Genomic DNA, 72,089 nt, shown 5'->3' on the forward strand with positions numbered 1-72,089 from the left:
GCTTCCCTAATTACCTTCCACTTCTTGCCCAATTCTATTCTATTTGTTCTCTCCTTATGCCACTCTTCACTTGCTGCACACGAGCCTCTTTTCTAAAGTCTGTCACTTTAACCTATTCCTTCCGATCCTTGTCATTTCCTCTTTACCTATAAAGATTACAAATTTTCACACTCTCCTCAATCAAGAAGTGGACAACACCTCACTACCTGCCCGTCTCAACGTAACACGTTGATATCCATTAACTTTTCCTATGGCCAACTGCCAGTTCAGCAAATCCAATGACATCTGTTGACCCTCAATCCTATTCACCCATACGCTCGTTTCTGTAAAGTAGATATTCCCAATCACCTGTCCTTTTTCAAATCACAACTCTACATGCTGTTTCCCACCTTAATTTACATAGAGTATCCTGAATTGCCTCATTATCCACTTCTACATTCTAATTCTCCTCCAAGTGGGCTGGATACCTTAAGGGCATCAAAACTGCAGAAGCACTCACTCACCTTCTCCAGAATACCCCTCTCTCTTCCTCACTCCTCTCACTATCGGATGTATAAGCACTGACAATCATCCGCCTCTCGTAAAACTACTTTCATTCACACCCCATCAGTCTTTAACTTGGTGTCACACGGTACTTTATGAACCTGCTACAACCCCAGAATAAAGAAGTCCAGAAGTTTTTAGAGATAGTAACAACAAAAACCAAAAGATCTTCTTTCGTGAATTGGTGAATTTAATGACGTTCAACAGTAGAAGGTAAGATCTATAAACCTACAAACTGTAACGGTTGTCGTCGAGTGAGTATGCATGTACGATGCAAGATTTAGGAAAGTTATTGATATCAGACATTTCTATACGAGTTAGAATAATTTCATTTAAAAAAAAGATAGACACAATAATCAATGTACTACAGAAATTAACCTGGATTTGTAAATATGTCCCCGGCACTAGCTAGACCACGCAATACGTGGTAAGCTGCTGTATCACTTGATTACCGTGTGGCCATTGACAACTCAAGGGTGGGCCGTTTTGATAGCTGAATGTTGTCTCTTTCTCTACACGTCTAAGCTTTGGAACTCTCTACCCTCTCATGTCTTATGCAATAACTATGACCTGGCACACTTAAAAGACAGGTTTTTTTTATTTCCTCCAAAGTTCGTAAATACTTTCCCTTGTCTCTTCTTTTTCTCTTTCATAATCCTCTCTATATTTCAATCAAGGCCTGGTCTTGATGTGGACATTTGTTCATGACTGAACCCTCCAACGTAAGACAAAAAAGAATCTTATACAATTTTGTTTTACGCACGATAGAATGGACTTATGGTGGCATACAGAGAAGTGGTGGCATCAGAAAAGTGTGTTTATTGGGTCATTGTATCCTCCTGTTGTTGACGTGCTTCCTGCCTGTGAGGAAACTTTCGATCATGTTCGTACCACCGTCCGAAGAGCGCACCGGTGAGGAGTCTGGAGGTGGGCTCCTCCGTCTGCATAGTGCGGAAGCGGCCGTCGGCAGCGAGGGATAATTGATCGTTGTCCGCGATGGTCATACTGTGCGTGAACAGAGTCGCGTAAACGTAGTCAGTACTGAAATTTCCCGAAATCGTAAAGGGTCCAAACTCGTCTCCGTCCAGCGAGCCATAGTCTACTCGACCACAAGAATTAATGTCGTCTGTGCGGCACCACACTACAGTGCACGCCTGGATATAGATTGTATGACTCACAATGTTCCCAACGACCGTACCACTGTAGGCTAAGAGGCTGTAGTTGAGGCTGGCTGAGGGTGTATAAGACAGAGTACAACACAGGCCATCCTGATGACAGGCCTCGGCATGCTGTACACCACCGGAGTCATCGTGGGACAGCAGAACCTGCGTGTAGTTGCTCAGATCGTCATGGAAGAAGAGATGTTGCCTGCGAGGTCTGTCGGATCTGTCATGGGAGCCACTTCTCACGTCGAGGATCTTTGCGTCGAGTTTGGGAGGTATTCCATCGGAGCTTCTCTGGGGAGGGTGATCCAGTCTGTCAGCGAAGGCAATCGTCTCTACCTCAGACACGATCATCTTGGAACCGGACTCTGGGTCGTAGACGTAAGTGTGCTCAAGATCAGAGAAGCCACGGAAGATGCCCGAGCCCAACTTTGATTTTTCTGGCAGGTGATGGCCAGCCACCAGAAGGTTCACACCCAACTCTCGAGACCATCCATTCTGCACCGATGGAGCTGAGCGAGAAGGATGTGTCATTAGTGCCATATACCCTAACTAACGTGATTTTTTATTAGCTGACACGGCACGGGCGACTGAGTCCCTAATCAAGGCCATGTCATGAAACGAAGCTCAAGAGAAAAGTGGAAGAATGGTTTGGAAACGTTTCACTCAGAGCCAAAACATCCAGGTTCCTTTCCTCAAACAAACTACCTATCTCTCCTTTTTTCTCATCTTGGTTACATCTACACACATTTATACACCCCAATCTGAGCCTTCGAGGAGGATGAGCACTCCCCGCTTGGCTCCTTCTTATGTTCCCTTTTTAGAAATTATATATATATATATATATATATATATATATATATATATATATATATATATATATATATATATATATATATATATATATCATCGACCAACCCTTAGGGATGGATGAACAGCTGTGTTGACTGTAGACCGACTGCCACAATATAAAAAACTTACCCTTAATCTTACTGCATTCGGTTCACAGGCTGGTGTAATCTAGAACATAATGAAAGAAACCAAAAGTGATAATAAGTGAAGGATTTGCTGCGGAAATATCTTAAAGAAGAAGAAGTCGCAAACATTACGAAGGTAAAATAGTGAGGTTAGACCAACAAATGAAGACACATATCAAGATAGCGAGGATGAATGGGAGAAATCTCGAACATAAAATCACGGAGAATGTAAAGGAAATCGTTCGAGTTAGATGAATCAATGATGGTGGAAGGGAGCAGAATATCTGGTGGGTGCAGGAGGTAACAGAGATGGGAAAGTAAAACAGAAAGGAATAAGCTTTCAGATCATGGATGAAGAGGTGCAATACTTCTAGAGAGAGAGAGAGAGAGAGAGAGAGAGAGAGAGAGAGAGAGAGAGAGAGAGAGAGAGAGAGAGAGAGAGAGAGAGAGAGCCATGTCGACCCAAGAAGACGGGAACAAGAAACTAATGGAGGCCAAGAAAACAGAACAGCAAATAGATGTGACAAGACGAGAAGGGGAAATATAGATAATGATAAAGATATAACGTATGATATAATCAAATGATATTGGAAGGAAGAACAATATCCCACATGCCAAGTGAGGAGCAGGTGATGGCTTAGTTCTACTGTGACCCTGATGAGATCGATGAAAGAAAAAAAAAGATGAATGTAGGGAGTTGTGCTCCGACCTGGTGAGTACTGTTGTGAAAGATGAGGACGGAATTCTCTTGAGACAGGAAGCGAAGCACCTGACGAGAGAGGAGTTGGAATTTTGATTCATTTACAAACGTATTATGAGAATGGAGGCCACGGCAGCAAATTGGAGGAAGAAGGAGAAAACTCCTGAAACTCATGGATGATGATTTGGTGAAGACTGGATGATGATTGTCCCCCAGGGAACTGACCGGCAAGGAAGGGTAATATGTCCACCCAGGCGGTGCTCATGGCTACGTCCTTGATCCCGTGGGTCTTCACGTTGTACAGGCCCGGGTGCTGGTAGGCGATGTCGAGACACACCTGCGACAGACACATGACTTGGCTATACTGAGCATGAACATTCACACTTCCCACCCACACTATTGTCCAGCCTGGCTGAGTGCTTGAACCCCCAGCACCACAAGCGTGGACACATCTCAAGACACTTCGTGCCATAGTGTTACTGATTACGAGCCAAAAATGGTCAACCTGAGGTCTGACCCACTTGGGTTCCAATTCTGGGCGGGGGTTAGCTGGTTAACACCCAATCCAGTTAGTTCATCCTCCCCTTGAGGCTGGATGATGATAAAATGATAACCTAGAGACTTGGGTATGAATGTGTGTATATGTACATGAGCGTAAAGACATGGTAAATATTTATGTCTGTGTCAGATGTATCTTTCAAACTACAGTTTTCTGTAAAGCTACAGTATCGGTATGTCATAATCAGTCTATAAGATTCACTAATCATAAAGCTTCAGCTTTTGCGAAATCGTTTTATTTTATCAATACGTCATTTCTGACACTCATAGCTGCTCATATCCCCCTTTATCATGTTCCTTAAGAATCGAGTCAAGTAGAAGCATTAATAAAATGTTGTTACGATCATGTGTTGTTCGGTGTGTGTGTGTGTGTGTGTGTGTGTTGGGCTGTGTTGTATGGTGGGCACGCGGGTGGTCGTGGTCAGGCAGGTCACATCTGGTAGGCGAAAGCACGCCTCTGGGCTGTGGTATGGGTCCCTCCCTCACAAGCCCCCTTGTTTTCAATCTCTCTAGCCAATCACAGTCGAGATGGGAGGCGTGTCCGGGCGAGGCAAGCGTCTCATTCGCCTGTTTCTTGTTCTCAACCAATCAGAACTGACTCGTACGATTATTTCTTCAGCTGCCGATGCCGAGAGTGGCAGTGTAACTTTCTTTTGCCCACTATATGTAGCCACTGCACCGCACTGTACCATAATGTATTGTATTGTCTTGCATGTAGTTATTTGTTAACTTAGATACGTATATTTCGCCCCTGTGTGGAATGTACTAGAGGTCTTATTTTCATTTTCACTTTGTTTGTGTAGAGGAAGATATCTCTTGGTATGAAAACTTACCTGGATTGTAATGATAATACATTTTGTGTCCTGTACAGTGATGTGTTTCTCTTTTTTGTATTATTTGTTTCTTTTAACATAAGTACTTTTGATGTAAGTAGTTTTAATCCCTGTGTTTAACTTCATCTCTTAACTTTATGGTAGCGTAACAATGCGTATAGAAAACAAGCATTAAAAAAGTAAAAACTCAGAAATCAACGGATGGGAACAGCTACAGAACGCTTTCCTTTCTGTAAAGTACCAGTGGCGACAAGTGGCAGTAGTGAGGTCGTGATGACCAGACTTGATGACACAAGAACCAAACATGAAATATCAGCAACGAGAAGAACAGAAAACACTTCAGAATTCCACAAACAAAAAGCTTCATAGTGAGTAAGTTGATGATCTGGGTAGCTAATGAGTTCGTCATACCAGTAAGAGCAATGGCTATATAATGAGAGGGAGTGGAGCAGCCACCAGACCTGCAGGGTGAAGGTGACGCCGAAGTCGGTGGTGAAGATGGCGGTGTCGTCGCTCTCTGTCCCTGGTGTGAACGGAGGCTCTAGGAACAGGTTCTTCTTGCGGTATCTGCGGCCAGAGGGAGTGTTAGCCTTCGTCCTGAACCTTGGAAGACTTGTTAGTGTCATGATGAAGTGAGAGATGTACTCCTGGCAGTGCTGGCCAGAGGTGTCGCACGTAATGCCGTGTTTACTTGGATGTTAGTGAGAGACGAAGGTGTAAATATGACCGATAACATTACCTTTACCTCTGGTTATGATGGCGTTATAATGATATTTCCTGTGCCCATATTATCATAATCCCTGAACTGATTGTATCAATAAGCAACCCTGTGTGTTAAAACGTTGGTCAGAGGCACCAGCTGTAGTGCCCCACTTGATAGCACCTCTACCTGAATATCATGGATCAGACGAATATCCTCTGACTTGACCATTCTTCCTAATACTATTCTAACTTCCATATTTGTTATGGACAGACTATCATTTTCTTCTTATCCATATTTTTGAAAGAACGACTACAGAATAGTTTAACAGCATGAACAATATCATTAATCAATTTCTGCAGAACTATGGGAAAATAGAGATGACTGGCCCACTAAACTGACCATTATATCACTAGTCCTTGTGACCATGAGTCGTGCCCTCACCATTACTGTGGAAGTGGCTGTCCTCATTGATAAGCCGAGTGCACCATTATCAAGGTGTCATCTATCATGACTTAGCCGGATCTATCATCATTAGGGCTGCACCTATGATTATTAACCCAACACATACCTACATCACTAAGCCACCATTACATTAAACCGCCAGACTCCCTCATGTTACTTATACGATAACTAGGGTCACCACTCAGCCTCACCTCAGCCTTACTAGGGTCACCAGTCAGCCTCACCTCACCCTTACTAAGGTCACCAGTCAGCCTCACCACAGCCTTACTAGGGTCACCACTCAGCCTCACCTCAGCCTTACTAGGGTCACCACTCAGCCTCACCTCAGCCTTACTAGGGTCACCACTCAGCCTCACCTCAGCCTTACTAGGGTCACCAGTCAGCCTCACCACAGTCGCCGTTCTTGTCGGAAATAGATGAGACTCACCTGGCGATCACGGCTCCGCTCCTGTCGAAGACGACCTGGGTGTTGTAGTAGATGTAGCCGTTGCTGGGGCAGTTGTGGACGGTGTCCATGGCGTTCCTGAAGGGGATGTTGGCGGCGGTGTCAGGCCTACAGGGACTTGCCTCTGGCAAGTCCACCACCAGGTACATCTTGTTCTCCAAAGCGGCACAACTCAGGATCTTCAAACCCTACCGGCATGGTGAGAGGTACAGCGGAGGAAGAGGCTCCTGGACTGAATGCAAGAGACTTTACAGATGTTTGCATGAGAAAGACAGACAACAGTGGGCCTGATTGGCCCACGACTGGGTTATTTTGTAAAAAAAAAAAGGATTCTAACAAGAAAATGCAGTTCCACTCAGCAGTTTTTTAAGCTATCACCAACTCCTCGCTGCTGCACATTAACCTTCTGGTGTTCCCGTTAACGCTGCCGTTTATACAATTTATTTCTGGCGTTTTTCTATGTATACTTGAATTTATAAGACATTTGTCTAAACGACTTTTGAAGTATTGATAGTCTTACCATTCTCTACTGAGGAGAACTTATTCCAGTACTCAACACACCTATTGGAAAAGAAGCTTTTCCCAAAGCCTGTACTACATCTTTTCAAGTTTTGAGTTTTATTCCATTTGTCCTGGCAACCGTTTTTTTTTTCTCGTATTTCGAAAAGATATTCGTGATTTACTTTATCGAATTTGTTCAGAATTTTGAACACTTGGATTAAGTCGCCGCAAAGTCTACGTTCTTTAAGGGAGAAGAGATCCAATAGTTTTAGCCTCTGTATGCCAGATTTGTAAGGGATGGGATCAATTTTGTCGGTCGTCTTTGTACTTGCTTTAATTTCTCCTCTTCTTTTTTATAATCTAGGGACCAAAACTGGAGTGCATATTCAAGATGTGGTCTTACTAGAGAATCAGAAAGTGTGAAAATTGTTTTTGGTGTCTTGTAATCTATGTTCTTGGCTATGAAACCTAACATTTGGTTGCCTTTTTTACTTGCTGCTTGACACTGTTTAGTGTGCTTCAAATTGTTGCTAATGACCACTCCAAGGTCCTTGTCTTCATTTACTTTAGTTATGGAGTTTCCGAATAGTTTGTAGTCATAACATATATTCTTGTCTCAAAGGTGCATAACTTTACACTCGTCTACATTAAACTTCATTTGCCATCTGTCTGACCACTCTGCTAGTAAGTTAAGATCTCTGAATCATTTTGCAGTCTCGTCTGTTTACAGCTCGACCTCCTAGTTTAGTATCGTTAGCATATTTGGAGATCTTAGATATGAGACCGAGTTCTAGGTCATTAATGTAAAGTGGCACACCACTTGTTACGTCTAGCCAATATGAGGTTTCGACGTTTGATACTACGCGCTGCTTGCTTCCGGTAAGCCAGTCTCTGATCCATATACGGGGTTCTTCACCGATTCCGTGTGCTTTGAGTTTATGTAATAGTCTCTTGTGAAGTACTTTATCGAAGGCCTTTTAAAAATCTATATATACTATATTAAACAGTACTTTTTCGTCCCAGGTCTGATAACATTAAAATATTCCAACAAATTTGTCAGGTAAAATCTTCAATTACGGAAGCCTTGTTGGTTGTATGATATAATATCTGTGATCTAGAAACATGACAGTTTTATCTCGTAATATTTTTTCCATCATTTTGCCTAACACTGACGTAAGACTAATTGGACGGTAGTTCAAGGCACACTTTTTGTCTCCTTTTTTATATACAGGAGTAACATTTGCTCGTTTCCAGTCAGTTGGCACCTGACCATCCGATAGAGATTTGTTAGATAATTTTGTTATGGAGTATATCAGCTGCCTCCTGACCTCTTTTAAAAATCTTGGAGGAAACTTGTTTGGTGAATCAAAGACTTTGTTCTTACATGTAAAAAGTTACTAAGATTACTGATAACACGACACAGTGACACCTATGAAAGAAATTACACTAGGTATCAGTACTTGGTCAGTGAAGAGGAACATGCATCGTTTCCCTACCTACAATACATTTGTGAACTGCACGGGGAAGCCTTGAGTCACACTGGATCAAAGCCACAAAGGAAAAGCTCTATTCTATCTGTCTGTACTTGATCATAAGCTAATCGTCCGTGATCATTTAGATGTCGTCCTCGATCATAAGGGAATTCTCCGCTATCATCAGCGTGTCGTCCTTGATCATAAGCTAATCGTCTTCGATCATCAGTTTGTCGTCTTCGATCATAAGCTAATCGTCTTCGATCACCAGTTTGTCGTCCTTGATCATAAGCTGATCGTCTTCGATCATCAGTTTGTCGTCCTCGATCATAAGCTAATCGTCTTCGATCGTCAGTTTGTCGTCTTCGATCGACAGCTAGTCATCCGTTATCATCGCTTTGTCGTCTTCGATTAATAGTTTGTCGTCCCCAGTGATAAGCTGATTGTTTGTAATCATCAGCTTGTCTTCGATCGTTAGTTGGTCGTCCTCAGTCATAAGCTTATCGTCCGTTATCATCACCTTATCATGCTTGATAACCAACTTGTTTTATATTGTGTAAACGTTAACATTATGAGGGTCTGTGGGTTCCTATTCCGTCTCCGGCTACACTGTAGAAACTCTCCACGTTCTCATTTTCTCAGACTCATACCATAGGTTCCCCTTAAGAGATAGGCACATTATCACAAATAGAATGGGCAAAAACCTCTTCTCATTCTGTCTCAACACGCTCAACCTCGAAGTATGCATACGCGCCCGCGATTGAAGCCTTAGAAGAAGGTATATACATTACACTTGAAGTATATCAGAAGTATAACACTGGTGTGAGTAACATACTTGACCCATCTCTCTATAACCAGTCGCGCATATCATGTCCCAGTCTGTGACCACATTCATTCTGTTGTATATACGAGATGTTGCATGTGACTTGAGATGTGTGACGGATGTGGTATAATCCAACATCATCTTTGACTTTCGATAAGCAATGGGGTATAGCACGTGTCACATACTGGAAGATGATACTAGACCTCTGGAATATAAGAACGTCAAAGTAACTAACTCCGGAGGTAGTTCAGTGGAACGTAACACATGACCAAAATGCATCGTGACCTCTAACCTCTGCATGGTCGGGGTCAACGCCCATGACGCAGGGGATGTCTCCGAGCTCGGGGTCAGGCACGTACTGCATGAAGGAGAAGATCTCCTCCGGGTTGTCGTCATGCATATCCAGGCCCTGCAAACCGTACTCTGGGATCACCAGGATGTCCGCGCCCTGAAGCCGTCACGGAGCGCGAGGGTGGTGTGGCAGGAGACGGTGAGGAGGAGACGAGAAATGCAGGATGAGACAAGGGCGAGGAAAACCAATCTACACCAGAAAAGAAAGACATACAAGGACAGTGAAAAGGAGTGAATATCGAAGACGTGCAGACGGATGGAAACGTAGGATGACAGAAAACAGTGAAAGATTAGTAACGGGAGAAGTTACGAAAAACAGGAAGAAAACGAGAAAAAGAAAAGACAGGTAATATGTAGCGGTATAGGAGTAGGGAAAGAAGACATGACAGGGCAACGCAAGGCAAGCCGGACAACGGTAGGTAAATTAAGGTAGAGAGGCAGTAGGTGGGATATGTACTGTGCGTGATGGCCATCAGGGTGGGAGGGATGAAGAAGTTCAAGGGAGATAACTAGGCTGAGCTGAGGTGATAGATAGATAGATAGATGAATAGATACAGATAGATAGATAGATAGATAGATAGATGGAGAGAGAGAGAGAGAGAGAGAGAGAGAGAGAGAGAGAGAGAGAGAGAGAGAGAGAGAGAGAGAGAGAGAGAGAGAGAGAGAGAGAGAGAGATAAGCGCCCATTATCAGAGACACTTCATGGTAATGAGTTTCAAGAAAGACGTAGCTGTTTCATATGTCAAAGTCAGAAATTCCTCTGCGATGTCACTTTACTTTAAATGTTCACAAACTATATTCCTGGTTTCTGTACGTATTACATGACAACTAGAGACTGCAGATGTCCGAGCGAGGTCATTACTCTTGTGTTTCTGCCGGTACCTCGTTCGGGTGGAGAGCCTGAGTGTCAGAGATATCAAGGAAAGATATGAGGGAAGACTGGCATATGTCTTGAGGTGGGAGGAGATAAAACAGGGAGAGGATATGTGGTTGTACGTAGTGTGTGGTAGGTGGAGGGTGGGATGCGGGAATATGAGAAAGGGCGGTGACTGGTGGGCTGAGGATGCAAGCGTGTTCGTGACACAGGAAGGAGTGCGAGTGATTTGGAGGTGTACAAGAGACAGGGGCAGGAGGTGAAGAGAAAGGTACAGAAGCTGAAAAAGGGGACATTTGAGAGATGGGGTGATAGAGTACAGATGAACTTCAGGGTGAATATGAAAAAATCGTGAATGAAGGTGAATCGTGTGAGGAGAAGAGAGCAAACGGAAATAGTGAGGAGAACACATAAGAAACTGGTGACAATAAAAAGTGAAAAAGAAATGGAGTGAGAATTCTGAAGGAATGTTGAATATTTTAGGTGATGAGGCGACATATAGGGTATGTCTAAGATGAAGCGGTATGAGGAGTGAGAAATTCATAGCATTTGCTTTGGTGAAAAGAGAGGAAGTAACGAAAGCCTTGCATAAGGTGAAGCGTAGCAAATTGGTATGCTTGAATCTCTCTTTATATATATATATATATATATATATATATATATATATATATATATATATATATATATATATATATATATATATATATATATATATATATATTCCTCATAACAATAGACCATAACTTGAAAGAAAAAAAGAAATTCTTGTCACTTTTAAGACAGCTTAACTATAAATAAGAAGGTTTCAACTTTTACGCTAAGATTTTTCCTTGAGATAAGTTTGCAACTTTTATTATAAAGTTTGAAACTAAAATAGTTTTCACCTACGACAGAAAAGTTTCTAAATCTTAAAAAGAATCTCAATTAGAAAAAAAAGAAAAAAAAAATTGGCTCAGGAGTTCGATATCAAAACGTTTGTGGTATATGAAGGTAATGTTTTAAGGCATAACTGTGTTTCTACAGCAGTTGATCTTACCCACAACAGCAACGCTGATGTTAATCACTTCAACATCACCTTCATGAAGATTAGCATGAGTAACATCACTATCATTCATATAAGCGTCATCACCATCACTCACGTCACCATCAGTATCACTATCATCATTAAGATCATCATCACCAACATCACCATCACTAACATCACCATAAAACAATATCATGATTAACATCAGTATCATAAACATCACCATCATCACCACAGCAACACCATCACTCACCCCCATCACCTGAACTAACTCGAAACATCAACACTGTCATCAACACTGACTTCGGACCACCACACCCTCGAGGCGTGTGGGAGTAGCCAGCTGGTACTGATGGCCCAGGACCCTGTGGGTGGGATAGGACTCGGAACCTTTGGGTATAAGGGGAGAGGACCACCCCATCACACGCCACCCCTTCCTTCTCCACCGTTAGTGCAGCGCCCATCCCTTATCAGCGAGGCCACAACACAACACACCCGGTAACCAGCTGATTCACTGTGAGTCTGGTGTGCAGGGTCTCACACTGCTCATTGTTTGTCTCAAGGAGAGGGAGAATAACAGTCGATAAACCACACAGGAGGAGTTCTTGAGGGGAGTGCTGAGGCAGGAGTTCCAGGGAGGAGTTCTGGGGCGAGAGTACCAGGGAGGAGTTCTGAGGCAGGAGTTCCAGGGAGGAGTTCTGAGGCAGGAGTTCCAGGGAGGATTTCTGAGGCAGGAGTTCAGGGAGGAGTTCTGGGGCGAGAGTACCAGGGAGGAGTTCTGAGGCAGGAGTTCCAGGGAGGAGTTCTGAGGCAGGAGTTCCAGGGAGGAGTTCTGAGGCAGGAGTTCCAGGGAGGATTTCTGAGGCAGGAGTTCCAGGGAGGAGTTCTGAGGCAGGAGTTCCAGGGAGGAGTTCTGAGGCAGGAGTTCCAGGGAGGAGTTCTGAGGCAGGAGTTCCAGGCAGACTTATTGAATTCTTTCAACAAGAGCCGAGCCAGGAAGGGAAGAAATTATATTACCTACGATCTTGGCAAGATGGAATCTGATTCTCACGTTTCTGGAGGTGAGAGCGACTGAAATGGTTCCCAGATCATGATTTGGGCAGAGAGGGATTGAGAGTCTGGCGCTGGTGAGATCAGCAAGTACAATGGTGAGTCAAGGAGGAATCCTTCACTCACCTGCTCCCTCCCTACAACAACCATAAGCTATGAAGGTAAACTAAAGAAAAGGAACTTTTGTATATGACAGAAACTGTCTCTCTCTATACATATCTCACGATGTCTGTTTGCCGGTAGAGACATCTCGTGACTCGATAGAAACTCTTGGGTTAATCACTCCAGAACCCTCACCATCCCGGGAGCTTCTCCATCCCAGGAAGTTCATTATCCCAGGACCCTCACCATCCCAGGAAGTTCATCATCCCAGGAACCTCACCATCCCAGGAAGTTCATCATCCCAGGAACCTCACCATCCCAAGAACTTCACCATCACAGGAGCCTCACCATCCCAGGAACTTCACCATGACAGGAGCCTTACCATCCCAGGAACTTAACAAGTCCAAGAGCCTCACCACCCCAGGAGACTCATCATTCTAGGCGCCTCACCATCGTAGCTGACTCATCATTCTAGGATCCTTACCATCCCAGAAGTCTAACCCCGTGCTAGAAGCCTCACCTCACTACCCTCAGAGAGACTCGCCCTCGTCATCTTGAAGAACCTTACAGTTCATATAGCCTTACCAACTTCAAGAAGCTTGCAGTCTTCGAGAGGCTTAATACCCACAGTCTCCAACATTTTGCAAGTGATTTAATATCAAAGTTTCGCCACTCAGATATTTCAGTACCCAGGAATAGCCTCTCTTCACGACCAGCATCATAAACTCGACCTTCGTCATTCTATGAACCCTCATCATTCCCTGGACCCTCATCATTCCCTGGACCCTCATCATCCCCTGGACCCTCATCATTCCCTGGACCCTCATCATCTCCTAGACCCTCATCATCCCCAGGACCCTCGTCATCCCCTGGACCCTCATCATCCCCTGGACCCTAATCATCCCCTAGATCCTCATCATCCCCTGGACCCTCATCATCCCCTAGATCCTCATCATCCCCTGGACCCTCATCATTCCCCGGACACTCATCATTTCATGAACCCTCAACATCCTCATTATCCTTACGTGAGTAGCCTCACCAGGAGCCACATCAACCCAAAAAGCTCCACCACCCTTAACACCATAAACAAGAGAACGTGACCCTCGAATGACAAACTCACCTTTGACATGGCCCTTGAAAATCAGGTCAAAGGTCACTCCGTTATACGTAAAAGTCATATCATCGTGTTCCAGGATCGTGACGCTGGCTTCAAAGATCCTACCGTCACCCTGAAGAAGTCACTAAGGACGCACACCATCTGAAGAATATCTGCGATCCAAAAGGAGCCTCACCAACACCTGAGGTTTATACTGTTGCCAAGAGCCTCACAATACCCGTAAGCCTCACCAACCAGAGGCTTCTACACATTCAGCCCCCAGATCCTTAAATTCTCAGGAGCCTCACCTCTTCGACGCCAACTAATACCAAAGCTCTCGTCATCTGTAGATCCCATAATATCCTCAGCAGTCTCATCACAGCCAGACGCTGCAAGACTTATCATTTCCAGGGACCAATAGACTTCCTGCCCTCTGAGGGTCCCTGTTCTCTGGGGCTGTTTCTAATGAGCTTTAGTCTCTCCTGAAGCCTCATCCTCCCTCGGAGTCTTGGCCACCTTACGTACCTCAGTGTCTTCGTCTCTTTCTTTAAGTCTCACCAGTGTCAAGCCTCCGCCTGCCCGGCAGCCCCTCACCTGAGCCTTAGCTTGGGTGGCGACCTCGGCGAGGATCCTTGCGTTCTCCCAGATGATGGCCTGGCCACCTCCCTCACCCCAGCGGCTGAAGGGTTCATACTCCACGACTGCGCCCACGTACACCACCCGCTCTCCCGGCTGCACTCCACCTTTCCCACCTGCAGGGGAGAGGCAACATGGTTACGGTAGGAGAGCCAAATAAAGAGCTACAGGTGAGCTACTGCGAGCAAGAGATACGAGTGGATATGTTTGTGGAATCTACGTACTTACAATTTAACTTTCCTTTAAACTCAAAAAAAAAAGGAATAGACGAAAATTACGTCATTTTCTGTGCTCACTTCATCTGCAAAACTGACATTATCAGAACGAAGACAAGTGGTTCTACCACACTCAGATACCGATATATGGTTCTGCCACACCCAAATACCGATATGGAGAAGAGATATGCAGAGTGGACATAAAGAGTTCTCAATATTAGGGCCATGCTAGTTAAAATAACACGTTTCTGTTAATGAAAAGAAACTTGATTTAACATAGCTCTCTCTCTCTCTCTCTCTCTCTCTCTCTCTCTCTCTCTCTCTCTCTCTCTCTCTCTCTCTCTCTCTCTCTCTCTCTCTCTCTCTCTCTCTCTCTCACCCATTCTCTTTGGTGTTGCCTCTATGCCATCTTGTAGACCGACAACACTGAAGACAACGTAACGCAAGGGTGACGCCTCCACACATACAGTGCAATCGTCTTATACCTAGATGAGCCACAGACCTAGTGAGGGTATATATGTATGTGGCCTGACAAGCATACCCTTAACACCTGAGGCCTTAATGACCCCACCAAACCCCCCACCCCCCCAATCCTACCCCACCCCAACCCCACCCAGGTGTTATCTGATAAGCCTGGAGCCAAAACAACCAAACCAACTGCGTCACCTGGATATAATCACGAACATTTTCACAGTTAAAGAAAAAAAAGGTGATGATATCCCAGAACAACATCGGTAAGAACTTTATGAATATTGACAACAATGATGATAAAAGGTGTCCATGCAAGGTAAGAGGTGCACACGTTATCATGATAAGGCTATGCTTTGTAAACAGACAACAAAGACTTCGATGAGACTGTGTTTGAAATCATTTGCCATGTCGTGTGTCTAAATGGACCTAGATTCTACTAATCATGACTCAAACAAACTCGAGAAATGACTCAGTAATGCCGCAGGATCTATGCAAGATTGTTGTATAGGTAACTGAGTTATCCTCGGGCAGTAAAACTACCAGAAGTCATAGTTTTCCTCTGGTCAACAAATTACTGGCCATAGGGGCAGCCTGATCAATAAGGTTTATGACCTTAGCATGATATGTTCCTCATATCAGTATATGTATAGGTTCGAGTCTTCATACCGAGAATTTGAACCCTTTTGTATATGGTTAAAGTCTTCATATCGCCACTTTGAAACATTTTGTATAATCGAATTCCATGTTATGAAAGTCATCTCGTCGCTGACAGGTTCTGAAACTAACACGAAAGTTTCCTCGGCAATACTTATATTACATCACTGAGGAGATCTAGGGGATGCTTTCAGAATAACGCTTGCGGCAATAGTAGTGGAAGTTTCTCCACGCTATAAAGAAATACAGTATAAAAAATAGCTTTATGAAGTATAAAAAGAGAAATGTAAAGCAAACGAGAGCAGGAATTTTCATTTTGATCAGTAGAATTAATGAACACTGGAATACACACTACCGTCAGATGATCTAAAGTACAAAAGCTCTCAGTACATTAAGAATTATTTCATGGTTTGACTCTTCATTGAATAAATGCGTTTAAAGATAGAAATGTATGATGTACACGCATTTCAAATGGACTGTAGGTAAAAGCACCTTGCTTTCCTAAAGTATCACCAAGACCACCTTGCCTTGGTTTACTTCGGGTATTACCCAAATCACTCTCCTTGACCAAAACATTGTCAAACATTTCTTGTTTAATTTAAGTATTACATGGACCTTACCAAGCGATATCTTCTTTACAAGACTGTTCTCAAGAACATCTTCCCATAATAGTTCATGCTAAGAACATCTTACTTTATCATAATGATGCGAGCAGTGCTCGGTGTTACAGAGACAATGCCTGGTGTACCTAGCTATCCTGGGGCATTATCAAGAGCACCTTGCTCTACTGGGTTATTGCCAGGGTGCCTTGCTATATTATTGCCAAGAGCACCTTGCTATACTGGGGTATTACCAGGGTGCCTTGCTATGTTATTGCCAAGAGCGCCTTGCTATACTGGGGTATTACCAGAGTGCCTTGCATTTATCAACTATTCTAAAAAGCATCTTAATCTACAAGAGTATTGCCGAGAGCACCCTTCCATATTGGAGTATTGCCAAGAACTTTTTTCATTAGCGTAGAGCCACAAACATCTTGTTCTATTAGCATGTTACCAAGAGCACATTGCTGTACTGCGTTATTGATAAGATCACATGGTTGTACGACAACGTAGCCTAAAACAATACTTTAAAATGGGTTTCGTGAAAAGCTCCTTACCTTAAGACATTCAGACCAGTCTTATCCAGGCATCGACACAAGAATTCTCCAAGACGTGATCCTGAATAGAAAAACGAAGGTGATTTTCCGGCTTGAGGACGCGGCCGGTGCCCCAGCTCGGTCATGTGTTGGAAGCAGACATTCCGGCAGAGCCCAGTGGCGGGGACAGCTAAACGACACGAACTTCCTCTTAGATCTCCAAACAGCCCAGATCAATTATTAGCGTTGCGGGTCGTCGTCTGTAGCACCTCTGTTCAATACTCTCCTCGTCGTCTGGAGCAGTTATGTTGACGCTAGACAAACACACTCCCTACATCCCTCACAATACCTCCTGAGTGTTAAGTTAATATTAGCATCAATATATTCGAGCTATGAGAAGCGTTCGACCGCTCGATATGAGGCAAATGAAACTCCCTGTGTGTGTTGATATACCACACGACCCCCATCCCTCAACCTGACCTACCTGGGATTTCTTTGTTGAGAAATATGAATAATCTTACAAAAATCTTCTTCTTTACATTCAGACTGTACCAACACTAAACTGGAAATTAATTAAAGCGCAACGAGTCTTTCTCCCGGAGCAATGAGCCTTGACGAGTACTTTCTATAACCCAGAGGACAAGATCCAAGGCGGGTGTGGAGCCTCATCCGTTTCCATACAGTGTTGGATATTTGTCTAAGCCATTTCATTGCGTTTGGAAGAGCTGCTTTTATGATTTCTACTGGAATTTGTTATTCCCTTAGTCATGTTCATTTTCATCTCCAAAACTCTATTCAACTCTTATGTACTTATCTAAGGCTAGTGTGATAATTTCATCTAATTTCTCCTCTATTTCTCAGTTACTTTTACCATTTCACTTTTATTTTCATATGCTCTCACATTAAATAGGTCTTCAAAATATTCTTTTTTTTTCCATCGACCGGCTACTTCATCTGGTTCTGCTGACAGTAATCCTTCACTGTAATCCTTTATGTCATAAACTGTATCTGTTGTTCTTTATCTGTAGGTCTTTGTATCACTGTAAAGTTGTGTCATAGTTACAGCTGAATCAGTTTTTTATTTATCCTTTAAGCTTGTGTTTGAGCTTCTACATTGCTTAAAGTGTCCTGTAGTTTTTGGTCACAGTAGGTCACATTTGGTCACATTTCTAAATGCTCGTATTTTCATTTTCACTGATTCTGTTAATTCTTCGTTCCACCACGTTGTGCTTTTCTTCTTAGCTCCCTGTTTGATTTAACTCGCCTTCAGGGCTGGTGTGCAGGCTCCTCGTCTGGTAGGCAGGCTTCAGGGCTGGTGGTCAGGCTTCAGGGCTGGTGGTCAGGCTTCAGGGCTGGTGTGCAGGCATCACGGCTGGTCAGAAATAACCAAGTCACTCAAAGTGCCGCTTCTGCAGTACCAAATGGCTTATAAGGTCGCACCATCAACACTTACCTGTTGACGTAGGAGTGACGTACGGGGCTGCAAGACACCACAGGAGGGCTAGGATGATGACTAGCTTCATTTTCGCTGAATGACGACCACCGTCGTCGACTGCTGCGTGTTTGCTACCTTCACACGAGCCTCCCCGCTATATATATATCAAGGGGCGATTGTGGCTGACATAACGAGTGGGTACCAGCAGGTGTCGCCCGCGTGCAGGTCGAGGAAGAGGCAGATAATGTATGGTGAGGCTGAGAGGGCACACCTGTTGTCTTCCCAACACCTCCTACAGCCTGAAAACGCACTTATCTGACGCCTCTGGCTCTCCCGTGGACTCACTCTCCTCCCACTTGGCCTCCCATCAGCGCTTCCCTCGTAGTCACAAGTTTCGTACTAATTCGAAGTCAAGAACTTTGCTTGAAGATTCAGAGGGATGTAGACAAAGTGGTAGAGTGGACAGAGACACAACAGATACATTTCAACGTAGACAGGTGCAAAGTGATGCAATTTGGAACTATAAACATAGAAATATGAGTCAGACTACAGTATATATATATATATATATATATATATATATATATATATATATATATATATATTCTCAGTGAATGTAGGTTTGCGGCAGGGGTGTGTGATGTCTCCATGGTTGTTTAATTTGTTTATGGATGGGGTTGTTAGGGAGGTAAATGCAAGAGTCTTGGAAAGAGGGGCAAGTATGAAGTCTGTTGGGGATGAGAGAGCTTGGGAAGTGAGTCAGTTGTTGTTCGCTGATGACACAGCGCTGGTGGCGGATTCATGTGAGAAACTGCAGAAGCTGGTGACGGAGTTTGGTAAAGTGTGTGGAAGAAGAAAGTTAAGAGTAAATGTGAATAAGAGCAAGGTTATTAGGTACAGTAGGGTTGAGGGTCAAGTCAATTGGGAGGTGAGTTTGAATGGTGAAAAACTGGAGGAAGTGAAGTGTTTTAGATATCTGGGAGTGGATCTGTCAGCGGATGGAACCATGGAAGCGGAAGTGGATCATAGGGTGGGGGAGGGGGCGAAAATTTGGGAGCCTTGAAAAATGTGTGGAAGTCGAGAACATTATCCCGGAAAGCAAAAATGGGTATGTTTGAAGGAACAGTAGTTCCAACAATGTTGTATGGTTGCGAGGCGTGGGCTATGGATAGAGTTGTGCGCAGGAGGATGGATGTGCTGGAAATGAGATGTTTGAGGACAATGTGTGGTGTGAGGTGGTTTGATCGAGTAAGTAACGTAAGGGTAAGAGAGATGTGTGGAAATAGAAAGAGCGTGGTTGAGAGAGCAGAAGAGGGTGTTTTAAAATGGTTTGGGCACATGGAGAGAATGAGTGAGGAAAGATTGACCAAGAGGATATATGTGTCGGAGGTGGAGGGAACGAGGAGAAGAGGGAGACCAAATTGGAGGTGGAAAGATGGAGTGAAAAAGATTTTGTGTGATCGGGGCCTGAACATGCAGGAGGGTGAAAGGAGGGCAAGGAATAGAGTGAATTGGAGCGATGTGGTATACAGGGGTTGACGTGCTGTCAGTGGATTGAATCAAGGCATGTGAAGCGTCCGGGGTAAACCATGGAAAGCTGTGTAGGTATGTATATTTTGTGTGTGTGGACGTGTGTATGTACATGTGTATGGGGGGGGGTTGGGCCATTTCTTTCGTCTGTTTCCTTGCGCTACCTCGCAAACGCGGGAGACAGCGACAAAGTATAAAAAAAAAAAAAAAAAAAAAAAAAAAAAAAAAATATATATATATATATATATATATATATATATATATATATATATATATATATATTGGAAAGGATCACAATTTTGCGCGTGATCAAGATATTCCTTCGAGTCCACGGGGAAAATGAAACACGAAATGTTCCCAAGTGCACTTTCGTGTGATAATCACATCATCAGGGGAGACACAAGAGAGAAATATAATAGTCAGTTGATATACATCGAAGAGACGAAGCTAGGACGCCATTTGGTAAACATGTGTGTGTGTGTGTGTGTGTGTGTGTGTGTGTGTGTGTGTGTGTGTGTGTGTGTGTGTGTGTGTGTGTGTAGCCTCCATGCATCTTCCAGCGTCCTCCACGTTTAGCAGCAGGTGAGTGTTGTCTTATTTACCCCTCCACCACAGTATTCAACGGACACAAATCACAACCTAATTCTTTCATTACACACACACACACACACACACACACACACACACACTTTACCTGCCTCGCTCTGGACCTTGACCGGATGGAACTTGCTGGTCCACCACAAGCAACCCTCACCAAATGATATACAGAGCACGGGGACCGTCTGACCCTCAGATAATACACAGCAGCGGTCGAAGACGGAGTGTGTCATTCAGCGGAGATGAAACTAGCCATTTTTCTGGCGGTTCTGGGGAGCCTGGCAGTCAACTATTTGTACGACAGTCTGACGTCAACAGGTAAGTGTTTAGGGTGCTAAGTCATATGCCCTCCGGAGACTCTCTCTCTCGTTACTGACCCCAAATCCTGAGACCTGACGACTAGTTGTGAAGACTCGCCACCCTTTCCGAAGACTGACCACCAGTCCCAAGACCTGAAACCCCACAGTCCAAAGTTTGGCCACCAATCCCAGAACTTGACCCACAGTAACGAAGCCTGACCACTGGTCCCAGAACATGACCTACAGTCCAAAAGCCTGACCACCCATCCCAGAACTGGACTATCTGCCTCAAAGCCTAACAACCAGTCCCGGAGACTGGATATTCGCGGGACCTCAGACGCAGGAAATGACGTAATGAAAGACTTAAAATAAAACAGTATTAAGACTCCTCACTGAAGCTGCAACTAATGACGTCTTAAACAATAGATGGAAAGACAAGAAGTAATAATCAACTATTTTAAGATAACGCCAGAACCTGGTCGGATCAAAGGTCATAAGCTTAAGATAATCTTAAGTTGTCTTACTGAAAAGAGTGAGCGTCGCATTCAATGGGATGATATGCAGTCAAGTGCACCTGAGTGTAGACAAGAGGTAAAAGAAGCTGCGCAGCGCAACAGGTGAAAAGACGTAATCGATTATTACGTGTCAAGCAAGTGCAGAGCAGAGCAGAGAAGTGCTGGCTCTTGACCTGTTCAGGATCGTAGTTTCGTCCCGACTTGTCACTTATTCCTCTGGCATATCCTGGTAGCCATGGTAGCACACTGCCTGTTACTGTTCCTGTGTTTCCTGTCATGATATTTCTTAAATATGAAGCTGTCACAATGTTTCGTACAACTGTGGCTTTCATCATCTCTGTGGAGTTTTAAGACCTCGTGAGACACTGATGAGAACAGGGAGGACTGAAGCTTTAGTTGGATAAACATTTTTATCAAAGTCATCAACACGGTCGTGAAGCTTGTCTAACATGTGAAGGTATCCATGATAACTGGATATGATTAGCTTCATCATAGGCCTCAATCACCAGGGATCAAGTTTCCATTGTTTACTGTCAACTTCTGCCTTAGCCACAGTTATCATAATCATGAGATGAATAAGGTATTGAGGAGGAGGTTCTTACATTCTGCCCTAAGACGCTAAGATATGAAGGGTGTCTGCTGGAGTTGGGGAACCTCAGACATGACTTCTTTTGCTTTTGTGTGACAACGAGTGCTTAGACCAGACCAGAATGTAGCCTTGAACATCCTGATAAATCTTATCAGAAATATCTTTCAAAACCAAGATGATATTTCTATAAACAGCCGTTAAATGCTTCACATATTTGTGTACTTCATGAGGACAGGACACGTCGTGCAGCCTTCTCTGAGATTCTGAAATTTATTCAGACAATGAACTAACTGGCTGTACATCAGGCTTGCCAGGGATGTCGCTTATGGTTGCCAGGATGGAGAATGGTCTGCAGCTGTTCGACTCTCGATGGTTCGTCTCTTGTGAACAAACGCTTGTCCCTGACCTCTTGTAATGTGTCTGGGCTACCCCCACCAGCTGAGGTTAAGGACATCATAATCAACACCTCTGTTCATCACCACACTTGTTGCATGCCTCAAGGACCTTGAGTTCCCAACGTTTGATGTTATGTGGCACAAGGTGTGTTCCCCTACAACGCCACTTTTCCTCTATTTCGCCTATTGCTCGCCTAATTCTACAAATTCTATATCCTTCTTCGACTTCTTAAACTCCTGCCATGAGACTCTGACATCCTCTTCCCTGCAAGCCGAGATTCTCTACCTCGGGAATTTCAATGTTCACCATAGGGAATGGTTGAATTCCTCCCTTACGGATGGTGGAGGGATTAGAGCCCTCACGTTCACTATTCTCAATGATTTAGAGCAAATTATCTCCCACTCTACCCATATTCCTGACCGCTGTGATCACTCTCCTAATATTCTGGATATGTTTTTCACCCATAGTCCATCCCGCTGTAAATACACAATCTCGCCTCCAGTTGGTTCATCTGATCACACTCTTACAAACTAATCTCTTCTAATGGCACCTCCCATTCCAGCAGGCCCTTCTAAATGTAAATACTGACACCTGAACAAAGCTGAATGGAATAACTCACGTAAAGTCTTCTCAAGACTTTTCTTGGGTAAATTACTGTCTCTTATGTAGAGATGCTACTGTCTCCGCCAAACGCATAGCAGAGTTTATCATTGCGGGAATGGAAGCATCTATCCCCTCTCCTCCAAGACGACCTCTTCATCCAGTCTGTGGTTCAGTCGTTCCTGTTCTTAGGCCATTCAGGCAAGGGATCAGGCATATCGGGCTTGGAAAACTCTCCTTCCTCTGCCTCCCATTCAGCTTTTATCACTGCCCGTAATCACTGTAAGCACGTTATCCGTGACGCGAAGTGTTCCTTTATTCGATGGAAGTGCGATAACCTCTCCTCGTCATCCACTGATAGGCCTGTCTGGTCTTTAGTTAAGGGCATATCTAATTGATTTTGTCGCTCTACCTTTCCTTTACTTTTCCGTTCGGACTATACTATAGCTGTCTCTCCCTTTGGTTCCCGTTTCTCCTCTAACTCCACCTTGGATGACTCTGGCATTCCTTTACCCCCTGATGCTACTCTTACTAATTCTATGCCTCTTCCAGTAATCTCTTTTCGGACCGTCCGAAATGTGTTTTTTTTTTCTAGACAAAAAGGTTTATGGTTCAGAAGGCATCCATTCCCATATACTAAAGAGTGTGCCTCTGGACTTGCACTTGTGCTTGCTCGTCTATTCCGTTTCTGTTTGAAAACTAAAACTTTTTCTTCTCTTTGGAAGCATGTATTGATACATCCCATCCCTGCGAAGCGTGACCGTTCTAACCTCTTTAACTATCGTCCTACTGCTTTGACATCTGGCATTGCCAAAGTCTTTGAATCCCTTCTCATCTCCCTTATCCTTAAACAATGATATTCTTTACTATCTTACTAATGTCTGGTTATTATCCATGAAAGGTTTTGGGGTGTCATGTGTAGTTGCCCTTGACTTATCTAAGGCTTTTAACAAGGAGGGGGCATCGGGATCTCATCTCTAAGCTCCCCTCTTTTGGCTTCCCTCCCTTACTTTGCTCCTTCATATTTAGCTCACTCTTCGGCGGATCTGTCCCTGTGGTTGTTGGATAAATCAGCCTCCCCACTTTTCATCATCAACAGCGGTGTTCCTCAAGGTTCTGTCCTGTACCCTACACTTTTTCTCCTTTTTTCAACGATTTCCTCTCCACAAATAATCCAGTGCACTCATACGCTGACGACTCAACACTGCATTCATCTACATTCTTCAATTCTGTTCCCTCTTCTCCCACTCGATCTGTATCTCGTATTGACACAGCTTCTTCAATAAACTTAGACTTGGACAGGATATCTTATTAGGATACACAAAATCTTGTTAAGTTTAATGCCTTTAAGACCCTTGACGGTTCTGTAATGCCACTTCTTAACTCAATGAACATACTTAGTATTACGCTAACATCCGCTCTTTCTTGGAGAGCACACACTAAGAGAATAGCTAAGTCTGCCTCAAGAAACTGGGTGTCGAAACTTCTCTTCTGAACAGTTGTTCCGTTTATAGAAGGGTCTGATTCGTCCTTGTATGGAGTACTGCTCTCGCCTTTTTGGATGGTTCTACCTCTGCATCCTTACTTGACAGAGTCGAAAGAGATCCGACGTATAAATTGTCCCAGGCTAACTTCCAAACTTGACTCCCTTGCACTACGCCGCAATGTTGGTTCACTTTCTCTCTACTATGGGTATTATTTGGTTTTCCTCCCGAGAGCAGGCTGCTTGTATGCCAACACCACTGGTTATGTAACACAATACTCGGCAAGCTGCTGCCACACATGATTGTCATGTGGCCATCGGCAACTCAAAGGTAGGCCATTTTGACAACCTTCTCATGTCTTACACTTCCGTCAATATTCGTAAATACTTTTCCTATCTTTACTTTTTCTATTTCAAAATTCTCTACATAATTCAACTAACGTCTGGCCTTGATGTTGAGTTTTGCCTTCAATATAAAAATAAAAATCTTCAGTTCCTGACCAGTGATAACACAACTGATGGTGTTGGAAGACCTTAGTCGCTGTCATTGCCACTGCTTCACTCAGTAAGGCTCCAGTTATGATCACAGTTGAGCCTTTAATGTTGGTGGTATGAAGCCACACAAGATCTCAGTGAAAGTGGCACTTGACTACACTGGGAGAGGCTTCCGTAGCCGACAACGCCTTGCGGTGCACTAGTTCACATAGTCCTGTACGGAGTCCCGCCCATGTCCACTGTAAGGATGGATCCTTTGTCCTGGGGTGACGACACAAGCGCCACTGTCGCACTGCCCCACCAGTGTGGTGTGCTGCTCAGCCACTGGCTGACCAAACCTCGTCTTCCTTCTCACCTCATCATGCGAAGAACTCATCATCTTCCTCTGAGTGTTTTAGTAATGATATTATTAAGGTAGGACGCTATTCTGTGAAGCCTTTCCTTCTATGATGGAGATGGATCACGTAATGTCCCCGTTCTACCCAAGGATGACGCCCAACACTTACCTTTGGGTTTGTCGTCAGGATTCTATAGAGACTCTTAAGGATTTGTTGCCCCTGGAGAACGAGGCGTTGACCTTTCGTTAATATTCAGTCTAGTGTTGGTGCAGTTTGTGTGTAATGAAGAAGACTTTTGTAAGATTATTCATATTTCTCAACAAAGAAATCCCAGGTGGGTCAGGTTGAGGGATGGGGGTCGTGTGGTGTATCAACACACACAGGGAGTTTCATTTGCCTCATATCGAGCGGTCGAACGCTTCTCATAGCTCAAATATGTTGATGCTAATATTAGCTTAACACTCAGGAGGTATTGTGAGGGATGTAGGGAGTGTGTTTGTCTAGCGTCAACATAACTGCTCCAGACGACGAGGAGAGTATTGAACAGTGGTGCTACAGACGACGACCCGCAACGCTAATAATTGATCTGGGCTGTTTGGAGATCTAAGAGGAAGTTCGTGTCGTTTAGCTGTCCCCGCCACTGGGCTCTGCCGGAATGTCTGCTTCCAACACATGACCGAGCTGGGGCACCGGCCGCGTCCTCAAGCCGGAATACCACTTTCGTTTTCTTCTATTCAGGATCACGTCGTGGAGAATTTGGAGTCGATGGTGGATTATCCGGCCAGGAGAGAGAGTGTGTGACCACCTGTCTGCTGTACTTATATATTTAGGTATTAGACCTTTCTTATGTAAACATGTACTTCACATTTCACACCGCTCACTTTCCTTAAGATATTAGCCAGAGTTTCCAGAAGGATTAGAAAATTAGTTTAGAACATTAAGACTACAGAAATCTTCCTACTGATAGATTATTTTTGGTGCAATAGCTACATAATAATCAATCCATCGACTGACAAGGTCTCAGGCACAAGTTTCAGGTCTCACCAGCAGCACCTCAGACAGAGGTCTCTGACCTCACCATTACCTGTACTAGAAGACTGTACATCACACCAGTGCACCAAGGTGTACTTCAGAACATAATGCCTACGAACTTCCGTGAACCAAGACAACGATGCTGACATGGTAGTATGATTGTATCCCTTAACTCTGCAACATACATATAGGAGGGACTAACGAAACATCTATAGATGTGTTTGAAATTATATAAATTACAATGTTTTTCCACATATGACCATATATCTGGTTACGGTATGATGTTTCTTGGTAAAGCTGTGTCATCATTATCCACGTATAGACATGATCATATCTTCTGTATCACAGATACCCACATTTTCCTACATTGGAGATGAACGTGTGATCTTATATCACAGATAGCCCCATTTTCCTACATTGGAGATAAACGTGTGATCTTATATCACAGATAGCCCCATTGTCCTACATTGGAGATAAACGTGTGATCTTATATCACAGATAGCCCCATTTTCCTACATTGGAGATAAACGTGTGATCTTACATCACAGATAGCCCCATTGTCCTACATTGGAGATAAACGTGTGATCTTACATCACAGATAGCCACATTTTCCTACATTGGAGATAAACGTGTGATCTTACATCACAGATAGCCCCATTTTCCTACATTGGAGATAAACGTGTGATCTTACATCACAGATAGCCCCATTGTCCTACATTGGAGATAAACGTGTGATCTTACATCACAGATACCCACATTTTCCTACATTGGAGATAAACGTATCACAGATAACCATGCGTTCCTATATCATAGATAGCCACTTGTTCCATTAATACAGATAACCTTTTGTTCATATATTACAAGCAAGCACCTTTTCCTATATCATAGATAACTACATGGTCCTATAGCAATAACTATGTATTCCGATATTCCAAATGACCACCAGTTCCTATATCATAATCATATGCCTCTACAATTCACATAAACATGTGTTTCTATGTTACAAAAATATTTGTGATTCTATTTCACAGATAACCGCCCACGTATATCACTGAAGTCTATGTGCACATAAATCACAGACAACTGTGGGTTCATGTATTACAGATTTCCATGTGCACATACATAATAGAATAGCATATCCACGTACATTAAAGAAAACAAGGTTAACATACATAATAGAAAACCATGTGCATACACATTATGCGAAACTAAGTTCACATATGTTAAAAAAAAATCATTTTCCTATGCATTTAAAAAAAACACATTTTCGAATACGGTGTAGAAAACCATGTTCACATACATTATGGAAAACCATGTTCACATACATTATAGAAAACCATGTTCACATACATTATAGAAAACCATGTTCGCATACATTATAGAAAACCATGGTCACACACATTATAGAAAACCATGTTCACATACGTACATTATAGAAAACTGTGTAAATACACATGGATAACTTTGCGCTCATACATTGCAGATAACCATGTGATGTAATATTAAGAATAATTATGAACTCGTTTGACACAGATAATCATACAGTCTTACATTACAAATTACCATGTAATCTTACAGTACAGATAACCAAAGTTTACAGTATAGATAAGCATATCTTACTGTACAGATAAGCAGAGATAACTATATAATCATTCAGTAAAGATAACAGCATAATCTTATATTACAGATAACTATATGATCTTACATTCCAGATAAGCATGTAATCTTAGAGTGCAGATGACCACGTAATCTTGCCGTCTAGATAACCTTAATCTGCCACACTTTATCTATCCAACCTCAGAGTCACTTGTCAATCTTTCCTACCTCTTCCATGGTGTCCCCCACCTTCAATGATCTTCACAGATTAAAAGAAATGTAGAAGTTCGAATCCTTTCCGATCAAGTACGACTTAAAACAGTAGACTATCACAGTACAGCGAGTCCAGAGACATCCATAGCAAGGGTCAAGCTCCCAGGAAACACATGACATGTGGAGGAGTACAAGTCCTTGCCCCACACACACACACACACACACACACACACACACACACACATACACACACATACATTTAAAAGGTAGATTTGAAGGATTTTCGTTCCCTTCCGGCGTGTCTTAACTGTTAGTCAAATGAGATAAGGCAGCCAGTCCCTGATCAGCACTACCAACCGTAACGCATACATGGCCATCCGCTACCTGTGATTATTCTACCATTAGCTGCCAACACTGGTAGAACCATTTGATCTCGTCTGTTTTGAAAATGGCGTCTGTTCTGTAGACGAATTAGCATAAAAAACTGGCTTCATTGATATCTACTTTGTGATTCCAGAGCAACACATCTGAAAAGATCAGTTGGATATACGTTAGTCCCGCGTACTTGTCCACCCGCACCTCTTACTCTCAGTAACTCACCCACAGCACTTTTACACTCTCCCACCGCAACCATGTTGCCCCTAACGCCTCTCCCCTGCAGGTGGGAAAGGTGGAGTGCAGCCGGGGGAGCGGGTGGTGTACGTGGGCGCAGTCGTGGAGTATGAACCCTTCAGCCGCTGGGGTGAGGGAGGTGGCCAGGCCATCATCTGGGAGAACGCAAGGATCCTCGCCGAGGTCGCCACCCAAGCTAAGGCTCAGGTGAGGGGCTGCCGGGCAGGCGGAGGCTTGACACTGGTAAGACTTAAAGAAAGAGACGAAGACACTGAGGTACGTACGGTGGCAAGACTCCGAGGGAGGATGAGGCTTCAGGAGGGACTAAAGCTCACTGGAGATGATGAGGGTCCAGGAGATGATGAAGGTCGAGGGGATGATGAGAGTCCAGGGAATGATGAGGGTCCAGATGATGCGAGTCCAGGAGATGATGAAGGTCCAGGGGATGACGAGGGTCCTGGGGATGATGAGGGTCTAGGGGATGATTAGGGTCCAGGGGATGATGAGGGTCTAGGGGATGATTAGGGTCCAGGGGATGATGAGGGTCTAGGGGATGATTAGGGTCCAGGGGATGATGAGGGTCCAGGGAATGATGAGGGTCCAGGGGATGATGAGGGTCCAGGGAATGATGAGGGTCCAGGGAATGCTGAGGGTCCAGGGGATGCTGAGGGTCCAGGGAATGATGAGGGTTCATAGAATGACGAAGGTCGAGTTTATGATGCTGGTCGTGAAGAGAGGCTATTCCTGGGTACTGAAATATCTGAGTGGCGAAACTTTGATATTAAATCACTTGCAAAATGTTGGAGACTGTGGGTATTAAGCCTCTCGAAGACTGCAAGCTTCTTGAAGTTGGTAAGGCTATATGAACTGTAAAGTTCCTCTTGATGACGAGGGCGAGTCTCTCTGAGGGTAGTGAGGTGAGGCTTCTAGCACGGGGTTAGACTTCTGGGATGGTAAGGATCCTAGAATGATGAGTCAGCTACGATGGTGAGGCGCCTAGAATGATGAGTCTCCTGGGGTGGTGAGGCTCTTGGACTTGTTAAGTTCCTGGGATGGTAAGGCTCCTGTCATGGTGAAGTTCCTGGGATGGTGAGGCTCCTGTGATGGTGAAGTTCTTGGGATGGTGAGGTTCCTGGGATGATGAACTTCCTGGGATGGTGAGGTTCCTGGGATGATGAACTTCCTGGGATGGTGAGGGTCCTGGGATGATGAACTTCCCGGGATGATGAAGCTCCCGGGATGGTGAGGGTCCTGGGATGATGAACTTCCTGGGATGGTGAGGGTCCTGGGATGATGAACTTCCTGGGATGGTGAGGGTCCTGGGATGATGAACTTCCTGGGATGGAGAAGCTCCCGGGATGGTGAGGGTTCTGGAGTGATTAACCCAAGAGTTCCTATCGAGTCAGGAGATGTCTCTACCGGCAAACAGACATCGTGAGGTGAGATATGTATAGAGAGAGACAGTTTCTGTCATATACAAAAGTTCCTTTTCTTTAGTTTACCTTCATAGCTTATGGTTGTTGTAGGGAGGGAGCAGGTGAGTGAAGGATTCCTCCTTGACTCACCATTGTACTTGCTGATCTCACCAGCGCCAGACTCTCAATCCCTCTCTGCCCAAATCATGATCTGGGAACCATTTCAGTCGCTCTCACCTCCAGAAACGTGAGAATCAGATTCCATCTTGCCAAGATCGTAAGGTAATATAATTTCTTCCCTTCTTGGCTCGGCTCTTGTTGAAAGAATTCAATAAGTCTGCCTGGAACTCCTGCCTCAGAACTCCTCCCTGGAACTCCTGCCTCAGAACTCCTCCCTGGAACTCCTGCTTCAGAACTCCTCCATGGAACTCCTGCCTCAGAACTCCTCTCTGGAACTCTTGCCTCAGAACTCCTCCCTGGAACTACTGCCTCTGAAGTCCTCTTGTATTGTTCATCGTCTGTTATCTTCCCGCTAAAGATAAACCATGAGCAGTGTGAGACCCAGCTGGAGAACTTGCAGTAAATGTTAATGATGGTGGTACTGATAGAGGTGATGTTAATGAAGGTGAGTTTAATGGTGGTTGTAATATTGTTGGCGGTGTTAATGACTGTTGTTCTAATGATTGTATTGTTAACGATGCGAATGGTCGTGATATCTACATCAGTAAGGTCAGCGCTGGTGATGTGGGTAAGATTAGCAAAGAGGAAAAAACACAGTTCAGCATCAAAACATCACTTTCACATAACAAATAATTTTACTTAACATTTCTACGTAAGAACTGTAAGATTACAGAAACTTCTTCCTCGTACGTGAAAACCATTTCCGATTCAAAACTTTATCATAAAAGCTGCAAACGTATCTCAGGAGTAAAAAATCTTAACGTAAAACTTAAAAAAATCTTCTTATTTATGGTAAAATTACCTTGAAAGATATTTCACAGACTATGGCCATTTGATATGAAGATATTTTTGCAGGGAAAAAATGCAAATGAGTAGCAGATGTATAAAAGAAAGAGGTAGGAGGTCAAGAGAAAGGTGCAAGAGGTGAAAAAGAGGGCAAATGAGAGTTGGGGTGAGAGAGTATCATTAAATTTTAGGGAGAATAAAAAGATGTTTTGGAAGGAGGTAAATAAAGTGCGTAAGACAAGGGAACAAATGGGAACTTCAGTGAAGGGGACTAATGGGGAGGTGATAACAAGTAGTGGTGATGTGAGAAGGAGATGGAGTGAGTATTTTGAAGGTTTGTTGAATGTGTTTGATGATAGAGTGGCAGATATAGGGTGTTTTGATAGAGGTGGTGAGCAAAGTGAGAGGGTTAGGGAAAATGATTTGGTAAACAGAGAAGAGGTAGTTAAAGTTTTGCAGAAGATGAAAGCCGGCAAGGCAGCGGGTTTGGATAGTATTGCAGTGGAAATCATGAAAATAGGGGGTGACTGTATTGTTGACTGGTTGGTAAGGTTATTTAATGTATGTATGATTCATGCTAAGGTGCCTGAGGATTGGCTGAATACTTGCATAGTGCCATTGTACAAAGGCAAAGGGGATAAAAGTGAGTGCTCAAATTACAGAGGTATAAGTTTGTTGAGCATTCCTGGGATATTATATGGGAGGGTATTGATTGAAAGGGTGAAGGCATGTACAGAGCATCAGAATGGGGAAGAGCAGTGTGGTTTCAGAAGTGGTAGAGGATGTGTGGATCAGGTGTTTGCTTTGAAGAATGTATGTGAGAAATACTTAGAAAAGCAAATGGATTTATATGTAGCATTTATGGATCTGGAGAAGGAATATGATAGACTTAAAAGAGATGCTTTGTGGAAGGTATTAAGAATATATGGTGTGGGAGGCAAGTTGTTAGAAGCAGTGAAAAGTTTTTATCGAGGATGTAAGGCATGTGTACGTGTAGGAAGAGAGGAAAGTGATTGGTTCTCAGTGAATGTTCAGGCCCCGATCGCTCAGAATCTCTTTCACTCCATCTCTCCACCTCCAATTTGGTCTCCCACTTCTCCTTGTTCCCTCCACCCCTGACACATATATCCTCTTGGTCAATCTTTCCTCGCTCATTCTCTCCATGTGACCAAACCATTTCAAAACACCCTCTTCTGCTCTCTCAACCACACTCTTTTTATCACCACACATCTCTCTTACCCTTTCATTACTTACTCCCTGTTTGCACATCTTTCCTATTAACCTTTTCACTAAACTTCTGTGTCTTTTTCCCTGTAGATCGGTTTTCCTCGCCCTTGTCTCATCCTGCATTTCTCTCCTCCTGCCACGCCACCCTCGCGCTCCGTGACGGCTGCAGGGCGCGGACATCCTGGTGACCCCGGAGTACGGTCTGCACGGCTTGGATATAAACTTCAGGACTTCAGATGAGGTGTTCTCCCTGATGCAGTACTTGCCTGACCCTAAGCTCGGAGACATCCCTTGCGTCATGGACGTTGACCCAGACCATGTAGAGGTTAGAGGTCACGATGTACTGTAGTTGTGTTGCGTACCACTAACTGTATCATTTAGTACACAGAACTTTGCTTGCTGTAACGACTGTAAGGCAGCAGATGGTTTTAGTGTGCTCATAGAAATCCATCCTGACCAACAGTACCTGGAGAAGCACTAATATTAGAAACTAATATGAGATTTAGCGTCCACTGTCTATGTCACTTCCATCGTTTAGGATCCACTTTTCCTTTCACCCGTAACGTCACTTTCATAATGAAAGTCCATGAGCTTCTGGCTTCATCATCTGTTGATATACTTGTATAAGGTTCCATCATCAGCAACCTCACTACAAAATCCAGGACTCACTCCCTCCAACACCTGCAACGTTTCTTGTATACGGTCCAGGACTCAGTGCTTTCATCACGTGCATAGTAACTTGTATAAACTTCGTAACCCACAGCTGTCTATATCATGTAAAGTCTCTTTCATACAGTCCAGGAGCCTCCTCCTCCTCCTCCGCTGTACATCTCACTATGCCGGTAGGGTTTGAAGATCCTGAGTTGTGCCGCTTTGGAGAACAAGATGTACCTGGTAGTAGGCATGACAGAAGCAAGTCCCTGTAGGCCTGACACCGCCGCCAACATCCCCTTCAGGAACGCCATGGACACCGTCCACAACTGCCCCAGCAACGGCTACATCTACTACAACACCCAGGTCGTCTTCGACAGGAGCGGAGCCGTGATCGCCAGGTGGGTCTCATTCACTTTCGACGAGAACGGCGACTGTGGTCAGGCTAACTGGTGACCCTAGTAAGGCTGAGGTGAGGCTGACTGGTGACCCTAGTAAGGGTGAGGTGAGGCTGAGTGGTGACCCTAGTTATCGTATAAGTAACATGAGGGAGTCTGGCGGTTTAATGTAATGGTGGCTTAGTGATGTAAGTATGTGTTGGGTTAATAATCATAGGTGCAGCCCTAATGATGATAGATGTGGCTAAGTTATGATAGATGACACCTTGATAATGGTGCACACGGCTTATCAATGAGGACAGCCATTTCCACAGTAATGGTGAGGGCATGACTCATGGTCACAAGGACTAGTGATATAATGGTCAGTTTAGTGGGCCAGTCATCTCTATTTTCCCGTAGTTCTGTAAAAGAATTTAATCAATAATATTGTTCATGCTCTTAAACTTTTCTGAAGTAATTCGTTCAAAACTTTTGGTAAAAGAAGGAAATGATATAATCTGATCCATAATGGGACACTACAGCTGTTGTATCTAATGAACGATGGAACACATAGGGTTGCTTAATACTGCAATCAGCTCAGGGATCATACTCAAATCGACATAACAAACATCACCAGGTCGACACACACCAATAATGAGCACAGGGAAAATCATTAGATGGCCACAATAAATATGGGCACAGGAAATATCATTATAACGCCATCATAACCAGAGGTAAAGGTAATATTATCGGTCATATTTACACCTTCGTCTCTCACTAACATCCAAGTAAACACGGCATTACGTGCGACACCTCTGGCCAGCACTGCCAGGAGTACATCTCTCACTTCATCATGACACTAACAAGTCTTCCAAGGTTCAGGACGAAGGCTAACGCTCCCTCTGGCCGCAGATACCGCAAGAAGAACCTGTATGTGGAGCCTCGGGTCACACAAGGGACGGAGAACGACGACACCGCCATCTTCACCACCGACTTCGGCGTCACCTTCACCCTGCAGGTCTGGTGGCTGCTCCACTCCCTCTCATTATATAGCCATTGCTCTTACTGGTATGACGAACTCATTAGCTACTCAGATCATCAACTTACTCACTATGAAGCTTTTTGTTTGTGGAATTCTGAAATGTTTTCTTTTGTTCTCGTTGCTGATATTCCATGTTTGGTTCTTGTGTCATCAAGTCTGGTCATTATGACCTCACTACTGCCACTTGTTGCCACTGATTTTTTGTAGAAAGGGAAGTTTATCTCTGTAGCCATTTCTGTTTACTTGCCTCCAAAGTCTTAGTCCATAAGTATTTTTTTTCTTTCATATGAATGTTAAAGTTGGGAGTTAATGATGGTGGGAAATTTTGTTAGTGGTGCGTAGCTATGAGTGTCTGAAATTATTAATTCTTCTACAGATGATTATTTCACAAATTCTAAATCTTCATAGGTACTGAAATCTCAAAGATGTACACTGAAAATAGCTTAAAGATACTCCAACTCTACATAGACTGTAGAAAGATAAATGTAATCACTGATAATATATATGGATAATATATATATAAGTGTGTGAGTTTGGCATATGTGTGACTCCTGCTTCCCATAGTTTGTGTGTTGATATGAGCCACACGAGAAGTGACCGTTATGTTACCTACTTCCATTCTTGAACAACGAATTTGTGGAATTGTCTTTCTGTCCTCGTCTTTCCCTCTCTCTTTTAGTCTCTTACCTTAAAGGGTCAGGTTTAGAAACATCTGAGGAGCATTCATTGCTTTCCTTCTTTTCCTCTTTTATATTTCCGATATGGTCATAACAGAGGCATATTCAATTCGTGCCATCTCCTTTACTGAAGACCATGAAAGTCTAAATTCAATTGCTTAATACCTGCAACTACAGTGTGGAATCAGTGGAGGACCAAGTTTAAGTGCATGTGAGTGCTGAGGTCTTTAGTAACTGGTAATCTTTTTCTCGATCTTGGGGTCTTAAAAGTGACACTAAGGATCAGAAGAGCATTGTGACATTCTGTTACAGTGTTTTCTGTGTGATGTGAATAGAAAGCATCTTTAAAGCAAGTGATGTTTCAGCTGCCTGCTACCCCAGAGCACCTTGTTAATCAGAACGCATCATCACTAACTGATAACTTCAATTATCATTTATCTCTTAGTGCATCGACCTTGGAAATCATCATCTCTTGAATAAGAAAAAGAAGTGAAGCGGAGCAAGATGTGTCCACGCTTGTGGTGTTGTAGGGTAAGCACTAAGATTGGCTGTACAACAGTGTGGGTGGGAAGTGTGAATGTTCATGCTCAGTATAACAAAGTCATGTGTCTGTCGCAGGTGTGTTTCGACATAATGAACCAGCACCCGGGCCTGTACAATGTGAAGACCCACGGGATCAAGGACGTGGCCATGAGCACCGCCTGGGTGAACATGTTACCTTTTTATGCAGGTCAGTTCCCCAGTGACAGTACACAACACTGTCTTCATCAAGTTATCATAAATACGTAACCACGTTACTCGACCCCATATAGGCTTTCTCAGACCCCTCCAGTCCACCCTACTCCAGTACTTCTTTATCTCTGTGATGTCCAACATCGTTCTTCCCTTCACTGTGGCAATATCTTCATCTCCATTCTGCCACCTCTCGCGTAGTCTTCCCACAGGTTGTGCTCGTATAACTCAAACTATGTCCGGTACCTTCCATTCCATCGCTTCACCAGATATGAACCACATCACCTCACTTCACTACTCTATACAGATGACTAATTCATTTTCCATTTGGTCTTGGATGTCCAAGCCACCACAGCCTACACCATAAACTAGAACCAACTGGTCATTAATTATGCACATCCAAAATCTTACCATTCTTGGTGTACACGAGTCTTGCCATCAGCGGATACAACGGTTTCAAAATCGTTGAAGAATCTTCAGTTTTTCCCTCTAACCTCCACATCCGCTCCCCCTTCTTTCATCTACCGTTACTCCCATATATATAAATTCTTCCAATCTTTAGACATTTTTCGATTTTTCTCTGTCTCCCATTAGGTTTAGACTCCCTTTCTCAGGCTAGCATCATTACTTCCGATTTCTCTTTGCTCGTCTCCAGTCTTCCCAATCGTAACACATCGGTCCATATCACTCTGTTGATTTTTGCCACGATCTAGTTGCTGTCGTAGTAATCATCTGCATGGGCAAATATAATTACCTCCCATTCTTCGACTTCAGTCCTCATACGTTTGTATACATACAGAACGTACGGAAATGAAGACACAGGAGCCCCCTATCTGACACTTGACTTTAGACCAGGTCTCTATGACTTATTGTGACCTCACCCTCTTAAGTGTCTGTAGGAACGTCTGATGGCTTCGCCAATCAAAGTTCAATACACATTCAGGATGTCACAGCACCATATGAAAGGCTGTGTTCAGACGCAGCAGAAGCATGTATTTTCCATGCACTCTTAGCTCTTTTTCATTATTACCCTGAGGGAGAATATCAGATCTTTAGTTCCCTTGTATGATGGCCAAACACCATGTTGGCCATTCAGCTCGTCTTCTACAACAACTAACACTCTTACCCCCTAAATTCTCCCATGAATCTTACTAAGATTAAGAAACAGTGATATTCTTCTATAATGTCTATTCTCTCTCGTTCTTTTTTTTATCATTTTGGCAAATGATGGCCCCCTCCCGCCACTGCTAGGATCCTTGTATTCCATCCTCTGAGCAATCTCAACATTCACTCAACATTGTCCCCATCTTTCGTGGAAGCTCCACTGATAGTCTATCAGATTCCCTTCACTCAACCAGTTGCTGCCTTAGGCTCTTCCTCTTGTCGTCTTCAGAATGATTCAAAATTCCAAATGCTCTCTTGTCATGGACTTTCACCTTTTGTCTCAAGCGAAATTCATCCTCATCTTTCACAACAGTACTCACCAGGTCGGAGAACAACTCCCTGCATATATTTTCTCCATCGATATCAAGAAGGCCACCAGGGTAAGGTGTATAGGATGATGGTCAGTGAGAGGGCGATGGCATGCAATGAACTTTAAAACTAAACTGCTGATACACTCAGTCAGTTCCTACTAAAACACTCTCCTCTCTTCCTTGATCCTCTTGTTCCTAAGTGTATAAGCACTAACCATCACCCACCTTTCGTCGTCCACTTTCATTTGTATACACATTAGTCTGGAGCTCACTTTCTCACACTATTTCCAATATTACCTCATCTGCCCCGTTAGCTGCTTTGGCTTTCACGCTGAGAAATAGACAAGTAATTCTTCCCCCTTACCCTTTAGCTTTGCCTCACTAAGAGATTGAACTGTAAGTTGTTCTCCTCAAACATACCAGTTATCTCTTCCTTTTTCTCTTATTATCTATGTTCATTTTATTTATAATTTCCTCATAACCATTAGTATCATTGATGATCTTGCTCGAAAGAGTCCTTCAATTCCCTGTTTCTGGTTTGATCGCAGCTCCTAGGTTGTATGACGCTCCAATAACACATTCTTCTTTCTCAGCTCCATCGGTGAAGAATGGATGGTCCCGGGAGTTGGGTGTGAACCTTCTGGTGTCTGGCTATCACCTGCCAGAGATATCAAAGTTGGGCTCGGGCATCTTCCGTGGCTTTTCTGATCTTGAGCACACTTACGTCTTCGACCCACAATCGGGTTCCAAGATGATCGTGTCTGAGGTAGAGACGATTGCCTTCGCTGACAGACTGGATCACCCTCCCCAGAGAAGCTCCGGTGGAATACCTCCCAAACTCGACGCAAAGATCCTCGACGTGAGAAGTGGCTCCCATGACAGATCCGACAGACCTCGCAGGCAACATCTCTTCTTGCTTGAAGATCTGAGCAACTACACGCAGGTTCTGCTGTCCAGAGATGACTCCGGTGGTGTACAGCATGCCGAGGCGTGTCATCAGGAAGGCCTGTGTTGTACTCTGTCTTATACATACTCAGCCAACCACAACTACAGACTTGTGGCCTACAGCGGTATCCTTGACGTGGGTTACGGGCGTTTCCATTTGTCCTTCCAGGTGTGTGCTGTGGTGTGGTGCCGCACAGACAACATTACTTCTTGTGGTCACGTGGACGATGTCTCTCTAGACGGAGACGAGTTTGGACCTTTCACATTGTCTGGAAGTTTCAGTTCTGACCTCGCCGTCACGGCTCTCTTCACACGTAATAAGACCCTGGTGGAAAATGATCATTACTCACTCACTTCCGACGGGCGCATCCACACAGTGACGACGGAGGAGCCCACACCTAAACTCCTCACCGCCGTGATCAGCGGACGACGGTATGATCTTGATTTCAACACTCCCTTGAAGGAGGACATGCGCCAATAGGAGGAAACAACGGTGTCATGAACACAGTGTCCTGATGGGGCGTGATGGACACCTTCAGATGGTTTACATATGTGGCTATGTGTTGATTGTATTAGACGTGTAACACAGTACGTAAGGAATTTATAAATATTGTGTATATGTCTTTCAGTAAATCTAATGTAACAGAGAAATGTAATGTAACGGTACCTTTTCCAAATGTTGCATGGCACACATAGAGCAACACAATGACAATTGTACTTTATAAGTTTGTCATGTGACACTTTGATACATAATGATTTCCTGTTGATGGCCATTAAATTCAACAACATACAACAAGGTTGGATTTTTCTTTCTATTTTTATTTCCTCGTTGTCACTCGCTCTTATACATGGTGAAGTTCTGGTCTGGAAATCTGATTGTAAAGTATCATTTCACGCAAAGTGAGGTCAAGATTTATGTCATCTTGATTGAAAGCAAATACGAGAGATGGGTGACAGTCAGTCCTTATGCAAATGGTAGTGACAAGAGTGAGGAAGGAAGTGGACCCTTCTTGCTGGCTGTGTGAGCCTGATGGAAAATGACCCGTTGCTCACCAACATGAGACGAAGAGTATTCGATTACATAGTATTCGAATAGTCATCTCCCTATCAGGGGCGATCATAGCCTAGCGGTAGCGCTCCCGCCTGCCACGCAGGGGTCCCGGGTTCTATCTTGGCTGCTGGAGGTTTGTATATCATAGGGAAGTGTGCGTTCACGTGCACTATATTCGTATATATATATATATATATATATATATATATATATATATATATATATATATATATATATATATATATATATGTATATATATATATATATATATATATATATATATATATATATTGACCAAGAGGATATATGTGTCGGAGGTGGAGGGAACGAGGAGAAGAGGGAGACCAAATTGGAGGTGGAAAGATGGAGTGAAAAAGATTTTGTGTGATCGGGGCCTGAACATGCAGGAGGGTGAAAGGAGGGCAAGGAATAGAGTGAATTGGAGCGATGTGGTATACCGGGGTTGACGTGCTGTCAGTGGATTGAATCAAGGCATGTGAAGCGTCTGGGGTAAACCATGGAAAGCTGTGTAGGTATGTATATTTGCGAATGTGGACGTATGTATATACATGTGTATGGGGGTGGGTTGGGCCATTTCTTTCGTCTGTTTCCTTGCGCTACCTCGCAAACGCGGGAGACAGCGACAAAGCAAAAAAAAAAAATATATATACATATATATGTTCGTGTGCGGATTGTATCTGCAGGCTGATCTCCACAGCTTTAGACGTTTTGGAATCAGTTCCAACCCTGGAGAGGGCGCTCTAGCAAGGAATAGTTTGGTAAAGTTTACGAAAACTCTACAACAATTTGTTGTTTTTCCCAGGAGGGTAAAGTGACCCGAAGGTCAAGTCTCGTCTGTTCCCTCCTAGCTACTGGTGATGGAGAAATAAAGTTATGGTTGGCTTCAATCATGAAAGCCTCGTTTTATTTCTTTTACGAAAGAGCGACATTGCTTGTCTCTAATCCAAGTAATGTCTTTGCCAAGTGACAATAGACAAAGATACTTGTATGATGTTCATTGAGATTCCATAAATAAGGCTTCTGTTGATCATGCGTAAATCTATCTTGTCTACTCCCACTGACCATGATGGGGTTCCCTGGGACTGATCGCTTCTCATAGCAGCTCAGTAGCAGAGCCAGGAGATGAAGGAGGATTGCTAACACGACAGCAAACACCAGGGTCAGTATGGATCCCTGAAGAGGTGGCCAATTTGACTCATTATACATTAACTCATTAGCCTCAGCAGCACATGATGACCAAGGGTGACAAAGACTTTCATTTTCTACCTTTTGATTCCACTGATTATATCTGTGATACTCTGTGTAGCACAGTTTTCTCTGTAGTCCGCTGTAATCATAGAGTCCTCTGTAGCCTTCTGTAACCATAATGTCATGTGTAGCCTTGTGTAACCATACTGTCATGTGTATGTAGCCTTCTGTAACCATACTGTCATGTGTAGCCTTGTGTAACCATACTGTCATGTGTGGGCTTCTGTAACCATACTGTCATGTGTATGTAGCCTTCTGTAACCATACTGTCATGTTTAGCCTTGTGTAACCATACTGTCATGTGTGGGCTTCTGTAACCATACTGTCAGGTGTGAGCCTCTGTAACCATACTGTCATGTGTGGGCTCCTGTAACCATACTGTCATGTGTGGGCTTCTGTAACCATACTGTCATGTGTGAGCTTCTGTAACCATATGGTTGGTCAAGGTGTATCTCCCACAAACACAGTGACACTGGCATGTCTTCCCCTCCTGGATGTGTGTCCCATGTCCCTTTCCGTCCTGTAGGATCCCGCCATCTCATCCGTAACTCGGCTTTATTTCACCTGCTGAAGATTTTTTCCCTCCATCTTTTCAACATAAACTGACCTCCTTCGATGAGTGATAATACCACAGCTCCATGATTTAAGTTGAATATAATGGCTGCCCATTATCATCCTTCATGATCAGTAATGAAATGGAAATAATGTTCGTCTTTAACCAATTGACAGAAGCAAGAGTTTGTATTCACGTGACGTCATTAGCATTCCTTCCCCGGGGATCTTCGGTCCGACCCAGGTCACAGATTGCTCCTCAGGTCATCGTTTGGCCTCCGTCCAACCTCTGACTCTCCTCCTCCCAGACTTTTATCTCCATTCACCTCACTACACGTCTGACTTCAATTTAGTCTCTGCCGGGAAGTCTTACTTCTCCCCTCTGGACCTCCAACGGTCCAGCTGCAATAGTAATTGATAATTTCGCCTCGCCTACCTCAGTGATCGCCTCTGCTGACTCCCCTCGAGACACTGTAGATGAAAAGATATTGACCATGATCTCTCCTTCAAGAGCTGCATCGAAAATGGTCGCTTTCAGCGGACACAGTCTTCGACTCACATTATCTTTCTCTCAAATATTCCATTGTATTTTTGGTAAGTATCTCAAACAGTTATTTCTATTTATGGAATATTTATGCAAGATATTGATACAAATATTGGCCATACGAAGAGGGCGATATTGTTCAGGTCTCTTGGGGAAAATTGGAAAAGAAAATTACTGTCCCTACAGGTGTCGCTTAGTCTGGTGACATCCGACATAAGGAACTTATCACAGGCTATTACCCCCAGCCACACGAGAGAGAGAGAGAGAGAGAGAGAGAGAGAGAGAGAGAGAGAGAGAGAGAGAGAGAGAGAGAGAGAGAGAGAGAGAGAGAGAGAGAGAGAGAGGGTCTTCTGAGTGGCGGCGTATGGCACGGGGTGACTCCTCCACATTGGTTGGATCGCTGACGACGGAAGCGCAGGCAGACTGGGCCTCGTAGTAATGGCAGGGCGGTGCCCACCTCAACACTAACTGATCCAGGAAACCTCGACGTGTTCCTCCTACCTCACCAAGACTGCTGGTGATCCAGGCTCTGACCTCAATAATGATCCCTATCTACTTATCTAACAATGTAGAGAGACTTGCGCCGTTGCTGAGCCAGATAAGTTTTCCATTCTGCCACTTAACATACCCTCCCACTTGACTTGACCCGTGAAGTGATTTGAGAGATGTCATCTAGTTTTTAAGATATAACGTCTTTTTTTATCATTATTTCTTAACAAACAGTGGATTAGATAAGCTAGTCTTTATCAGAGTGAACAACACTGTTTACTCCTGTGAGCCATTGTCTGCTGATGTGAGCTATTGTTTGGTACTGTAATCATTTGTTTGCTGGTATGAGCTACTGCTTGCCACCATGAGCCATTGTTTGCTGATATGAACCATTGTTTGTCACTGCAAGCCATTGTTTGCTAATATGAGCTACTGCTTCCTGGTGAGTCTTTGTTTACTGTTGTAACTCACTCCTTGCTGATGTGAACCATTGTTTGCTACTGTAAGCCACTGTTTGCTGATGTCAGCCACTGTTTGCTTTTGTGAGTTACTATTTGCTGTTGTGAGCCAATGTTTGCTAATGTGAGCCACTTTTTGTTGTATGTGATACACTTTGCTGTAAACAGTTCTTGTTACCAATGGAAAACTTCATCTTCTTTCATACAAACATAATCCATTTATATAACTATAATCTATTCACACAAACATAATCTATTTATATGAATATAATCCATTCACACAACCATGATCCAGTCAAATAAACATCATCTATTCATACGAACATAATCCAGTCATGTGAACTTAATCCATTCATGTGAACATACTCCAGTCATACGAACATTTTACGTTCATACGAATATAATTCATTCATGCAAAAATTATCCAGTCATGCTAACATAATCCATTTATATGGACATGATCCAGTCATACAAACATAATCCATTTATCCATATGGACATGATCCAGTCATATAAATATTATTCCTTCTCTCATCATTTATTCCCTAGAGCCACATTTCACCTTTCCTTCCCCACATAGTTTGTGTACAGATACAGTGAGTCATCCATCTCCCTTTGAGTACCAGTCATTTCACCTACGCTGCATCACGAGTGTGTCTTTCTTGCCTACTTATTATTAGAGAAAGAAATCTTGCTGCTACGCGTCTGCTGGTGTTTGGTCCACTGTCATGGAGGAAGGTATTCTATGGGACTGTCAACCACACCTGAGAATAGTCTACCGCTGTGTGGAGCTGTAAGATTCTTGCGTGCTAATCCCTGAGCACGACGGTACGATCCTTGACGTAAGACGGTGTACGATCCTTGAGAACGACGATACGATAGTTTAGCCCGACGGTGCGTCCCTCGAACTCTCATGGGTAGGATGGCGTGACACTTGATTCGACCCCGAAGGGTCAGGTCAAAAGGCCAGGCGATTATACCCCGGGTGTGAAGGCTCGCACGCGATGACCGCGTCTTCGTGTATATCGTGTTCAGAGGTCGTGCCATCATGGTCAAGGGGTTGGTTAGATACGTTCCGTTAGTTTGAAACTATGTTCCTTATTGTGACTTATTGTTCGTTACTATGAGCTACTTTGAGTCGCTTTGATACGTAGTTAAGTTTTTCGTACTGTGTCCGGATCTTACATAATCTCATGTGACCTGAAAGACCTGCTTTGACCAGATGGACATTGCTGGACCTGCTATACTGTGCTGTAGGCTGAAGTGGCTTGCTGTATCGTGCTATGACCTCTTATCTGCTGAAACGTTCAGTGATATGGAAAGTATATGAAGACTTGTGATAAGCATCACAGCCTTGTGTGGATCACTATGATCTCTTGCCACCAGACGGTGAACTTCATCAGCACTATGACCTCATACGGGTCAAGGTTCATTATCAGTCTAGTCATGTCTGTTTCTATATTTCAAATTGCTTTCTAAACTTCTCCCCATATTCCATCTGGCTTGTTAGTGCTATGACATCTTGAACTATATAAATAATTTCAAATTTTCACTCAGTTTCTCACATCTCGCCACTTCATATCCTTCACAATTCTCCACTCTGAATCCTGTATCCTCATTAGCTGCCTCTGTTGAATATATGGAAGAATTCTGGACTCTTTTCTGTCTTGTCTACAGTAATCTTTAATTCCAAGTTCCTCTATTACTCTTTTCTGACCCGTTGATCTTCATTCCTCGCTCTCTCGTACCTTTCAGAAGCTGGCTGGTCTGTAGATCCTCCACAGTTCGGTGCCTCTCGAAACTCACCAATATCTTTTCACTGAGTCTTGTGTTGCTCGACGGTGTTCGTGAGCTGTTGTGATCTGAAGTACACAACCTAGGACTAGCATGAGAGGCTGTGAGGATCTGTGAGCTCTGGTTACAACCGGCTAAGCTGTGAGGTGCCGTGACGGAGTATGGACAGCTGGGAAACGCTGAGATATTCCTTGTTGTATGTCGTTGAATTTAATGGCCATCAACAGGAAATCATTATGTATCAAAGTGTCGCATGACAAACTTATAAAATACAATTGTCATTGTGTTGCTCTATGTGTGCCATGCAACATTTGGAAAAGGTACCGTTACATTACATTTCTCTGTTACATTAGATTTACTGAAAGACATATACACAATATTTATAAATTCCTTACGTACTGTGTTACACGTCTAATACAATCAACACATAGCCACATATGTAAACCATCTGAAGGTGTCCATCACGCCCCATCAGGACACTGTGTTCATGACACCGTTGTTTCCTCCTATTGGCGCATGTCCTCCTTCAAGGAAGTGTTGAAATCAAGATCATACCGTCGTCCGCTGATCACGGCGGTGAGGAGTTTAGGTGTGGGCTCCTCCGTCGTCACTGTGTGGATGCGCCCGTCGGAAGTGAGTGAGTAATGATCATTTTCCACCAGGGTCTTATTACGTGTGAAGAGAGCCGTGACGGCGAGGTCAGAACTGAAACTTCCAGACAATGTGAAAGGTCCAAACTCGTCTCGGTCTAGAGAGACATCGTCCACGTGACCACAAGAAGTAATGTTGTCTGTGCGGCACCACACCACAGCACACACCTGCAAGGAAAAATGGAAACGCCCGTAACCCACGTCAAGGATACCGCTGTAGGCCACAAGTCTGTAGTTGTGGTTGGCTGAGTATGTATAAGACAGAGTACAACACAGGCCTTCCTGATGACACGCCTCGGCATGCTGTACACCACCGGAGTCATCTCTGGACAGCAGAACCTGCGTGTAGTTGCTCAGATCTTCAAGTAAGAAGAGATGTTGCCTGCGATGTCTGTCGGATCTGTCATGGGAGCCACTTCTCACGTCGAGGATCTTTGCGTCGAGTTTGGGAGGTATTCCACCGGAGCTTCTCTGGGGAGGGTGATCCAGTCTGTCAGCGAAGGCAATCGTCTCTACCTCAGACACGATCATCTTAGAACCCGATTGTGGGTCGAAGACGTAAGTGTGCTCAAGATCAGAGAAGCCACGGAAGATGCCCGAGCCCAACTTTGATATCTCTGGCAGGTGATAGCCAGACACCAGAAGGTTCACACCCAACTCCCGGGACCATCCATTGTGTATCATTGGAGCTGAGAAAGAAGAATGTGTTATTGGAGCGTCATACAACCTAGGAGCTGCGATCAAATCAGAAACAGGGAACTGAAGGACTCTTTCGAGCAAGATCATCAATGACACTAATAGTTATGAGGTAATTATCAATAAAATGAACGTAGATAATAAGAGGAGAAGGGAGAGATAGCTAGTATGTTTGAGGAGAACAACTTAGAGCTCAAGCTCTTAGTGAAGCAAAGCTAAAGGGTAAGGGGGAAGAATTACTTGTCTATTTCTCAGCGTGAAAGCCAAAGCAGCTAACGGGGCAGATGAGGTAATATTGGAAATAGTGTGAGAAAGTGAGCTCCAGACTAATGTGTATACAAATGAAAGTGGACGACGAAAGGTGGGTGATGGTTAGTGCTTATACACCTAGGAACAAGAGGATCAAGGAAGAGAAAAGGGTGTTTTAGTAGGAACTGACTGAGTGTATCAGCAGTTTAGATTTAAGGTTCTTTGCATGCCATCGCCCTCTCACTGACCACCATCCCATACACCTTACCCTGGTGGCCTTCTTGATATCGATGGAGAAAATATCTGGAGGGAGTTGTTCTCCGACCTGGTGAGTACTGTTGTGAAAGATGAGGATGAATTTCGCTTGAGACAAAAGGTGAAAGTCCATGACAGGAGAGCATTTGGAATTTTGAATCATTCTGAAGACGACAAGAGGAAGAGCCTAAGGCAGCAACTGGTTGAGTGAAGGGAATCTGATAGACTATCAGTGGAGCTTCCATGAAAGATGGGGACAATGTTGAGTGAATGTTGAGATTGCTCAGAGGATGGAACACGAGGATCCTAGCAGTGGCGGGAGGGGGCCATCATTTGCCAGAATGATAAGAAAAAGAACAAGAGAGAATAGACATTACAGAAGACTATCACTGTTTCTTAATCTTAGTAAGATTCATGGGAGAATTTAGGGGGTAAGAGTGTTAGTTGATGTAGAAGACGAGCTGAATGGCCAACATGGTGTATTGCCACAGTGAGGGAGAGAACGATGTTGGACATCACAGAGATAAAGAAGTACTGGAGTAGGGTGGACTGGATGGGTCTGAGAAAGCCTATATGGGGTCGAGTAATGTGGTTACGTATGTATGATAACTTGATGAAGACAGTGTTGTGTACTGTCACTGGGGAACAGACCTGCATAAAAAGGTAGCATGTCCACCCAGGCGGTGCTCATGGCGACGTCCTTGATCCCATGGGTCTTCACGTTGTACAGGCCCGGGTGCTGGTAGACGATGTCGAGACACACCTGCGACAGACACATGACTTGGTTATACTGAGCATGAACATTCACACTTCCCACCCACACTATTAGACAGCCAATCTGAGTGCTCACATCACAACACTACAAGCGTGGACACATCTTGCTCCGCTTCTCTACTTCTTTTTCTTACTCAAGAGAGGATGATTTCCAAGGTCGATGCACTAAGAGATAAATGATGACTGAAGTTATCAGTTAGTGATAATGCGTTCTGATTAACAAAGTGCTCTGGGGTAGCAGGCAGCTGAAACATCACTTGCTTTAAAGATGCTTTCTATTCACATCACACAGAAAACACGGTAACAGAATGTCACAATGCTCTTCTGATCCCTAGTGTCACTTTTAAGACCCTAAGATCGAGAAAAAGATTACCAGTTTCTAAAGACCTCAGCACTCACATGCACTTAAACTAGGTCCTCCACTGCTTCCACACTGTAGTTGCAGGTATTAAGCAATTGAATTTAGACTTTCATGGTCTTCAGTAAAGGAGAAGGCACGAATTGAATATGCCTCTGTTATGACCATATCGGAAATATGAAAGAGGAAAAGAAGGAAAGCAATGAATGCTCCTCAGATGTTTCTAAACCTGACCCTTTAAGGTAAGAGACTAAAAGAGAGAGGGAAAGACGAGGACAGAAAGACAATTCCACAAATTCGTTGTTCAAGAATGGAAGTAGGTAACATAATGGTCACTCCCCCATCATTAACTCCCAACTTTAACATTCATATGAAAGAAAAAAATACCTATGGACTAAAACTTTGGAGGCAAGTAAACAGAAATGGCTACAGAGATAAACTCTCCTTTCTACAAAAAATCAGTGGCAACAAGTGGCAGTAGTGAGGTCATAATGACCAGACTTGATGACACAAGAACCAAACATGAAATATCAGCAACGAGAACAAAAGAAAACACTTCAGAATTCCACAAACAAAAAGCTTCATAGTGAGTAAGTTGATGATCTGAGTAGCTAATGAGTTCCTCATACCAGTAAGAGCAATGGCTATATAATGAGAGGGAGTGGAGCAGCCACCAGACCTGCAGGGTGAAGGTGACGCCGAAGTCGGTGGTGAAGATGGCGGTGTCGTCGTTCTCCGTCCCTGGTGTGAACTGAGGCTCCACATACAGGTTCTTCTTGCGGTATCTGCGGCCAGAGGGAGCGTTAGCCTTCGTCCTGAACCTTGGAAGACTTATTAGTGTCATGATGAAGTGAGAGATGTACTCCTGGCAGTGCTGGCCAGAGGTGTCGCACGTAATGCCGTGTTTACTTGGATGTTAGTGAGAGACGAAGGTGTAGATATGACCGATAATACTACCTTTACCTCTGGTTATGATGGCGTTATAATGATATTTCCTGTGCCCATAGTTATTGTGGCCATCTAATGATTTTCCCTGTGCTCATTATTGGTGTGTGTCGACCTGGTGATGTTTGTTATGTCGATTTGAGTATGATCCCTGAGCTGATTGTAGTATTAAGCAACCCTGTGTGTTACATCGTTCATTAGATACACCAGCTGTAGTGACCCACTTGATAATACCTGTAACTCAACATTATGGATCAGATTATATCATTTCCTTCTCTTACCAAAAGTTTTGAACGAATTACTTCAGAAAAGTTTAAGAGCATGAGCATTATTATTGATTAAATTCTTTTACAGAACTACGGGAAAATAGAGATGACTGGCCCACTAAACTGACCATTATATCACTAGTCCTTGTGACCATGAGTCGTGCCCTCACCATTACTGTGGAAGTGGCTGTCCTCATTGATAAGCCGAGTGCACCATTATCAAGGTGTCATCTATCATGACTTAGCCGGATCTATCATCATTAGGGCTGCACCTATGATTATTAACCCAACACATACCTACATCACTAAGCCACCATTACATTAAACCGCCAGACTCCCTCATGTTACTTATACGATAACTAGGGTCACCAGTCAGCCTCACCACAGCCTTACTAAGGTCACCAGTCAGCCTCACCTCAGCCTTACTAGGGTCACCAGTTAGCCTGACCACAGTCGCCGTTCTCGTCGAAAGTAAATGCGACCCACCTGGCGATCACGGCTCCGCTCCTGTCGAAGACGACCTGGGTGTTGTAGTAGATGTAGCCGTTGCTGGGGCAGTTGTGGATGGTGTCCATGGCGTTCCTGAAGGGGATGTTGGCGGCGGTGTCAGGCCTACAGGGACTTGCTTCTGGCATGCCTACCACCAGGTACATCTTGTTCTCCAAAGCGGCACAACTCAGGATCTTCAAACCCTACCGGCATGGTGAGAGGTACAGCGGAGGAGGAGGAGGAGGCTCCTGGACTGTATGAAAGAGACTTTACATGATATAGACAGCTGTGGGTTACGAAGTTTATACAAGTTACTATGCACGTGATGAAAGCACTGAGTCCTGGACCGCATACAAGAAACGTTGCAGGTGTTGGAGGGAGTGAGTCCTGGATTTTGTAGTGAGGTTGCTGATGATGGAACCTTATACAAGTATATCAACAGATGATGAAGCCAGAAGCTCATGGACTTTCATTATGCAAGTGACGTTACGGGTGAAGGGAAAAGTGGATCCTAAACGATGGAAGTGATATAAACAGTGGACGCTAAATCTCATATTAGTTTCTAATATTAGTGCTTCTCCAGGTACTGTTGGTCAGGATGGATTTCTATGGGAGCAATAAAACCATCTGCTGCCTTACAGTCGTTACAGCAAGCAAAGTTCTGTGTACTAAATGATACAGTTAGTGGTACGCAACACAACTATAGTGCATCGTGACCTCTAACCTCTACATGGTCGGGGTCAACGTCCATGACGCAAGGGATGTCTCCGAGCTCGGGGTCAGGCACGTACTGCATCAGGGAGAACACCTCGTCTGAAGTCCTGAAGTTTATATCCAGGCCGTGCAGACCGTACTCCGGGGTCACCAGGATGTCCGCGCCCTGCAGCCGTCATGGAGCGCGAAGGTGGCGTGGCAGGAGGAGAGAAATGCAGGATGAGACAAGGGCGAGGAAAACCGATCTACAGGGAAAAAGACACAGAAGTTTAGTGAAAAGGTTAATAGGAAAGATGTGCAAACAGGGAGCCACATGAGGAGACAGAAAACAATGAGAGACTGATAACAGAAGTAATGTAGAAGGGAGAAGGTAACGACATAATGACATAGTACAAGAACAGTGTTATGTAGACCTGTCATGAACACACAATGAAAAGCAGAGAACAGCAGCTGCACTGTGGCCATGAAGGGTCTTGGGATATGTTGAATATGACTCGTGTGTGCGTGACGGGGTATGATATGATGTGGTGGTGGGTAAGACTGAGTTGGGAAGACGGTTAGTTGATGCTTGTCAGGTCATTTCAGTCACTCTCTCCCGCGTTAGCGAGGTAGCACAAGAATATAGACGAAGGAATGGCCCAACCACCCCACATACACATGTATATACATGCACATCCACACACGCATATATACGTACCTATACATTTCAACGTATACATATATATACATACACAGACATATATATATATATATATATATATATATATATATATATATATATATATATATATATATATATATATATATATATATATATATATATATATATATATATATATATATATATATATATATATATATATATATATACATACATACACAGACATATACATTTATACACATGTACATAATTCATACTTGCTGCCTTTATTCATTCTCGTCGCCACCCCGCCACACATGAAATAACAACCACTTCCCCCCGCAAGCGCGCGAGGTAGCGCTAGGAAAAGACAGCAAAGGCGACATTCGTTCACACTCAGTCTCTAGCTGTTATGTATAATGCACCGAAACCACAGCTCCCTTTCCAAATCCAGGCCTAACAAAACTTTCCATGGTTTATCCCAGACGCTTCACATGCCCTGGTTCAATCCATTGACAGCACGTCGACCCCGGTATACCACATCGTTCCAATTCACTCTATTCATTGCACGCCTTTCACCCTCGTGCATGTTCAGGCCCCGATCGCCCAAAATCTTTTTCACTCCATCCTTCCATCTCCAATTTGGTCTCCCACTTCTCCTCGTTCCCTCCACCTCTAACATATATATCCTCTTTGTCAATCTTTCCTCACTCTTTCACTCCATGTGACCAAACCGTTTCAATACACCCTTTTCTGCTCTCTCAACCACACTCTTTTTATTACCACACATCTCTCTCACCCTTTTATTACTTACTCGATCAAATCACCTCACAACATATCTTGTCCTCAAACATCTCATTTCCAACACAACCACCCTCCTCCACACAGCCCTATCTATAGCCCACGCCTCGCAACCATATAACATTGTTGGAACCACTATTCCTTCAAACATACCCATTTTTGCTTTCCGAAATAATGTTCTCGCCTTCCACACATTTTTCAACGCTCCCAGAACTTTCGCCCCCTCCCCGACCATGTGACTTGCTTCCGCTTCCATGATTCTATCCGCTGCCAAATCCACTCCCAGATACACAAAACACTTCACTTCCTCCAGTTTTTCTCCATTCAAACTTACCTCCCAATTGTCTTGGCCCTCAACCCCACTGTACCTAATAACCTTGCTCTCATTCACATTTACCATCAGCATTCTTCTTTCACACACTATACTAAACTCAGTCACCAGCTTCTGCAGTTTCTCATCCGAATCAGCCACCAGCTCTGTATCATCGGCGAACAACAACTGACTCACTTCACGAGCTCTCTCATCCACAACAAACTGCATGATTGCCCCTCTTTCCAAAACTCTTGCATTTACGTCCCTAACAACCCTCATCCATAAATAAATTAAACAACCATGGAGACATTACGCACCCCTGCCGCAAACTGACATTCATTGAGAACCAATCACTTTCCTCTCTTCCTATCCGTACACATGCCTTACATCCTATATAAAAACTTTTCACTGCTCCCAGTAACTTGCCTCCAACTCCATATACTCTTAATACTTTCCACAGAGCATTTCTATCAACTCTTTCATATGTCTTCTCCAGATCCATAAATGCTACACACAAATCCATTTCTTTTTCTAAGTTTTTCTCACATACATTCTTCAAAGCAAACACCTGATCCTCACATCCTCTACCACTTCTGAAACCACACTGCTCTTCCCCAGTCTGATGTTCTGGACATGCCTTCACCCTCTCAATCAATACTCTCCCATCAAATCTCCCAAGAATACTCAACAAACTTATACTTCTGTAATCTGAACACTCACCTTTATCCCCTTTGCCTTTGTGCAATGGCACTATGCATGCATTTCTCCAATCCTCAGGTACTTCACCATGAGCCAAACATACATTAATATCCTCACGAACCAGTCAATAACACAGTCACCCCCTTTTTTGATAGATTCCACTGCAACACCATCCAAACCCGCCGCCTTGCCGGCTTTCATCTTCTGCAAAGTTTTCAGTACTTCTTCTCTGTTTACCAAATCATTCTCCCTGACCCTCTCACTTCGCACACCACCTCGACCAAAACACCCAATATCTGCCACATATATATATATATATATATATATATATATATATATATATATATATATATATATATATATATATATATATATATATATATATATATATATATATATATATATATATATATATATATATATATATATATATATATATATATATATATTATATATATATGCTGGGTCTGACACTGCTCCTCTTAAGGGGAGGAGTTCTGAGGCAGGAGTTCCAGGGAGTCTTAATGAATTCTTTTAGCAAGAGCCGAGCCAAGAAGGGAAGAAATTATATTACCTCACGATCTTGGCAAGATGGAATCTGATTCTAACGTTTCTGGAGGTGAGAGCGACTGAAATGGTTCCCAGATCATCAATTGGGCAGAGGCGGATTGGGAGTCGGGCGCTGGTGAGATCAGCAAGTACAGTGGTGAGTCAAGGAGGAATCCTTCACTCACCTGCTCCCTCCCTACAACAACCATAAGCTATGAAGGTAAACTAAAGAAAAGGAACTTTTGTATATGACAGAAACTGTCTCTCTCTATACATATCTCACGATGTCTGTTTGCCGGTAGAGACATCACCTGACAGGCGACACATCTCCTGACTCGATAGGAACTCTTGGGTTAATCACTCCAGAACCCTCACCATCCCGGGAGCTTCACCATCGCAGGAAGTTCATCATCCCAGGAGCCTCACCATTCCAGGAAGTTCATCATCCCAGGACCCTCACCATCCCAGGAAGTTCATCATCCCAGGACCCTCACCATCCCAGGAAGTTCATCATCCCAGGAGCCTCACCATTCCAGAAGCCTCATCATTCCAGGAGTCTCACCATCTTCAAGAGCTTCATCACCCTCTCATGTCTCACCATCCCAGAAGCCTCACCATTCCAGGAGTCTCACCATCTTCAAGAGCTTCATCACCTTCTCATCTCTCACCATCCCAGAAGCCTCACCATTCCAGGAGTCTCACCATCTTCAAGAGCTTCATCACCATCTCATTTGTCCACTAGCCTCCCATTTAACCGTTCCAATTGTCCATTAGCCTCCCATTTAACCATCTCATTTGTCCACTAGCCTCCCATTTAACCGTCCCATTTGTCCACTAGCCTCCCATTTAACCGTCCCATTTGTCCACTAGTCTCCCATTCAGTCTTCCTACTTGTCCATTAGCCTCCCATTTAACCATCTCATTTGTCCACTAGCCTCCCATTTAACCGTCCCATTTGTCCACTAGCCTCCCATTTAACCATCTCATTTGTCCACTAGCCTCCCATTTAACCGTCCCATTTGTCCACTAGCCTCCCATTTAACCATCTCATTTGTCCACTAGCCTCCCATTTAACCGTCCCATTTGTCCACTAGCCTCCCATTTAACCGTCCCATTTGTCCACTAGCCTCCCATTTAACCATCTCATTTGTCCACTAGCCTCCCATTTAACCGTCCCATTTGTCCACTAGCCTCCCATTTAACCATCTCATTTGTCCACTAGCCTCCCATTTAACCGTCCCATTTGTCCACTAGTCTCCCATTCAGTCTTCCTACTTGTCCATTAGCCTCCCATTTAACCGTCCCATTTGTCCACTAGCCTCCCATTTAAAGGTCCCAATTGTCCACTAACCCCCATTTAACCGTCCCATTTGTCCACTAGTCTCCCATTCAGTCTTCCTACTTGTCCATTAGCCTCCCATTTAACCATCTCATTTGTCCACTAGCCTCCCATTTAACCGTCCCATTTGTCCACTAGCCTCCCATTTAACCATCTCATTTGTCCACTAGCCTCCCATTTAACCGTCCCATTTGTCCACTAGCCTCCCATTTAACCGTCCCATTTGTCCACTAGCCTCCCATTTAACCGTCCCATTTGTCCACTAGCCTCCCATTTAACCATCTCATTTGTCCACTAGCCTCCCATTTAACCGTCCCATTTGTCCACTAGTCTCCCATTCAGTCTTCCTACTTGTCCATTAGCCTCCCATTTAACCGTCCCATTTGTCCACTAGCCTCCCATTTAACCGTCCCATTTGTCCACTAGCCTCCCATTTAACCATCTCATTTGTCCACTAGCCTCCCATTTAACCATCTCATTTGTCCACTAGCCTCCCATTTAACCATCTCATTTGTCCACTAGCCTCCCATTTAACCATCTCATTTGTCCACTAGCCTCCCATTTAACCATCTCATTTGTCCACTAGCCTCCCATTTAACCGTCCCATTTGTCCACTAGCCTCCCATTTAACCGTCCCATTTGTCCACTAGCCTCCCATTTAACCGTCCCATTTGTCCACTAGCCTCCCATTTAACCGTCCCATTTGTCCACTATCCTCCCATTTAACCGTCCCATTTGTCCACTAGCCTCGCATTTAAAGGTCTCATTTGTCCACTAGCCTCCCATTTAACCATCTCATTTGTCCACTAGCCTCCCATTTAACCGTCCTATTTGTCCATTAGCCTCCCATTTAACCGTTCCAATTGCCATTAGCCTTCCATTTAAAGGTCCCAATTGTCCACTAACCCCCCATTTAACCGTCCCATTTGTCCACTATCCTTCCATTTAACCGTCCCATTTGTCCACTAGTCTCCCATTCAGTCTTCCTACTTGTCCATTAGCCTCTCACAGTGTCACCTGGCCTGCCGGCAGCCAGCCTGAATCATCATTACAACCACAGGTGAGTGTCACCAACACCAACAACAAGGGAACTCTACTGATGCATCCCAGTGCCATAAGATGTTGTTGAAGGATCGCTTTACAGCTGAGCTGTGACGCTGTTACTATGCTTATCATCCTTCTTCAGATAAACAACGGGCGCTTCCGAACTCTGAGCAGCGAGACACTGATTTACGAAATGCTTACCTGTGTCTGATAATGAGATATTATGGTGAATATCTCTCAACTTGGTTTTTTCCTGTTCTCTCTCTGAAACACACACACACACACACACACACACACACACACACACACACACACACGCATACTAATCTTTGTAGGCCAAGCAATGCTGCTTTGTCTGCGATATAACCGTTGTAAGGGAGAGTGATTAAGTGGGGTTACGTGGCGGTTTTTGACCTGGGTATCTGCGTGTATCTTGAAAAAGTATTCTATGTTTTCGTGTTCTGTCAATTCTCTCATAATTGTTGGTTAAAGCTAAGATGGGCTTTAAACTGCCTGGAGATGAATTAAAGTTCTTAGTATTAACAATTAAGACGTGTGGCATAATCAGCAGAGGGGTATAAGATAACTGGATATTCAAAATCTATGAGGCGATCATTTTCATGACAATGTTTAGCGATCGCATTTTGGTGGTCATCCCTCCGTGCTGAATGTCGATGCTAATAACACCTGAAACATAGATATGCTCCGGAACACAGTAGAATTTCTGTTTTTTTACAGTCAAAGATTACGAGCAATTTACGCTATAAAACTAATAAAACCACACATAAGATTGAACAATATACGTGCGTGTGTGTGGCATATGGGTAACCCCTGCTTCTCATAGTTTGTGTGTGGATATGAGCCACTCGAGCCATTGTGTTATCTACTTTGATTCTTGAACAACAAATAGGTGGCATTATCTTTCTTTCTTCGTCTTTCCCTCTCTCTCTTTTAGTCTCTTACCTTAAAGGGTCAAGTTTAGAAACATCTCAGGAGCTTTTATCGCTTTCATTCTTTTCCTCTTTTATATTTCCACACAGCCGTAAACTATTCTCAGGTGTGGTTGACAGTCCCAAAGAATACCTTCCTCCATGACAGTGGACCAAACACCAGCAGACGCGTAGCAGCAAGATTTCTTTCTCTAATAATAAGTAGGCAAGAAAGACACACTCGTGATGCAGCGTAGGTGAAATGACTGGTACTCAAAGGGAGATGGATGACTCACTGTATCTATACACAAACTATGTGGGGAAGGAAAGGTGAAATGTGGCTCTAGGGAATAAATGATGAGAGAAGGAATAATATTTATATGACTGGATCATGTCCATATGGATAAATGGATTATGTTTGTATGTAAGAAGATGAAGTTTTCCATTGGTAACAAGAACTGTTTACAACAAAGTGTATCACATACAACAGAAAGTGGCTCACATTAGCAAACATTGGCTCACAACAGCAAATAGTAACTCACAAAACCAAACAGTAGCTGACATCAGCAAACAGTGGCTTACAGTAGCAAACAATGGTTCACATCAGCAAGGAGTGAGTTACAACAGTAAACAATGACTCACCAGGAAGCAGTAGCTCATATTAGCAAACAATGGCTTGCAGTGGCAAACAATGGTTCATATCAGCAAACAATGGCTCATGGTGGCAAGCAGTAGCTCATACCAGCAAACAAATGGCTACAGTACCAAACAATAGCTCACATCAGCAGACAATGGCTCACAGTAGTAAACAGTGTTGTTCACTCTGATAAAGACTAGCTTATCTAATCCACTGTTTATCAAGAAATAATGATAAAAAAAGACATTACGTCTTAAAAACTAGATGACATCTTTCAAATCACTTCACGGGTCAAGTCAAGTGGGAGGGTATGTTAAGTGGCAGAATGAAAAACTTATCTGGCTCAGCAACGGCGCAAGTCTCTCTACATTGTTAGATAAGTAGATAGGGATCATTATTGAGGTCAGAGTCTGGATCACCAGCAGGCTTGGTGAGGTAGGAGGAACACGTTGAGGTTTCCTGGATCAGTTAGTGTTGAGGTGAGGCACCGCCCTGCCATTACTACGAGGCCCAGTCTGACTGCGCTTCCGTCGTCAGCGATCCAACCAATGTGGAGTAGTCACCCCGTGCCATACGCCGCCACTCAGAAGACTCTCTCTCTCTCTCTCTCTCTCTCTCTCTCTCTCTCTCTCTCTCTCTCTCTCTCTCTCTCTCTCTCTCTCTCTCTCTCTCTCTCCACCTCCCTAAGTAATCCTCTAAACTCAAGTCCTCCTCCAACTACACCTGTCATTAAGTCGGCCGGGAAATCTTTGCTTCTTAATGAATCTTCTTGAAGTCGAGTCGCGCTTCAGGAACACTGGCCGCCAGCAGCGGCAACCATAACCTGGTGTCTTGTTTGGAGACGATGCAGGCGACTGCTGCCTTCTGTCGTCCAGCTACACAAGCATGAGTATGCAAAAGAAGCATTCAACTTTAGTCGATACAGCCACTAACCAATTTCGTTTCGAGACCTCCATCATCATCATCATCATCTCGCTCTGTCTAAAGCTACTTTGAATGCAGAGACAGAACTGTTGACAGACGGGACGACTGTCTGCCCTGGAGGTTCCTGAATATGTAATAAGACCGACTCCATCATGCATGTTTGAAGGAACGGGTGACTGCGAGACCATCCTCAACATGACTTGTGGTGCTTGGCCACTGTTCTGTTTCCTGACAATAAAATGGACGATTTGATATTGCCAATACCTTTGTTGGTACAATGTTCAGAAAACAGGAAAAACCTTTCATGAGGAACGCATTTCGTCGATGCACTGGCCATAGTTGAATGGTTGAGTTGCTTTGTTGTGTGGCGGACTGTGTGGAGTGGAAGGACCGTGCTGAAATGCTGCGGTGGTTGTGAGGTCTGGTGAATCAGAACCACCGTCGTGTTTCAAAGTCGAGAACCAGGGTTAGATTCTGGTATAGTCCGTACGAGGAGTATGAAACAAGGCAAATGCTGCTGTGGGTTTGTCTAGATAATGATTCACCTTCATCTTACCTGATGAAGGCCGATGGTTAATACGATACCTGGCATGTTGGATGTATAAGTCATGGTATGACTGAAGTGCGTACCCTTCCCTCTATAACTAATACAGCATCCAATTCTGAGTTGAATCGCTTCTGTCCCGAAGCCTCTCAGTCATCATTGCTTGTAGACCACTGGTTATGTACACATCTCCTCAGGAATTTACGTCCCTTGCTTGCCCGTCTGAATCCAAAACCCTTCCATCTTCTTGGAAACATGCACAGGTACAACACTTCTCGAAGAATAAAGAGGAATGCAAATAGCAACAAACTTCTATGTCCTTTCGAGGTGGTTTGTGGTAACATAAGACACAGAGGAGAAATACCTGGGAGCTTTGAATACACAGAGGCGTAAATAAAATCCATCGTGGACTTGAAATTAGACATTTGTCAAGTCCAATTTCTTAAACGTCTGTTCCTCTGGTGTTGCATTCAACCAATCATGTTGAAGATCATTTCGTATGTTAACTCTGCTGCTGGAGAAAAAGAAAACACTGTCTCTTTCAGAATAAAACGTTTGACCACGAGTTTGAATATGTCGCTTTGAATGAAATCGCAATGATGTAGCTTTCAATGGCCTCTTATATCACGATTGTCAAAGTCTATGATGGTTTTGGATACCTATATCAAATTACCAGTCAACCTTCGTTTTTCCAAGTTAAAAAGATTTATGTCTTCCAAGGGAATTTTACTGGTAGCTCACGCCTATACTCTGTTCTACTTGGCTCTTTTCTCGGGAAACACTAGAGTATTGTGGAGAGTGAGGATTGGTGTTTTATACGTGAATCTGAATGCCTAACTTATAAAGTCTGGAATCTGGTTCGCCTTTTATCCTTATCGACACATTGCTTGTCTTCCGGTCATGGGATACTATTTGAACTAAAGTCTTTCTCCTTCTTTACCATTTGTTATTCAACAAAACCCATCCTGCATCTTATCTTCTCGTTTTCATTATACTTACAGATGTCATAGTTCATTTGCCACATAAGAAGCCAGTCCATCAGTATCTGTATATCAGCTTACAGCTATAGAGGCTCCATTTCTGTTGAAGTTTTATTCCCCATCTTAAGGTCGTCGTTCAATTTCGATATCTTACAGCAAAGCCTATGCATCAATGTCATTAATGGATATCAGAAAGAGAATTGGCGCTAACACTGATCCCTGTGGCACACCACCTTATGTCGCCTTCTACGACGCGCTGGGAGTAATTGGGAAGTATTCTTCCACCCCTATCCCCATATATATATATATATATATATTAATGGTTTACTAAGCATGTTGTATTCTGACTCATATTTTTATGTTTATAGTTCCAAATTGCATTACTTTGCACCTGTCTACGTTGAAATGTATCTGTTGTGTCTCTGTCCACTCTACCACTTTGTCTACATCCCTCTGAATCTTCAAGCAAAGTTCTTGCCTTCGAATTAGTACGAAACTTGCGACTACGAGGGAAGCGCTGATGGGAGGCCAAGTGGAAGGAGAGTGAGTCCACGGGAGAGGCAGAGGCGTCAGATAAGTGCGTTTTCAGGCTGTAGGAGGTGTTGGGAAGACAACAGGTGTTCCCACTCAGCCTCACCATACATTATCTGCCTCTTCCTCGACCTTCACGCGGGCGACACCTGCTGGTACCCACTCGTTTTGTCAGCCACAATCGCCCCTTGATATATATATAGCGGGGAGGCCCGTGTGAAGGTAGCAAACACGCAGCAGTCGACGACGGTGGTCGTCATTCAACAAAAATGAAGCTGGTCATCATCCTAGCCCTCCTGTGGTGTCTTGCAGCCCCGTACGTCACTCCTACGTCAACAGGTAAGTGTTGATGGTGCGACCTTATAATCCATTTGGTACTGCAGAAGCAGCACTCTCAGTGACTTGGTTATTTCTGACCAGCCGTGATGCCCGCACACCAGCCCTGAAGCCTGCACACCAGCCCAGAAGCCTGACCACCAGCCCTGAAGCCTGACCACCAGACGTGGAACCTGACCACCAGCCCTGAAGCCTGGCCACCGGCCCTGAAGCCTGACCACCTGTCCTGAAGCCTGACCACCAGCCCTGAAGCCTGCACACCAGCCATGAAGCCTGACCACCAGTCCTGGAACCCAACCACCAGTCCTGAAGCCTGACCACCAATCCTGTAACTGGACCACCACTCCTGTAGCCTGACCACCACTCCTGTAGCCTGACCACTAGGCTCAGTGACTGGTAAAATGAGAGGCTGAAAGTAATACAGTATTTCAAGCTCTTTATTTCATCGTACAACAACAACATGTGATGTCCTGTGTCGTAAATAACAGGACTATTAACGATCAGGCTTTTAAATCAGTAGACAATTACCATGGGGACAAGGTAGTTACTCTCATCCACTTGGTTCCAACAACTTGATCCCACGAGTACAATGGCTTAACCCTAGAGTAAGATGACTCAAGTCTTCGTGGTTCAACGTTATCATAGGAAGGAGCTAAGCCTTCGTACTCACTGAGCTAAATCGTCGTTCTCAAGGGGTTAATGTGTTGTTACATACACCTGAGTATAAGCAAGAAGGAAAAGGCGCTGCGTTAACCCAATAGCTAAAATGTTATTGATATACCATGACCGATGAGACACTTTTGTACGAGTGTAAAGCAAGACAGAAGCGAGGCAGCTAAGCAGTACTAGTACAATGCATGACAGGGACGAGTAAGCTAAGCACATACTTCAATATCAGAAAAGCACTGCATGTGAGTGAGTTGGTATATGAGAGGAGAGTCAATACAGAAGAATAATCATGACGTTACATCTATAGTCGTAAGCTAATACACCTCATCATGACTACTACCCTACTAAATGTGATCATAGTACAAAGTGATGTTTTCCCAGCCTGCACCAGTGGCATAACAGATGTGGTGAACATGAATACGTGAGGCAGATAAAAACATTTGTGGATTATTGTCCGGAAAACAAGTCGTTGCCAGTCATAACCACATTAAGGCATCAATTAGTATGCATTCATTTGATGACCTTTTTAGGTCGATTGTGAAATTTGGCTTCGACTCTGCGGGTAACACAGCCGTCAGGACTGATGGCCTTGTGTAGAGAATATATTGATCTTACATGTGGGCCACACAGGGTGGATGATCAGGCGTAGATCTCCCACCAGGAAAGTTGTTTTGGTGATGAGAAAGAAGGGAATGGATGTCTCAATGTATAAGAAAGTGTGAGATTTAAAGAGAGTTTCAACAAATTTGGAAACAGTTAAAGTGAGAGTTGTAGTTGGAGGAGTTGAAACGGGTTTTTTTTTCTTGCTCTCAAGAAGGAAAAGTTTGGGTTTAAGACAAACACGACATTGACAGGCAAAAGTCGGAACTATTTCCTTAAGACAATGGGAGGTATTCGCCCTCCAGCCCATATGCCCCACTCAGTTGTAGCTGGGGGAGCATTTGGAAGACCCCGCACGAGGAGGAGATAACAGAAGCGTAATAGCTAAAAATGAAGGAGAAAAGGGTACTAAAAAGGAGCGACTTTATCTGTATGAGTTTTGGCTATATTATGACCTACTGGAATGAAGCGTGAAACAATGCCTCCGAGCCATGAGAGATCTCTAATGTTAAAGACCAGAAAGATTTATTCATTTTCTTAGTAGTCAAATCAACACATTTTCTTCTCATGAAAGCGTTTGACTAGCAATAACATCATTATAATGATTCTAAACAGAAATAAAGACAGGGTAAGATTCACAAGAAAGAAAGATTTTCATGACCCGATACGTTCTGTCCTTCAGCTGAACTTGGGGCATAAAGAGTTAGTCGAGGAAAGGACGTAAGTTTGCACTCCAGACGACATAGCCTCCGCTATACAGTCAGCGCAGCTGGAGGTATCTCGTCCAGCCAACAGAACAGTATTGATCCTAAGAAAATCGGTCTAACAGCTGTGGAGGGATGGCCACCAAGCTCTCTCATATTGCCAGGGTTGGTGCTTTGAGGGTTAGGGGATGGGAGTGGTCGTGACCAGCAAGAAGTGAAAGCGATAAGGTCTTGATCGGGCACTCCTACGGGGTCAATATAGTGTATGTATACTAGAAAGGTTCAGAGGTAAAAATGAGGTCAAGACAGCTGAAAGAGTGGAAATAATAACCATGAACTCGTGTTAGGGACGACTTTGCTTCTATGTTCTAGATCGCTGATGAAGGAAAATTTAGTGAGCCTCGACTTCACTGGAAACATCCCAATGATAGCCTATCTAATCTTTGTGGTGTACGATAGCATTCCTGCGTCGAGGGTTTTGGTACATCTATCTGAAGTAGGTAATGGTTCGTCGGAGAAAGTCAAACGACTGAAGAGTTTTACATGACTGGAGAAATTACATAGAAAACACACGAAGCTTCGAAGCAAAGTTTTGAGATACGAAGAGATTTTGAACCAGAAGGTCTGCACATTGGGAGACTAAAGATCCACGAAGCGAGGACAGAGAATTTCTGTACAAGAGTGAGCACGAACACCTTCTTTGCGGCGAAAGCGATGGTAGGGATTGTAGCTGGAGATTTGGTAGTGCAGAGGAAAGGCAGCCCAAGTTAGGCTTTAGAGAGAAGCCGACTAGAGAATTAGGAAGCAAGGCGGTGGTGCTAAGCATATAGGAGCTTGGATATGAAGCCACAGACCCTGCAGAAATTAATATATATGTGTATGTGAGTGGATGTGTCTTTCGTCTCTTTCCTAGTGCTACCTCGCTAACGCGGTAAATGGTAAACAAGTATATATATATATATATTTATATATATATATATATATATATATATATATATATATATATATATATATATATATATATATATATATATATATATATATATATATATATATATATATATATATATATATATATATATATATATATATATATATATATATATGTGCGTCTTCACTTCTCTCAATTTTGTTTTCCTTTCAAGTTTTGTATAAACTCCTCCTGAATCCTTTTATTCTCTCTCTCTCTCTCTCTCTCTCTCTCTCTCTCTCTCTCTCTCTCTCTCTCTCTCTCTCTCTCTCTCTCTCTCTCTCTCTTTTCCAACTGGATCCCTATCCCGCGCTCTCTCTCGTCCCTCTCCCTCTGTCCCTGATCCACGCACTCCCTCCTCCTATCCCACACGCTCTCCCTATGTCTTCCTCCCCTTCCCCCCGCCTCTCGCCTCTGCCAGTCCCTCACCCCTGGAGACGCTAATCACTTGGTAAACACGGAGGTTCCATAACATCCTTGTCGGCCACGAGAATGATGGCTCCATGGCGGCGCTGTCTTGCTCCCGACGCCTTTGTTTTTATCCCAGTTTTAAGCAGCCGGAGTCACTTGACTTCCCTGCCCCTTGAGGCGGAGTCTCTTGAATGTATGGCATCGAAAGTAGGCGGTTCCTCGTCTCTTATCCTCGCCTGGTGCTGACTTGGTGTTGTGAGGCTGGAACGAACATGTCGTGTGTGATATCCACACTTCCAGGTTGAGATTTTTTTTCTGAGTTATGCTGATTTTTGGGAGAGGGAAAATGAATCTTTTTTTTCCTTCATACGTGTGCTAGCCATTTCCCACTTCATCGAGCTAGCGAAAGGAACAGACGAACCATGGTCCCTTTTGCTCACTTCCACTCTTTTCCTGTGATGTATAATGCGACGAACCTACAAACCATCATCATCATCAAAGCTCCATGAACTATTTCGTGGTCCCCAGGACCGCTTCATATCCCTTTTCAGCTCATGAACAGCACCTTGCCCTTAGTATACCACATCAGTCCAATTCATTCCATCACATGCACGTCTCTCACCATCCTCCTTCAATCTATCCCTCTATATTTCTGAGTCTTTCAGTCCATCCGTCTATATGCTTTACAGCCTACCCATCTTCCTTGTTGTTCCCACTTCCGAGCTCTATCATGTAGATTCTCTCAGTCAGTCTCTCTTCACTCATCCTCTCTACATGTTGAAACATTCTAGTGCACCCTGGTCAGCTCTTTAAGTCTTCGCTCATCCTCTCTACATGTTTGAGTAGTTTCACACACCCTGGTTATCTGCTGCATCTCGGTAACTCACATTTGTTCAAATTATCTGTCAGATTCCTCTTTTTAAGCACTCCCAAACCCAGACACCAGCTTCTGAAATTCCTCCTGCCACCAGAACCATATTACCTGCAAACAGCATCTGTCTCCCTTTCCTGGCCACCCTTCCCCCAGCATACTGTAAACCACAGCCCTTCGCTTCAAGTCCCTCGCATCTACCCCGCTAAGCAGCCCAGCCATGAAGAGATCAAACAGCCATGGTGACATAACATACTCTTGATGCCAATCCACTTTCACGGAGAACCACTCTCCCTTCTTCCTTCCTACTTACACTCAAGTGCTACTCATATGGTAAAGACTCCTCACTGCGTTCATTAGCTTTCTTTCTACACCTTATTTTCAGAACACCTTCAACAAGGCTAATCTATCAACCCCATCATACGGTTTCTCCAGATCCATTAGTGCTATATACTAACCTCCCTTTTTCTCTAAGTATTTCTCATACGAAGCCTTTGAAGCAAGCATCCACACATCCTTTACTGCTCCTGAAGCCTCATTGCCCCTCGCCAGTCACTCACCAGACTTATACCTCCGTAATTTGAACTTGCTCTTGCCTTTATATAAGGTCATATACGTCACACGGGAGATACCTGGGTAGTCTGGGTCCTCCCTCACCCCCGGGATAAAAGGAAATTTGATGTAGGATAAAGAAACGTGTGAGTTACATGACGCCAGGTGTGAGGAAAGTCTGCGTTCCTGGATTAAGTTCCAGCAAGTGAAGTGTCTATGAGGCAGAACGGAGAGGCAGCAGCAACTTAGACCAGGAGGAGATACATGAACGCCACTGTGGTACTACATCACTGCTCCTCCCGCCACCTCCCTGGTCGATTCCTGTCTACTGTCTACTCCCTGCTGGTCCTCTCCTTCCGCCTCCTAATCGCCCACCTCTCTCGCTCCCAGAGACACTAATCACCTGGCAAACACGGAGGTTCCATAACATCCTTGTTGGCTACGAGAGTGATGGTGGCATGGCGGCGCTGTCTTCCCGATGCTCTCTTGTTTTTATAATAGTATAGCGACCGGAGACCCTTGCTTATACTATCCCTTCGATGCTCTGTTGTTTTTACCGCAGTGTAACTGCCAGAAACCTTTGCTCACATTATCCCTTCGATGCTCCATTGATTTTACCAGAGTATAGCTGCCGGAGACACTTGCTTACACTGCTTCTTGATCCTCTATTTTTAACCCTTGCTTACAGTGTCTCCTCGATGCTCTGTTGTTCTTACCGCAGCATAGTTGCCGTGAACCGCTCCTAACACTGCCCCTTCGATCCTCTGTTGTTTTCATCGTGTCATAGTTGCCGGCGACCCTTGCATCTTGGTCAGTGATTCCTCCTCTGTTATTATGGCTTGTGTGTGTAGTGCGCGTGTTACAGGACCGTAACCATCTTATAACGCATTACACCCTTCCAAGGTCAGATTGCTGGTTCAATTACACTCTTCGTGGGGGAAGAAGGAAGACTCTAAAGTAAGTTATTCAGATGATCTTATTTTCATTTATGGGCTTCGTGTCTGACTTCAATGAGGGATACATACTGTGCTTGACGTCACGTATCTTGCACCGCTGTCATGTACGGAAGTAACGTACCGTATTCGGTAACGTTACGAAGTCACGTACCGTGCACTGACGTAACGTACCACGTATTAGCCTCCTGTGACGTGCACGAACGTCAAGTGACGTGTGCTGATGTACCGCGTGCTTACCTCATGTCACGTATCGACGTCACGTGCCGTGCTCTCCACCACGTAAGGTGCCGGGTAACGACCTAACAAGCTGTTGACCGTTGACCCCAATAGTCTTCCTACCTGCCACTCTCGTCCCCTCCCACCCCCACTCCTCCCCGGAAAATTAGTTCGTGAAAAAGAAATTAGAGACGAATATTTCTCACATGATGGAGAAAGCCGGAGAGAATTTCTTAAATATCAATAGGACACGTAGAAATCAAAGATGTCATTGGCTTCTTACCTAAAGATATTTACGCTTTTATTAACAAGTATCCCCTGGGGATAAGGGAGAAAGAATACTTCCCACGTATTCCCTGTGTGTCGTAGAAGGCGACTAAAAGGGGAGGGAGCGGGGGGCTGGAAATCCTCCCCTCTCATTATTTCTTTTTTGATTTTCCAAAAGAAGGAACAGAGAAGGGGGCCAGGTGAGGATATTCCCTCAAAGGCCCAGTTCTCTGTTCTTAACGCTACCTCGCTAACGCGGGAAATGGCGAATAGTTTGAAAGAAAGAAAGAAAGAAATTAACAAGTATAGATAGAAACATCGTCTTCATTAAAACAAATCATTCTTAGAGGCGTATTTCTAGTGATACATGATAGGAAATTAGATCTACGTGACACTGAAACCTATGAAGTACTTGATTGTTTGAAGAAAATGGATGATCATCTTGGTATCTATCCTTCCCCTTGTACTCCACCCACACCTGCATGTAGCCCTATCCTTCTTGTTCCTATCCTTGTTACCGTCCCATGAGCCACGTCGTCAGGCCTGCACGAGAGAGTTCTCCTACCCTCCCTCGTCCAGTGAGGGCTGGAGAACCCGTCTTGATTACCCCTAACCGGCGACCGTAAACAGACGAGCAAGCCCGAAGACCTCGTCTGAATCACCGACAGAAGTAATTACCTCCATCATCGCTGGCAGACGTTCATCAGCCTACGAGGTTATCCTTTAATTGGCTGTTGTCTCATTAGGCCACTGCTCTGAGCCGTATCGAGGTTATTCATCAGAGAAACTGCTAGTTCTCATTTTGTTCTTCGTTGCGATAACCTTCGTGGAGGTTTGTGTGTGTGTGTGTGTGTGTGTGTGTGTGTGTGTGTTCGCTCTGCTGTAATGGGTAGCTTGGGGAAGAGGAGCTAGTGTTTGTGATGTTTTACGAGCTTGCTCTTAGTGTCTTACGGGGGAAAAGAGTTTTACACACGTGTTGTCCCGTGTCTTAACTTACACGTATGTATGATTGTATGCATGTATGTATATGTATGTATGTATGTATATGTATGTATGTATGATTGTATGTATGTATGTATATGTATGTATGTTTGTATGTATGTTTGTATGGAGTGCTTTTGGTGAGTAATTGAACGTTTGCAAGTGCCATGAGTATTTGAGTATGATAAATTAAGTTGTTAATAGGATTGATACACACACACACACACACACACACACACACACACACACAGACACAGACACACACACACACACAAACACACACACTCGTAAAGTGTTATGAGTACGCCGAGAAGACCCATAGATGAGGGAAGGATCGTTTGTGTATCTCTAACTGGCCACACAGTCTACTGCTTCCCACAGCAACTTGACGGTAGATAAAGGCTACAAACACGGACGGCCCTCACCCTAAGCACGGCCGTTGCCAGACGTGATCGAAAACAATGTCGTGTCTGTTCTTGGTCTAAATTAGTCTTAGAAATCTTGGTAACGACTTCAGGCAGGTAATTTCGCATGTGACTGGCTGTGCGGGCGAGTGGATCCCGTTCAATGACTGTCTACGGGGTTTGACAGCCCTGCAGCACGACGTGTCGTGGTGGCGACGCTCAGAGCGGGCGCGCTTATTCCTGGGTTTCTCTGGCGTTGGCCTCTGGGAGCAGCTGCTCCTTGATCATGTATTCATTAATGTAATACACCTCGAGCCGGCGCCTCTGCAGAGGGCTAAGTCAGCTTTAAGAGCAGTTCGTGCAACTGCGTTCGGTCTTTAAGGCCAAAACATTTGCCTTACGGTTTCACCAGGTAAATCCTCCAGTCTATTGATCTGTACATCAAAGTGGAGCCACAAGTTCCCATACACACCATACAGGACGTGGCTCTTACCCTTATAACAGACGTTTATCAACAATATCCAACGTACCAGTAAACAGGACTTGATTCTGGTCTGCCTCTCTAAGTTTGAAGGGTATTTTCATAATGTTTCTCAGTTCGTGATTGTCCATCTGTTAACTTCTCAATCCCTTCCACTCACAAGTATCCAGTTCCCGCATCTAACAAGCAAGGAGTTGTCTGAGTTATGACTGATTCATGCCACCAGGACTGGTGTAAGAGGATGTATATTGTACACCATATGGCTGGATCACTGCCAGGGGTGAAAGCCCTCCTTACCCACAGGTCATGGTGGGTCACGGTACGTTGACCTCGGCGCTAGGATGATGACCCGGTGTTAGGGGGATGATGAAGTGACCCACCCCGAACCCCTTGGAATTTGGGTGATAAGGTGGTATTAGGATGATGATATTCTGGTTTTAGGATGATGGCAATGTCTTGGGATGATATTTTGACACTGGGATGAAGTCCTGACCTTGGGATGATGGCTTGAATGATGGCATGTACCTGGGATGATTGCTTGGCCCTGGGATGATGGCCTGAATGATGGCATGAACCTGAGATGATTGCTTGGCCCTGGGATGATGGCCTGAATGATAGCATGAACCTGGGATAATTACTTGGCCCTGGGATGATGGCCTGACCCTGGGATGAATAACCTGGTGCTGGGAGAATGAACTATCGTCTTCATAGGATCATACAGTGATTAATCAGCTGAAAGAAAACAGAGGCAAAGATTAGAAGGTACACTGGACATCTTTACCACCATTTCATCATTAATTTGACTGTGAATTCCCAAAGGTCTTTAAGGGGGTCGTCTCCTGGCCAGACCCACCTCCCTCACTGATGTAGACCCATTAATTACGTGGCTTGGGTATCTATTCTCCCGGTGTATGCTCAAGGGATGGCCAATCAGAGCAATGGCTCGTCAAACATGCACTAACGACTGGCCTTCAGACGCCCATCACTTGCAGACGGGATGTCGTGGGGACGACATAACACGTCCCTGTTCTCAGGGCCGTCCACAGGCTCCATGTTATGGGGTGTCCCTCATGCTTCTTCCTCAGACCCACCCATATATGTTTTGTGTTAAGGGCAGACCTCACGCTCCCTCCGCAGAGTGGCCCAAACACAGACAGACAGACAGACAGACACACACACACAACAGATTAATAACACTGACTGGAAATCAGCCGATTTGGAGAAAATATTCATTTGGCTTCACAATTACATAGAGCACCCACAGGGAGACAGGTGGCGCTTTGTGTTGTCTGAATAATGCAAACGGGACTGTCACTTGGGGTGAGATGGCTGGAGGCAAGCGCGCACACAGACACACACGGTCTCTAGGCTCAGTTGCTTAATATCTGATTATCAACAACATGGACTTAGAAGCCGACCTGGCCATGTTCAGAGAGACAGCTTCTTTTCCCTCGTGGGGGCCATTAAACTGTCAACTCGAGCAGAGCATTATAATGGATTGTTCTGGGGTAGAAAACACTTCGACAGGGGAGGAGTGACATGGTCGGGGCGGCGTTGTGACGTCCCGTCATGCAGGTGGAGGCGTAACACAACACGTGAAAGCAAAGTGACTGAATACATAACTGCCAAAAGGTAACGCAATGTAGTGCCAGCGTCAGTGACGATTTCTGTCACTAAAAATTGCTGGTGTGTGGGTATTGCCGGAGTCTGGCTGTGATGATGGTCGTCTGGAGACAGGAACAAGGAGGAAACGCCCACATGGACGCTTCCGAGGATTGTGTGTGTGTGTGTGTGTGTGTGTGTGTGTGTGCTTGTGTGCAATTATCGTGGGAAAATTGGGTACTTATAGATAACGAGATAAGGACAACCTTCAAGTGCTCAGACCATTTGGCTAACAACTCTCGTGGCCACACAAGGTAGTTAGAGATAACGAGATAAGGACAACCTTTGAAACGGCTCAGGTCATGTTGGCCAGATGCCCTTGCCTGCCGTACGATGCCTCGTCTGGCTCTAGGGTTGAGGAGGCGAGGGTGATCGTACTGATGGAGTCTGTGTCGTGGCTTATCTATGGTGCTCAACGTTGATTGTGAAACGCATTTTTTTGTTGATATTCGCGTCAAGATTCACCATATCGTCCTTAACACCTATCATCATCAGTGTCGGAAAGACTCGCATCACTATCATCATTATCATCATCATCATCATCATCATCATCATCATCAATAACTCAAACGTTACTGAGGAGTCGTATCATCACCTCGCGTACACACCATCATCGTCTACATACACCCTCGTCGTTTGCACACGTCGTCTACACCCACCATCGTCGTCTACACCCACCATCGTCGTCTATACACGCCGTCTACACACATCATGGTCGTCTACACCCACCATCGTCGTCTATACACACCGTCTACACACACCATCGTCGTCTACACCCACCATCGTCGTCTATACACGCCGTCTACACACATCATCGTCGTCGGCCACCAGGAGGACAACTTTGTAATGAGCGAGGAGCCACCGACCCCACAACGTAGAAGGCCTCTCGTTGAAGTGACCTGCCACACTCCCAGCTGTGGCTGTGTTCGCATACCAGCGAATACCAACATGGGCGACCAAGGAAGAATGGGACGAGAGCAAACCGCTCACACAACAGCGAAAACATATTAAGATTCAAGGCAAGATATAGAGAGGCTGGTCTGCGTGTCATCCTCTGCAAGAGTGATAAAACATTATAGCAATGATATCGGACGTCAAGTCGACGCAAGAACCACTGGAAAAAGTTCACCTCTGACGGGACAAAGTGTGTCAAGGGGCGGAGACACGAAAACATAACTTCCAAAGATTACAGATTGTGAGGAGGACCCAATGAGGCTTAAGATTAAAGGCATATTTCTCTGAAAATACATGACATGAAAGGCTGTCGCCTCCCTCATACGATACACACCCACGCAGGTATTTTGCAAAGTGTCAGATGGGAACTTCCAGCCCAAGTTATGATCAGACTAAAGCGTATCGTTAAGGGATTAAGGCTACAGATTATTGGGATTAAGTGTAATAGGGATCATCCAACGCTGAAGTCTCATGTATGTTCGAGAACAAGGCTACCAGCTGAATGACGGCCCCTGTGACAGAACCCAGTGTAGCAGCCACATTATGGACGTCTCATAAAAGACTCATAACCTGAGGAGGTTCAGGGAATGTGAGTGAGTGCGTGAGTGAGTGAGTGAGTGAAGTTTTCTATCATACGTCTTCAATATTAGGTATCATACGGTGTTGTTCCAGTATATCATACATTACTTTTATGTTGTCAGACACGAGAGAGAATTTTGTTAGAGGTGGATTCTGTTGTGTTGCAGTGGTTCGGAAGAAGAGAATCTCATTAAGAAATGAGACTCAGAAGATTCATTCCTTGTAACAGGATCGAAACTCAAGACTCCCTGCACAATGATTCCTATACAATCAGTTGGAATTCCATCACAAGAAACAACTGAAACGTATAAGGAAAGAAATCTTGTATTCAAGACTCGTCTTTCCAGATCAAGAAATCCTCAGAACTTCGATCAGAGTGACTGGTGTTCCTCCACGCTCCAGGGTCGGTCGCCGATACTAAACGAGTCTCTGATGACCCTCTTCAGGAGAGAGTGATCTCTCATGTGTGTTCCAGTACACAGACGTGGGTTTTTATACATTATGGATCTTGGAAACCCATATAAGTCCCTTACACTTTGGCTGAAATTGTGGGCCTGGGAGGTACTATAAAGTGGGTCGCTTGGAACTCTCGAATACCAGTCAGCCAGTTTAGCAACCTGTGAGAGAAATGACGAAGGTAACAGATACATCGACTTCCGTCTGTTCCTATACATGAAATGTCTATCTAATTCTAAAGCTAATGTATCTAAATATGAGAAACTTGCAGTTGCCACTTGCTGCTAAAGAGAACCACTTAAGTGATTCTTTAACAGATCAAGCTGACTGAACCGTCTCTGGTTCAGTTTCCATTATGCCCACACATTTAGCCTTCCTGTCCTATAAACAAGATACGTGGTTTTCTTTTCGCGGTGGTGGCTTATAACAGCAATTCCTTTGTTAACAGCATCGAGGACTCGAACACAACGAATGCTGAACCCGAACTAACGCTATAGCTAACGAACTGTCCC

The 72,089-nt window shown here is 44.1% G+C and overlaps 3 protein-coding genes across 3 annotated transcripts; 1 reads left to right on the forward strand and 2 right to left on the reverse strand.

Annotated features, from left to right (window-relative positions):
* Positions 1–848: 848 nt before the first annotated feature.
* Positions 849–18,395, reverse strand: LOC139757003 (pantetheinase-like). The gene is made up of 7 exons (XM_071676952.1): positions 18,242–18,395; positions 14,272–14,429; positions 9,473–9,628; positions 6,367–6,572; positions 5,236–5,341; positions 3,609–3,720; positions 849–2,218 (listed from the first exon to the last, which is right to left on the reverse strand). Exons 1-7 carry the CDS (start codon positions 18,309–18,311, stop codon positions 1,362–1,364), a joined length of 1,665 nt encoding a protein of 554 aa, XP_071533053.1. The 5' UTR covers positions 18,312–18,395; the 3' UTR covers positions 849–1,361.
* Positions 18,396–20,511: 2,116 nt separating this feature from the next.
* Positions 20,512–38,821, forward strand: LOC139757005 (pantetheinase-like). The gene is made up of 7 exons (XM_071676953.1): positions 20,512–20,668; positions 28,568–28,725; positions 32,296–32,451; positions 32,973–33,178; positions 34,067–34,172; positions 35,492–35,603; positions 37,674–38,821. Exons 1-7 carry the CDS (start codon positions 20,593–20,595, stop codon positions 38,504–38,506), a joined length of 1,647 nt encoding a protein of 548 aa, XP_071533054.1. The 5' UTR covers positions 20,512–20,592; the 3' UTR covers positions 38,507–38,821.
* A 2,685-nt stretch (positions 38,822–41,506) lies between these two features.
* On the reverse strand, positions 41,507–50,232 carry LOC139757006 (pantetheine hydrolase VNN2-like). Its single transcript, XM_071676954.1, has 5 exons — positions 49,589–50,232; positions 48,862–49,067; positions 47,844–47,949; positions 46,684–46,795; positions 41,507–45,521 (listed from the first exon to the last, which is right to left on the reverse strand). Exons 1-5 carry the CDS (start codon positions 49,658–49,660, stop codon positions 44,689–44,691), a joined length of 1,329 nt encoding a protein of 442 aa, XP_071533055.1. The 5' UTR covers positions 49,661–50,232; the 3' UTR covers positions 41,507–44,688.
* Positions 50,233–72,089: the final 21,857 nt, after the last annotated feature.

This window comes from Panulirus ornatus, chromosome 24 (assembly GCF_036320965.1).
Source record: "Panulirus ornatus isolate Po-2019 chromosome 24, ASM3632096v1, whole genome shotgun sequence".
Classification (NCBI taxonomy): domain Eukaryota; kingdom Metazoa; phylum Arthropoda; class Malacostraca; order Decapoda; family Palinuridae; genus Panulirus; species Panulirus ornatus.

Excerpts from the sequence above, each read along its gene's own strand:
- LOC139757006 (XM_071676954.1), bottom strand. The coding sequence starts at position 49,660 with ATGCAGTACGTGCCTGACCCCGAGCTCGGAGACATCCCTTGCGTCATG. Across the intron at positions 47,950-48,861 it reads AGCGGAGCCGTGATCGCCAG|ATACCGCAAGAAGAACCTGT; the intron begins GTGGGTCGCATT and ends CTCTGGCCGCAG. Across the intron at positions 45,522-46,683 it reads CATGCTACCTTTTTATGCAG|CTCCAATGATACACAATGGA; the intron begins GTCTGTTCCCCA and ends CTTCTTTCTCAG.
- LOC139757003 (XM_071676952.1), bottom strand. The coding sequence starts at position 18,311 with ATGAAGCTAGTCATCATCCTAGCCCTCCTGTGGTGTCTTGCAGCCCCG. Across the intron at positions 14,430-18,241 it reads CGTCACTCCTACGTCAACAG|GTGGGAAAGGTGGAGTGCAG; the intron begins GTAAGTGTTGAT and ends TCTCCCCTGCAG. Across the intron at positions 5,342-6,366 it reads AGCGGAGCCGTGATCGCCAG|ATACCGCAAGAAGAACCTGT; the intron begins GTGAGTCTCATC and ends CTCTGGCCGCAG.
- LOC139757005 (XM_071676953.1), top strand. The coding sequence starts at position 20,593 with ATGAAACTAGCCATTTTTCTGGCGGTTCTGGGGAGCCTGGCAGTCAAC. Across the intron at positions 33,179-34,066 it reads AGCGGAGCCGTGATCGCCAG|ATACCGCAAGAAGAACCTGT; the intron begins GTGGGTCTCATT and ends CTCTGGCCGCAG. Across the intron at positions 35,604-37,673 it reads CATGTTACCTTTTTATGCAG|CTCCATCGGTGAAGAATGGA; the intron begins GTCAGTTCCCCA and ends CTTCTTTCTCAG.